General features: G+C 41.5%; 3 protein-coding genes across 10 annotated transcripts; 1 reads left to right on the top strand and 2 right to left on the bottom strand.

The window, feature by feature from the left end:
* Positions 1-12,259: 12,259 nt before the first annotated feature.
* UQCRB (ubiquinol-cytochrome c reductase binding protein) lies at positions 12,260-17,052 on the bottom strand. 3 transcript variants are annotated; one of them, XM_082326696.1, is made up of 5 exons: positions 16,981-16,996; positions 16,083-16,241; positions 15,624-15,695; positions 13,672-13,838; positions 12,260-12,495 (listed from the first exon to the last, which is right to left on the bottom strand). In XM_082326696.1, the coding sequence occupies exons 4-5, from the start codon at positions 13,831-13,833 to the stop codon at positions 12,418-12,420; spliced, it is 240 nt and encodes a 79-aa protein (XP_082182822.1). In that variant the 5' UTR covers positions 13,834-13,838; positions 15,624-15,695; positions 16,083-16,241; positions 16,981-16,996; the 3' UTR covers positions 12,260-12,417. The 3 variants fall into 3 exon arrangements, with proteins under 3 accessions (XP_082182822.1, XP_082182821.1, XP_082182823.1); XM_082326695.1 differs by lacking the exon at positions 16,083-16,241 and having other exon boundaries at positions 16,981-17,052; XM_082326697.1 differs by lacking the exon at positions 16,083-16,241 and having other exon boundaries at positions 16,970-16,990.
* A 3,330-nt stretch (positions 17,053-20,382) lies between these two features.
* MTERF3 (mitochondrial transcription termination factor 3) lies at positions 20,383-37,137 on the bottom strand. 5 transcript variants are annotated; one of them, XM_082325201.1, is made up of 8 exons: positions 37,048-37,137; positions 35,758-36,109; positions 33,418-33,570; positions 32,204-32,393; positions 27,227-27,374; positions 25,876-25,947; positions 22,900-23,061; positions 20,383-20,588 (listed from the first exon to the last, which is right to left on the bottom strand). In XM_082325201.1, the coding sequence occupies exons 2-8, from the start codon at positions 36,086-36,088 to the stop codon at positions 20,394-20,396; spliced, it is 1,251 nt and encodes a 416-aa protein (XP_082181327.1). In that variant the 5' UTR covers positions 36,089-36,109; positions 37,048-37,137; the 3' UTR covers positions 20,383-20,393. The 5 variants fall into 5 exon arrangements, with proteins under 5 accessions (XP_082181327.1, XP_082181326.1, XP_082181324.1 ...); XM_082325200.1 differs by having other exon boundaries at positions 37,073-37,134; XM_082325198.1 differs by lacking the exon at positions 37,048-37,137 and adding an exon at positions 36,630-36,712.
* PTDSS1 (phosphatidylserine synthase 1) lies at positions 36,942-69,211 on the top strand. 2 transcript variants are annotated; one of them, XM_082325178.1, is made up of 13 exons: positions 36,942-37,200; positions 42,570-42,661; positions 44,200-44,244; positions 46,495-46,619; positions 49,717-49,875; positions 53,418-53,569; positions 55,582-55,723; positions 56,764-56,876; positions 58,416-58,481; positions 62,550-62,649; positions 63,814-63,882; positions 64,416-64,485; positions 65,793-69,211. In XM_082325178.1, exons 1-13 carry the CDS (start codon positions 37,022-37,024, stop codon positions 65,900-65,902), a joined length of 1,422 nt encoding a protein of 473 aa, XP_082181304.1. In that variant the 5' UTR covers positions 36,942-37,021; the 3' UTR covers positions 65,903-69,211. The 2 variants fall into 2 exon arrangements, with proteins under 2 accessions (XP_082181304.1, XP_082181303.1); XM_082325177.1 differs by having other exon boundaries at positions 65,790-69,211.
* The last annotated feature ends 1,702 nt before the right edge of the window (positions 69,212-70,913 follow it).

The raw sequence follows: 70,913 nt of genomic DNA, 5'->3' as shown, positions 1-70,913 counted from the left end.
GATGTATGTGTACTCTCTGACCTCACACTATAAAACACATGCACTATTCAAATATATTTCCTCATGCCTTACTATAGGAACTGTCAGTTTGAATTTTTCTAGAAGCTGTTACAGTACAAAGAGACACAAAGCTCTGTCAAGTAATTCATTCTGCACAACAACATGATATTGCATGTAACAGTGGAGGAAAACTACACAGCTGATATCTTAAGGGCAAGACCTTCATAGAGAATCAGTGGACAGCGCTGAATATTGATACCTCTGACTCGTAATGTTTGCATATTTTAATAACAGTCAAAGCACCCGTTCTCCTTCCATGCCATATCAACTGATTGGAAGAAAGCTGTGCGCACAGGAGGAGCAGCACCGACGTCCCACTGAGCTGCAGAGAAGTGGGGAGCGCTCCACATCAGCGGACCCCCCATCGTGCTGACCCCCCAGCGTGCTGCTGGTCTTAGGTTATACTGAATGAGCTGTGATTTCGTCTCGAAAATCTAATGCTTTAAACTATCCACATGGTACTTTTTCCAAGATCTATAGCTAAAACTCTGAGAATATAATATGTGGCCATGAGAAATGCATCTAGCCATACTATCTTTTCTATGGTACTTATTAAATTCTTCTTAATTAGAAATAAGAGAAGTCAATTGTTTTGGCAGCTGAGTGCCAATCCAAAGAACCTGGAGAAAAGTACTCCAGATCCGACTGAAAATACTGGGGACAAAGTAAAAGCAGAGTAACCCAGGTGAAAAATAAAACCTGAGGAAAAGAAAAAAATGTTTTTCTTAAACTTTTGGTTAGTGAGAAACTAACCTACCTGTCTTTTTATCCTTTAAGTAAGATATATGGACCAAAGATTTTGTTCCTTGCAAATTAAAATAATATGTGGACTTGCTCTTTTGAGATAGCTCAGAAAGCTGTGTTTTATGGAGATGCAAATAAACTTTGCATACAAAGCAGCAAATAGGGCACATTCAGCAAGCATGTTATCGCTTAGCTTCTGCATATAAGACCGTTTCTGCAGCTAAACAATATTAAATGTTTTAGTAATTCATTGCATCATTAAGGACCTAAAGGGCAAAGACGTGTCAAACTGAGTACACTGCTTTGTCTCAACTTTTCCTACATCCAAGGTTACAGCAGGACAGTTCAGTGGTATGTTCCCAAACACTGAGCCACTGCCAACATTTTCTTAATGGGATTAAATTGTGCCTTGTTACTGTACAAAGACATATTTTAAGTATGCTTGGCCATTTATTTGATCTATGATTCTCTTTGGCTGAATTATTATCCTGGATTTGTGAGTAGTAAAGTCTTTATTTCATTACTTGCTGTAATTCTTCTCCTAAAATGTATCCAATTAGTGATTAATAGAATGGAGAAGCAAGATGGGTCATTTAGAAGGTTTTCCCTTATGTTAGTATCTCTATCAATAATTGAATAAATACTAGAAGTACGGCATCTTGATGTACGTAGAATTAAAAAAAAATATTGAACTGATAAACAACTGTCTGGAGGAACTATCCTGAGATGACACCCTGTCTTGCAGAACCAGAAGGAGGGGTTTACAGATAGCAGCAATACTAACCACAGCTAAAACAAGGCACAGGCTGGTCGGGGACAGGGCTCAGAGGCTGGGATGGGGATGGGGATGGGGAGGGGACTTCTGCCAAACTGGGCCTCTGGCATCTTTCTGCTGCAGGCAATAGAGCAGCAGGGATCATCACTCCAAGGTCATCCTTGGGCCATGATACAGGCGGTAGCCACAGCCACAGCAGATTAAATATGCTGAAAATATTTCTTGTTGCAGCAAATTCTAAATTAAATTGCAACTTAAAGGCAGTTTTCCCTCCCTTGAAGCTGGCTGCAAAGACTGTTTTTGAGGTCTCATATGAAATAGTTTGTTGACTGCTGCTTTTGAGCCCCTGTAACAACAGCTTCTGGACAGAGGGGACCATTCCCCACTCCTCCACCCTTGGCTCTGTGATGCTACTTTGTCCTCAAGCCAGGACCGGCATCTGGCCTGGGCAGCCTGAAGCAGGAGAGAGCAAGTCCGTGCTACGGAGGCGGTGGGGACTTCAATCAGGCTAAGCAAATCATGCGAGTGCTGCCTGTTGCAGAGGTGGGCAGGAAATTAGAAAGCTGTAAGTAGACAAATTTGGGGCTGCCCAGGCAGGTGATACCCAGGCAGGACTCCAGCCAGCAGCACTGGAGACCTCCGTGTGCCCACGGTGGGTGGCTTGCTAGATAGCAGCAGCATGCTAAAGCCTTGTAATAGCCACAGTCTGTATTAACGCAGCTCTTACTGCAGAGTTGTTAACCATCATAAAATGTGTTCTACAATAATTTTTGAGAACTCAACACTCGCTACGAACATATCACAACCGGGACTCGACACTGCTTAGTTCCTGCAATTGTTCAGCAGTTGAAGTCCTTCACTCGCTTAAACATTGATTTATTAAAGACTTGATTCTGATCTTATTTCACAGCTATATAATTCCACTGCTATGACGTTATCCCGAATGACTTTAAAATACAATGCATAAATGTGGAAAAATTAGGAGGATTGCCAAAAGGTGCATGGGCAGAACATTTATATATTTGATTTTGATGCTGAAGGCCATAAGCCTGATTCTCCCCTTTTGAAGACTGGCAGAAACCAGGAGGAGTATATTGCAGTTACACTGGTAAATATGAGAGGATAATTAAGACAATGGCTTATATCACAGATCAATGTTTTCTGTCTTTCTAGCTTTATTCTAAAAACCTTTCAATTTGTGTGTATAATCACCAAGGGTGAGCATTGGTGACTAACTATGCTTTATAGTGAAGCAGGGTCGCTCGGCTCCTTCCCACAAAGGACCCGAGACACCACTACCAAGGTCTGCACTGCTAACAAGGACTGCACCACTTCCAGCGCAAAAGCCACCATTGGTAGAATTAAAACAAATTTATAGTAAAAATTAAAACATTTATATTTTAACATCTCCAGACTTTATTAGGTGTTCTTTATACAGTCATCTGGTATGTTTAAAGAGTGAGCAATCATATAAAAGGAAATATGGTCATAACTGATTGAAGTAATAAAACCCTGAAACTAAATAACATCTCATAACTCATTACACAGCATATATTAGATTTCATTACATCAGTATATGACTTAGTAGTAAATTCTCCTGTTGGTCATAAACCTCTAAAGTGTTGTCATCCTGAAAAATGAAATTAAAATAGAGACGAAGACAATGCCAGGACACTCCGGCCATGCTCGTACTGTTACAGCACAGCCCCACCTGGCATCAGGGTGAGCTGGCCTTGATGGGCGATGCTGGGGATGGGCGACATGTTTCTCCCCACTGCTGCCATCGGGTCCAGGACAAAACTGCCCCTTGACGCGGGGGACTGACATTGCCAGGGGTTCATTTTTGCAGTGCCGACCTGCTGCTTTTTATCCCCATGTGCTGATGAAGCCTCATCTCTCTCCGGCACTGGGCAGCTCCTGCGGGGGCGATGGGTGAGCACACCCTCCCGACTGGCACCCTGCTCCGCCGCTGCTCTGTGCCGGGGGTCAGCAACCCCGCTGGGCTGGTGTCGGTAAAGCAGCGACGTGCTGGGGACAGAAGCCAGAGCCACGGGCTGGGTGCCTGTGTTCCCTCTGTCGCGGCACCTGGGAGTGTTAGCTGCTGGGGCTGTTGCTCACTGCCTCGGGCAGGGCACCTGGAGGGGTTGCTGCCCAGCCGTCCTCCTCGCCCTCTACCAGAGGCCATGTCACCGCAGCAGCACGGCACTGCTTCTAGTTTTCACCCACCACCGCTCACAGCCTGACATACTGCTGTGAGACAGCAGATGCAAGTCAGAGCTCTGCTATGTGCCCTGGGCTGTGAGGAGCCACCCCAGCTGCTTTGTCACTCACGGAGGGGTCAAACGGCACGGTGAGGGGGGCATCGCTGGATCCCAGCGGCACCGCGGGCTGGGGCTGTTGGAGAGCCAGCTCACCAACCCATGTTATCCCATGGAAACACCAGCACAGGGGCTTTTGAAATCCCTCCTGTTTCTGAGGCTGAAGCATCTCCCAATGCTTGGGCTGCTGAGTCCCGAAGGCTCTTCAGGGCGCTGGTGCCTTCCACTGTCCTTCAAAGGACCGAGCAGAGGGTCGCTGGTGGCCTGAGCACACCCAGTCCCAGGGAGGAGACGAGCTGGGGATCATTCTTGACACGAGCTCACCAGATCTCCTGTGCTCCACACCCACAGCTCCTCCTGTGCTCTGAAGAGAAAATGCTTCACAGAAACTGCACAAAAATGCACCTTTGAGCTGGGGACAGACTCTGGTAAGTGTTTGAGCTGCCCAGCTACAGCATCAGGGACCTGCTCCCCATTGTCTTGCAGCCCCCAAAGTCTTGAACACTCGTGCTGCAGCACAGCACCGACACCTTGCCTGAGGCTTCCTCCTCCAGCTGCACAGCCCAGGTCCCAGCAGGAGACCGGCCCTGGGGCCAGCTGACTTGTTTCCCCTCAGGTCCCCCTTCCTATTTGAGTGTCAAGGCTGGCATCTCCTGCTTCAGGACCAGTTGGGCTTCTGCTAGTGAGGTGGGTGGCAGGTCCCTCACTCCAGGCTGGGAGATGCCACCAGCACAATTGTCATGGTTTAACCCAAGCCAGCAACTAAGCACCACACAGTCACTCTCTCACTCACTTCCCCCTGGTGGGACTGGGTGGAGAATCGGAAGGGTAAAAGTGAGAAAACTCGTGGGTTGAGATAAAGACACATTTAACAGGTAAAGCAAAAGCCGTGCATGCCCAAGCAAAGCAAAACAAGGAATTCATTCACTACTTCCCATCAGCAGGCAGGTGTTCAGCCATCTCCAGGAAAGCAGGGCTCCATCGCGCGTAAGGATTGCTTGGGAAGACAAACGCCATCACTCCGAATGTCCCCCCCCTTCCTTCTTCTTTTCCCAGCTTTATATACTGAGCATGACGCCATATGCTATGGGATATCCCTTTGGTCAGTTGGGGTCAGCTGTCCCAGCTGTGTCCCATCCCAACTTCTCGTGCACCCCCAGCCTACTCGCTGGTGGGGCGGTGTGAGAAGCAGAAAAGGCCTTGACTCTGTGTAAGCCCTGCTCAGCAATAACGAAAACATCCCTGTGTTATCAACACTGTTTCCAGCACAAATGCAAAACATAGCCCCATACGAGCTTCTATGAAGAAAATTAACTCTACCCCAGCCATAACCAGCACAACAATTTCTGAGCATCCCTGGGATCACCCCGCAGTGAGCTCCTTGCTGGGGGGCTCATCCGCCACATGCAGCACACGAGAGCTCAGGCATAAGGTAGGCTCTGAGACACGTCCACGACACTGGCCCAGCAAAGCCAGGCATACGCAGAGGCTGTTAGTGCTCTGGGTATCAGCTATAAACTGGATTTTCTCTTTGTTTCCCCAAAAGGCTTTTATGTTTCTTTCTTTGAGAACCAACCTCCCCTCCTCCATTTGACAGTTTATAACTACCCAGAGCAACCGATCGGCAACTGTGCCGTTTGCAACATCTGGGAGATCTTAAGGCAGATCCCAGTCCAAGCTGCACTGATGTAATTGTTTTGCTGGGTGAAGGATGATAAGTCTCCCCACGTGTGTTTATGCTCCTTCAAAATAATCCAATGGTTTTTTTGAAGCTCACTTATGTCAACACGTGCTTTATTGTGTCGTATGTGTTTTTAAAGTGCTGGATGGAAGCAGCTGGAGGAGAAGTCCCCTTTCAAAGCATACCTCCTCGTGTTCTTTTTGGAGTAGCTTGTTGAATCACTATAAAGTATCAAGGCATTAATGGCTGTTTTGAAGGTGTCCAGCCACACCCATGAGTTCAATGTACATATGAAAAGCCAAGTATAAAAATGAATCAAAGAAATCCCCAAAAGCTCCAGGGGTGGAGGTGGCTACACCCCTCCTTTCCATGAGAAACAGCAGAAGCCTGTGATCAGTTAAGAATGAGGCTGTGCAAAGCCAGGCACTCGGTACCCCAAGCTCTGCACCAAGAACCAGCACTAATGCGTGGCTGCAAACCTGTGAGTTGTCCAGCAGAAGATGCTGCTCCCAGCAGAAGTTATCCTCAAGGCCTGGGGAACAGACTGGCCAGATAACAATGCTCCTTGGGGTAAGCCAGGTGAACCTGGGCTACCCTGTGCAAACATTAAACCACAGATCTAAACGTCTAATCTGTCATAATTACATCACCAGTCCTATAATGGAAATAGCAGTCTCTCCGTAAGACAGCTGTACTTCTGAAAGGAAATATGCTGTGTTACTTTTTCCTTGGAATTTCTTTTATTCTAGTTTTTTTTTTAGAAAAATAAAGCATCTTTGGCTGCTGCCAGTGCAAACCCAGGTCCTGACTTCGCCCTGCTACAGCCTAAGCGCTCCTAGGCAGGGATGACTGCCTCCATAAAGCTCTGAAATGCTGATCTCACCCCTCCTCTGGTACCTCGGCTTTTGCAACGCGCAGAGCAGAGCTGAGCCAAACCTCACCTGGCAGCAGAATACATTTTGCTTTTTATCAGAGCCACCTCCACACTGCCGTGACAGTCTCGTGAGCTCCAGCAGGCAGGCTGGGCGCTGAGCATCGCTGGAGGCCTGCTTATACACTGATGGAAAATTAAAGGAGTTTTCTTCCATCTTCTTCAGGGCGAGAGTGCAGCTGAGAAACATTTAGGATTTGGAGAATTTTTAGTTAATTGAAGTAAACCAAACATATATAGCTGCTTTTATGACTATTTCATAATAGTATCTTTTTAAGCTAATACTCCACTGGGGAACACAACTTGCAGACAAAAAAACTCTCTGAAGTGCCTTGAAGAGATCTGAGCTTTGGACTCTGAACTTTGCTGCTTATAAACAATCATTTCAATCTGCTGGGCCGCAGTGGGAGTATGAGGCTTCATAAAAGGGCTTAGGTGTTGTAATACTGAGCGCAGCAGCATTTAACTCCACGTCTCGCTATCCAGCCTCCCCGTGCAATCCAGAAGATTTAGACACAAAGAACCAGATCTGCCCAGGCCAGTGGGGAACCACTTTAGGAACCGCTGAGGAGAGCACAGCCCAGCTGTGCTGAGGCACCTCTTTCTGATCGGGTTTCAAGCCCCAGATCCCTTCCCAGCACAGGAACTGAAGCAGCACACTCTCATAAAACAGCAACAGCAATTCCAGCACTTGCTTGGGCTTTGGAAGAGAAAGAACCAGTGCTCCTCCTTTGCTGCAGAGATGCAAGCACCCCAAACCCAGACCTGCCCTGTGGCTGTTGGGGCATTCTCTTGTAACCATTCTGGTTTTCACAGAAAGAAACAGATGAGGTTGAGCCAGAGAAGATGGCCACTTAGGTCGCGTCCAGGCATTCTGGAGGCAGGACAAGGACAGCTTGGGCTCCACTCATAATCCAGTTCAATGGATGATACTTAAATATTTTTTAGGGAAAACTTAAGGCTCAGTGAGTGCCATGAACTTGGGGTTCACAAAGTTAGGACACACAGGCATCACCATCTGCAGTGGCCTGCAAAGCACCCTGGCCTTTGCCAAACCACCACATACCTCTCTTTTCTCACTGTCCTACTCAGCGGTCCCATTTCCCAAAATGTGTTCAACCACATGTTTTTCTTTCTCCCCCTTCCCAGTGGCCATCTTTGGTCCACGCATGAATGCCCCAACCTCATCTCACCCTCACCGCACACCCCCAAAGTGGGCAAAGGGGATTGAGGTCAACTTATTTTCCCTACACTTCTTCCAAATCCCTGCATGCGGTTTCCTAACCTAGGGTCTATCCCAGTCCCTCACCCAAGCCCTTGGCCTAGCTCCTTGGTCCAGGTGCCAGGGCTGGCTCAGGGTTCGGGTACCGCAGGAGAGAGCTGAGCAGGGCAGAAGTTGTGAGTGAAGACAATCGGCTGGCGGGCAGCCATTGCCCAAGCAGGCCAGTGCCTCTAGGCAGGTGGAGCCAGGCATTGCCCTTATTTTGAAGCAGCTTGTAAACCAGCTTAGGAGACAGCTCTAACCAACCTACTAGAGTCATGGTCTCTCCTGGTGCAGTTAATTACACCTTTCGAAGCAGAACAGTCTCAGCCAAAGGGACCAACGGCCTCACTTGCACCCCAGAAAACATCTTAATTAGAGAACTAAAGCATTTGCAGAGAAGGGAACTGTGAATCCACACCTTTTTGTGAAGAAAACGGAATGGAGCCCACGGCCTGCCAGCATAAGCTAGCATTAAATCACCAGCAAGCAGGCAGCCTCGAGGGCTCCTTCTCCAGAGGCGGTGAGAACACCCACCTCGCCAGGGAAGCAGAAGCGCACCTGACTGCTGGCGCCCCGGGGCGTCAGACCGGCCTGTCTGCGTCCCAGCACCACCCGCTCCGAGGCCCCGGGTGAGCCAAGGGCTATTTGGCACTGAAGGATTTACAAGATCTTAGCCCTTTGGGCCTTAGGCTAGCTAAAAGAGGCTAAGAAAAGAGAAGTCACTCAAGGCATTCCCGTCAGCTGCATACCAGGTGGGACACCGAATTCCAGCCCCGGTCTCACCCCAGGGCAGCAGTGGCTCAGGTTGCCTCTGCCTGCTCCGCGCTGCAAGGGCAGCCCTTACCCCGGCCAAAGTTTCAGTCCATGAAAACCAACCGCAAGGGCGCAGCAGCACTGTGAGGAAATCCTGAAGATAATCTTTGACCTTCGCTATCTAGAGAGAAAACGCTTCAAGGAGAAATGTGTTTACCATATTAATGCTAAAACGGTTCCATTATAACGACAAGCATGATGTTTCATCAAAATTCTTATGAGATTTATATCTGCTGTAGCTCTCCTTCAGATGGAAGTTGGATGTAAAACAAGCATATGTTTCTTGTTACAGAGCTGCAGAAAATCCATTGTTTCTGGGTTGACTGACTCAAAATTTAAAGAAATCAGTCTGCCATAACAAACATGATCTTCAGCAATCAAGATGTATTCTTATATTTCACTATGTATTTAATAAAAGAACTTCAAGCAAAGCGTAGGTTCACTTAAAAGTGATGAAAATGAATTCAAGCTAAAACTGTCATCAAACCGCAGGATTAGCAATATCAACTCAGACTCTCTCTTAATTTGACAAGCATAATTTAGATGTGCCAAAGATGTTGTGAACTCAAACTACAAAAAGACCTCAGTAATTTATGGAATTTGTATAGAATTTATATCCAAAAAACTACATCATTAATGAAAATTAAGGTCTCAAAGACAAGTTAGGAAGTGCAAGATGTGCTGTTGCCTTGTGCATTGCGATACAACCTTAAATGACAGGTTCACATTTTTCCCAGTAGGAATCCCTCTCCCATTCAGGAATTCTTTTCAATCCTCTTCAGTGCATGGCTCGACCTTGCTTTCTTCACTCTGTACAGGCCACAAACGTATCAGCTCCTTTATAAGTATTTCTGCATTTACCATCAGAGGAATAAGGATTGCAAGGTCTCTTTCAAATCTGTGAAAACCCCTGTGAGATTTGCTCCTGGCACCACCACCTGCAGTACCCATTGTGAGTACGGATGAACACCGACACTTTCACCTAGTATTTTCAGAACAGATCCACTGAACCTAGTGCGATTACTCTGCACTTCTGGAGACGTAGCCCCAAGCATCATCTATTAAACATTTAGCAAAATACTCAGTGAGTTTCTGTGAACCAAGTGTCTTGGTCAGTGTTACAGAAGAACCTAGTGACAGCATCAGAAAGAAAAGCCAGTTCCCCAAACCAGAATGCTCTTTTCACCTCTGGCACTTTGACCCCCTTTACTGTTATCAAGCTTTTCCTTTAAATGAGGCAATTTTGCAGGCAGCAAGCTCATGGCTGCACAGTCCTGGATCACTCACAGAGGAGCACGCAGCCTGCCCAAGGAATACGGCAGGATCCCACAGAGAGCTGCACAGGTGGGATGGAAGCATTACAAGGAACTTACAGATGTGAAAATCCCTATTTTTTCCCAGTCCATTCCTTCCCATCCCAGATATTTTTAAGGATAAACACAGGGATTCAAAAATGGGAATCACACTGACTCTCCAACTTGTCACCAGCAGGATTCAGATCTTTCATATGAGAAAACTCCTCTAGCTACAGATTAATGTGAGTAGCTCAGTGTGCAGAGAGGGGAACGCCAGAGGGTGAAATATGAAATGTCTTCCAAGTTACTCATCTATTAGCCAGTAGCACAAGCATCCAAATCTCCCATCACATATTCTAGATAAGAGTTTACAGTCTCTAACACAAAGCTGCTACAGCTCCTGGTTCCCAGGCAACAGACATCCCTCTCTTACACCCACCTCCTTCTTCCCTGTTTCTCACTATTTTTAGTTTCTCCTAAACATCTCAAAGAATACACACCCGTCTCAGCCAAAACCCGACAAATACATTTTCCTTACTAGTATCATTCTAAGGTATAACTAAACAGCATTCATTGAACTTTTTCAAAATACTTTAACAGGAGACTACTGCACGTTACGGGAAAGTTAAAAATGATCAATGCAAGTCAGAAGCATCTGAAAACATGTCTAAATTAAAGCTGTCAAACAACCTCAGCCTTGCAATTGCTACTTCCATTAGGTCATAGAATCGTTAAGGTTGGAAAACACCCTCAAGATCATCGAGTCCAACCGTTAACCTATCACTGCCAAGTCCACCACTAAACCATGTCCTCAAGCACCACGTCTACCCATCTTTTAAATACCTCCAGGGATGGAGAATCAACCACTTCCCTGGGCAGCCTGTTCCAGTGCCTGACTACCTGTGTGCCTGGCCACGCTATTCCTGATACAAGCCAGGATGCCATTGGCCCTCAAGGATAATTAAGTCTTCTAATATTATTCTAGCAGATAATGAAATAGTTCTAATTCCATTAGAAAAATTAAGTATTCTAATAATTCCACAAATGTAAGCATGAAATTGCAGGCCCTATTTGTCTCTTGGAAGAAAATTAGGAAGTTCTCAAAAATACATCAAATTATGTATGCTTCAACCGTAAGATTTTACTATAGGAGATGAAAGAAACCTCACATTCTTAATGTAATCTCCCCACAGACTTTTAAGGAATATCAGTGCTGTAGATATTTTTGCAGCATTGTGTCTTACCACAGCAAGCTGTGAAGTTTTGAAATAACTATTTCACCCAGGGACCACTGTATCCATCCTACAGATGTAAGCAACTGAAGCAAGCCGATGAAGGTTAGTAACAGAGTGATGAGCAAAGCTAAATACGGTTTCCATTCTAACTTCCAATGCCCTATTCTATTTATCTGGTCATACCAATTCAAAGCTACAGACATGGTTTGCTCCATGTTTATGTAATTTTGGGTTTTTTTCTGAACTGCTCTAGCTTTTGGTCAATGGATTCTTGCATTTGGCAGACAAGCATGCATAACAAGAAGAAAAAAAACTAAACCTTGGGACTATCACACAAGATTGTGTACTATGTACAGAGAGATACATGATAGGCTTTGAATTTCACAGGTAATACCAAAATCTGTCCAAAATTAACACTACCATTAAACTATGCAAGACTAAGCTCAAGGTCTTCAGCCAGCAATGGCCGGTGTTTTCTGGATACAATTGAATTTCTTCTGTTTTTAAGCAGAGCCTGAATTCCACGTGTATCTCTAACGTCATTAAGCCTGATAGTTTAAAATACTTGATACCAACCACTGTAAACAACAGCATGCTTTAGGTCATGAAAAAATACATGGGAAGTTAATGATGCTGTTGAAACCACATCAGCATACCACTTTTACCCTTTAAAAGGACAAAAAGTCTCAAAAAGCTGAAGTGAGACAGTCTATCAGGTTTCTATGAAAATAGTCTTTTAAGGATTAACAATGTATATGGTATAAAAAGCTAGTGAAATATTTCCTGATTCTGTGATTAAGGGATCATCTATATTTCCATTATTGTAATACATATGTGTTTAGATGCACAGAATATTACATTCTGCTGTCTCATGATTCCATTGTAACATCAAGCACTCCAGGAAGCAGTGATGAAGGAAACGGGCACTCTTTTTACTTTAACAGAGCAACTAGCACCAACAGCCTTGCATGTTTCTTATCTAACCCTACAACTGCAGAAAACAGCTGTACTCTGAAAAGAGTAAGAATCCAAAAGCTGGAATGAAGACTGCACACCACTAAGCTAATATGTAATGTATATGCTCGTAGGAAAGATCTGAACATTAGCTTGTTAACATTTACAAAGAACTCTTCCAAGTAGATTTTATACTTTGACATGTTTATTTTAGTTGGATGAACAGATTCAATGAACAAGTTGAAACAGTATTCCTCAGCTTCATGTTTGCCTCCCTGTAGACTTCTATAACCAAATGTTTTAAAATATCAGAAATATGTGGATATTTGCATGAAGTAGTTCAATAGTTATTTCTTGTTCCATGCTTCTCTTTCAAGTCTTTCACGGATTACTTCTTTTAGGTACGGTTCAAGATAATGCTTATCCTGAAAAAGAAGAGAATATATTTAAACTTACAGGGAGGTCCACAAACATCTCAAGCCATTCCTACAGATTACTTGTCTCTCATTCCTCCTCAGATTTGACTAAAACCCAACCTAGCAACAACAAAAAAAGAAATCAAACATTACTTACTCTGAAAAGGTAAACTTCGTGTCTGCCAAGTCTGCAATGACAAGTTCTATACTGCAGCAACCACCACTTCCTAATGCCTCGCCAACATTAACAAGCAAAGTGATAGTTCCAGCTATACCTTTAGAAACAGTGTTCTTTTGGCAGATAGCCAAATGTACAAGATCCACTTTAATTAGCTCAAAGTCCAACTATAATACTCTAGAGAAACTCATTTTTAACTTAACTTCTAAACAGCACTGTAAACTTGGATTTGATGGAACACCTTGACCATGTTTAACACTTACAAACCAAACTGATGCTTAAGGAACTATGCAACCAGTTATTCAATGCAGTAGTTACCTAAATATGACCAATAACACCACAAGAAACAGCCTCTGCTTATATACAGAAACATAATACCCTTATACTATCCTATAGTCAAAAGTTTAATGGTAAGATTCCCCTCTGCCTGGTAATTTGGAGAAAGCCGAGATGGACAGTAATGCAAAGCCTATGAATCAATCCACTACAAAAAGAAAAATATAGTTACATCTGAAAAGGAAAGTGTAGTTTGTTTTTCAAATTACAAGACAGCAGTTATTTTAATGCAAGATTTCCCTTTAAATTATTTTTCCTTGGCATCTTCATGAATAAGAGCATTGGCTCGAGATTTTCTATAAAACTAAGAAATTAATCAGAAAAGCAAGAGACCTTTTCTAAGGATTTCCAAGCTAGTTACAGTGTATTTCTTTATCTGATAGCTTAGAAGAAATATTTTGTCTGAATACAAACAATGTGCTACAGCTCTGAGCTGTAGTTTAAGTTTTTGTCATCTTGAGCAAAATTTTCTAATTTCCACTGAAAAACAGAGATTTTTTTAAATAGTGATCAAAAGCTGTGTTTTCCAGAGGTATCCTATGAGATACACACTCACTTAATCATTATGAAGAACATGTAAGCATGTATCTCTTCAGAGACTGAAAGTCTCAAAGACCAGTCACAGCAGTGGCCTTTAAGACCTCCACCTTGGAAACACCCTGTACACGTACCTCTTCATATTTCACCCACTGGTCTTTTGGAAGGATCTGATGTTTCAGGCTTAAGTCTAGTGCTCGCTTTATGCGAAATATTCTTTCATTGTAAAGATCTTCTGGAAGTCTCTTCAGTGCTTCTTTTACATCATCATCTTCATACAACGTATCATCTCGCATTAATCCTGTACCGAGAAGATTTTACGGTATCACTGAATAAATGTTCTTAAGTAAGATGTAGGATTGACACAGGTGTTTCTACGTAACATGGGCAAAACACTTCCAATGCAAAATTATGAAGAAAAATCAAACCAATCCAGACGAGAACCACTAATTGCCTACAGAGAACAAACTCTAACACTGGCTTTCACATACTCTATTTACTTGGTTTTACTCCTTTCCTTAAGGAGGAAAAGGAAAAATGGGTAATTTAATTCAATGTGTTTCATAAGAGTCTATATATACAGCACAATAACTATTCTGGATCTGAGGGGCGGACTTACACTCATCTAACTTTATAACTGTATTTAAGATGACTGTCTAGGTACAGGGTTTAAGAGCACTGAATCCATTCGAGTCAGTCAAACACAGATGTGACTACTTCAGTACTGAAGAATTATTCTTCAAACTCCACTATACATAACAACTAGATCTCCACTGACTATATTAAGCTATGGAAACCTGAAGCTAGATGTTTGTGCGCGAGTGGGTTCCTTCCCACGCCGCCCCAAATCAGAAGTTAAATCAGGAAGAAGTACCTAGTCTTCTCAAAGTCAAGAACATCCCCACACTGTTTGTGGGACAAAGGAAATTCAACCAACCCAGCTTTAAGTTTCAGTATTAACAGCATAGGACAAAATGTTACTTCTGTAACGTTCCAAGATTGATGCAGATTACAAGAGTGTACCCGCTGGCTTGTGGTTAAAGGTTTTGATCTCGTGTGACTGAGTTGGCAGTAGTCTCCCAATAAAACAGAAATTTCTTTTGAGCCACATATTCTTGAATTCAGCTTTGTAATTTATTTCAAAGGCACAGGGAGCATGGCTGCTAGTTTAATCACTAGATTAAATTCAGTGTTCCCCCTCAGTTTTCAGTTGCATTCCCAGAAAAGCATCAAAAAGTATAAATGCCTTTAAGAATTTCAGCAGACAGATATAAAAAGAGGGGCTAAGCACTGCATCTCTGGAGGAAAGACCTAAGCTTATTTCTCTACACTTGTCTTGCAATTTTTTTCTAACTTCCCCAGGGCAGGTATGTTAACTTCCTTTAAATGATTCGCTCATATTGCAGTCAGCAATAAACTACAGCCTCTGAATATTCAGATCCTCTTGTCATTCAAGAACAATTCTGCCATCTAAATAGTTGAAACAAACTTGGTAACAACTCTGAACAAATTGAAGACCATACCATCAAGGCAGCCTCCTCTACTTAAGGAAAGACTATTTTTACACCTACTTCACCATTGCGCAGGCCAAAGAGACATCAGGCGAAGTTAAGGTGATACAAAGGGCAGAACTAACTAAATCCTTTTTTGCACTTTGGATGCTTTGCAGAAGTATTGCAGACAGACTGACTGCTATCAGTGGGAATCTCTCCAGCTTCAAGGGCAGCTTTTGGGTTAGAAGATACTGGCCAGTGAAAGTCACTTGGCGGGGAAAAGATAAATAATCAAGCTTTCAGGACTGCTTTGTGAAAGTTTTTTTCAACTGCTCCAGCTTAACCTTAGCTGTTATAAGTTATTTCACTGAAAACAAGAGTAAACACAGAAATAACAGAAAAGTCACTGATTCATTACTAGGTAGCAATCATGATAACTGAAGCTATTGCTTACTTTTCCTCCACAAAAATAGTAGCTAATTTTGATCAAAAAGACTTATGCCAAACTGCAGGTACGTACACCAGTGATGAACCATAACTAGTATGAGGATTGTTATATTCGCAGAGTTTTTAAAACTCAATGAAACACTTACCGAGTTTGTTGAATCCAGCTGCATTGTAATACCACTTGCGAATCCTGTCTAACAGGCGACCACCTCCTGCAACTAAATGTGACCATCATCAGTTGCAGAGCAAGATAAAATTTGACGTTTACATACCACTATGACAGTACACAAATATTTGCTGGCCTCCTTCACATGCAGTAATGCAACACTACATCAAGTTTGAATTTGAATGTATATGACTTGGCCTCTCTGCTTTTCAGTATCCCTTAACTGACACTGAACAGGCAGAATGAGTCCTTGTTACATACAACCATTTGACCTCTGTTTCACTAAGTCTGAATATTAGACTGCTTTAAGACTTGGAACAATGTTAACAGTTCACTGACAAAGAGAGCGCTGACACTTTTAAGCTCCATAACTTTTACTTCAGCTAAAAACCTAGTGTTCTACACAAAGCAAAACCATCATACTTTTCAAATCATTTACCTGAGTTCCAGAGCTCTCACTATGGGTTAATTTGATTTCAAGGCCAACATACTATTATGTTGTTAACCTTCTGTTCTCCTCTCCAGTTACTTAAACACTACTCCAGAGCCTCCTTTTTCAAAGAGCTGCCAAAGTCAACTGGAAAGTCAACACTGAAACCTCAAAAAAAAAAGTCACTGACTTTAAAAAGAAAAAATAAAACACACCACATGTAGAATATCCATCTTCCCTTAACTCTGATTTTGGATAGCAAAAAAAAATGTAGCGTACATGTAATCAAGTACAATGCAGTACCAAAGTAACTCAGCAAGGGGTCTAGAAATCCAGACACAGCGCAATATGGGCAATGCAGCCAGGGCAAGCTCTCTTTCATGACTTTGAGTCAGCTGTCTTACTAAGTCACCCCATAAAACCAGTGCTACGCGTGATACCAGTACACCATAGCACACTACCTCATCAGGCCTTATTCCTTCGTACTTTAGGCCTTGAGAAGGAATAACATGAAAGCAGCTAAGGCTGGGGTCAGCACCCGGGCAGGACAGCAGTGCCCCAGGCCCCTCCAGCGCTCCCGAGCACCCTCTGCCCCACTGCTCCCACGAAACCTCGGTGTGGGAGCCAGGCTCCGTCCGCCGAGGCCCAGACCGAGGGGCCGCCGCTCGGGAGGGACGCCGAGGAGATCCGCCCGGCAGGGCCGCGCCAGCGGTACACCAGCCGCGGGCGCTGCCCCCGTCAAGGACACCCGGCGCACACCGTCCAGCGGCTCCCTATCTCCCCCTCACGGCCCGGCCCGCCTCGCCCCGCCTCCCGGCGCAAGACAGGGCGAGCCCAGCGCCGCAAGCCGACGGGCGCGGCCCCGCAGGACCGGCCACCCACCCCCGGCCACCCACCGCCGCCTCACCGGGTGCCCTGGCCGCCATCTTGACCTCGGCGCGGCGCGCTGCCTTGTGGGTAACCCGCAGCCTCCCCGGCGGGCGAGGGGCGGGGCGGGCCCGCCAATGCCGCCGCAGCGCTGGCGCATGCGCCGCGGCGGGGCGCGGCCAGGGCGGCCCGGGCCGGTGCCGGTGCCGGTGCCGGTAGCGGTGGAGCCTCCGCTCCCCCGCGGCTTTATCCGGGCGGGTGGCGAACATCCGCAAGGACGGGGCGTGCCCCGTCGGTCTCCGCCGTGGCGGCCTGTCCCTGCTCCGGCCTGCCGCTAGCCCGTCTTCGGGCGCGGGAGCTCCCTCGTAACCGCGGCGGGGCGCCGGGCCGCTCTGAGGCACCTGCCCGCGGGCGGGAGGAGCGGCAGAGCAGAGGCGAAGGCGGGCACGGTGAAGCCCGCGGCGCTTACGATGGTTTTAACTTCTGCTTACAGCGTTGAAGAATCGACAGTTAAGCCAAGATTAACTAAGGCTTGTTCAGAACAACGTAACACGGCTGCGTTCAGTACGGTGCCTCTGCAAACTGGCAGCGAGCCAAAAATCCCAGTATTTTGCCACCATAGACCCAGCCGCGGCCCTCGCTAGCGGTGCCCACGTTCCCACCAGCAGACCTGCGTGGCCGTGGCCCGGAGCCTGCAGGGCGCGTGTGAACAACCGCCGGCCTCGGGTTAAGGTACTCCAGCCTCAACGGGGGCAGCTGAACTGGTAGACCAGTAACGGCAAACTGAGGGGGAAAGGCGAGCGTTGGCCAAAAGGGGTTTGTGTTTGTAAAGCGCGGTAAGCAAAGCATCGAGGCAACCACAGAAAGCAGCAGAAAGCTCGCTCCGCTCAGGTATCACAGCTGCCAGGTGAGGGGCTCTGTTTTCTGAGGCACCGATGGCTGCCTGTCCCCAGCAATTCCTTCGGACAGGGACCACTGGGTTTTTAAAGAAATAAAAAAAAAAAGAAAAAAAGTGGAATTACTCTAGAAATATTGCTGCAGTAGGCAATTTCAGTCAGAAAAGCATGTGGCTGAATGTGATAGGCAGGCAAACCGCGCAGCTCAGACTGCGTGTCAGCAGACCGCAAAGTGTCTTTGCCATATCGTACCCACCAAGCCTCCATTAATCAACATGGTCAATGAAAGGCTGCTAGCCCTTATCAAGAACAGCAGACTACAATAAGTTTGGTAATTCTAGGCCAAACATTTTTTCTGAAGATTTTTTTTTTTCATCTTACAGCCAAAAAGTATTTGGCACGATCCTCAAAAAGTTCTTCTGTCCTCTCTCCCGTTTCCTTTTAGCACTCTCATAAAATCTTTTGCTTCCTTTCTTCATGGTATTTCTGGGAAGCTATTTTGGCATAAGCTCATGCATTTAGCATTTCAAAGAAACTGGTTTAGCTCTGGCAGCAATCATTTTTACATTTAAAAAATATTAAAGGAATTAAAAGCTCAAAGTTTAAGACATTTAAAATATCATATATTCTATAATATAATTTATATTATAATGGTTTGACACATGGTAATATAGATTGTGATAAGGACAGCGGAGTAAATCTGCAAAAGCAAACTCTGTAGTTTGGCATTATGAACCCACATACTTTCTATTAACATGAAGTTTTACTAGAAACATTAATTTTTACAAGATTGTTTGAAGATTATAGTTCGTTATTAGCATTTAAAGCACAGCATACATTTATTAGCATACAGTTAAAATCTAAGTAAGCATATTGAGTTAGATATTTTTATTTGAAAGGAAGGAATGGGGGAAAGTGTTTAGCCATCCCATTTCAGCCACCACTTCAGATGAAATGTTATGCATCTCCAGCAAGAACAGTCTACTCAATAGAGGGTTTCAAGTGATCTTCCCAGGCCAACGGAGTGGGAAACATGAGAATGAAAGACAAAAGAGAGCATCTCGGATATATATTGCAGACAATGACTGTGGCTTTTTACTGTGTTTCAAATGAAGATGCCCCAGTAAATAATTTTGCACCCTGCTTGTTCTGACAACATTCCTTTTCTTGGGTGTTGTAATTCAAATTCCAAATTTTTATTTTGGATAAAAGACCCAAGTTGTGATCCAGAGATCACTACTGTTCTCATTCTTTAAATGTCTCTGCAACGTTACTGTATTTCCACCTATTAGGGGAATTTCACCTTTTGAATTTTATTCTTCTGTCTGCATACAAAATCTTCTTCAGGCTCTTACACGTCTGTGACTCAAATTGGTATTTTAAGCTCCAACACTAAGCTTTTAAAACATTGAGACTTTTTCATTAAATAAGCTTAAATCCAAATGAAGACATCTGGATTTCAGTTTCCTAAACTATTTCAACAGAAAGAATGGAAACTTCTAAACAATAAACTATCAGACAATTTGCGTTTGGCGTTAGTCAGTTCCTTCACTTTGACCAAATACACTGTGAAGCATTTCATAATTCTGTATTAATGTGGTTTGTTTACTGATAGGATTAAGTACTTTTAATACTCCCGTGATTCCCAATGTTAGCATTTACTTCAGTTGTTACAACTGAGCAAGATAACTCTGTCTGTAGTATATACTTATATATACCACAGCCTCTTTTCATACGGTTACTTGTATACTAAAGCCATACCAATCTCATCGGGGTGGGGAAAATCTGCTTCCCCTCCTCAACAAGCGGAAGAGAAGTGACTTAAAATAAAACTATGTATGTCCCTGAAATATAGAACGAGCTTATTTTGGGTTTGTAATTTGCCTAGATTCAGTTTGCTGATTTTTTTTGATACATCAAACCAAGTTTCACTGCACAGCTTTCAGGATATTAACTTCAGCAGCCAACTTCACAAAGAAACACTTTCGTAACCTGTTGAAAAATGCCCGTTTGTGCGAGGGGCTTCACATATGTAGCAGTGTACTTTCTACCATAAAAAGAAAAGAATACCCTTATTAGCTGTTAAGATGAAAGCAGGTAATCACATCACTTCTTCACTACTGCGTTAGCTTGTTATTCTAATTTTTGGGAGGGAGGGTGAGGGGAGAAGACAGAGGGCAAGACAGGGAATAAGTCACTAGCCAGTTTTTCCATCTCCCGAAACTCTGAAATTATTGAAAGAGAAGAGAAAATAAATAAAAAAAACCCACTTCAATTTACTTTTCTGTTAGTGTGCTGCATCATTCACTCTCATTTACGTTAGCATTACAAGGATTGCGTCAGTAACAAATAACATATATGCACCTAATCCTTCTGAAATATATTTTTAAGTCACCATAAAGAATATTACTGTAAGCCATTACATCCTACAAATGTTTCATAAGCAACTTCTTCTTAAACCAGTAATTAAGAAGTTAAGAGACCATAATGGGGAGTAGTTTTATAAAATATGTTTATTTCATAACTTTATTCTATTCCTTTTTACATGTGTTACTAATTAAAGTGTTTTTAAGAATTTTTCAAAGTCCTGTATAGAAGCTTTGGCAATCTCTGTACAAAACACCTCATCGGGCAAGGATACTAGCTGGTCCAGAGAGATGTAGCTGGGTTGTGCTGGGTCATACTGGGCTCTTCCCAAGAATGTAAGAAACATATGTCTCTCTTTGATTCGCAATAGCCTTGAGTTGAAAACCTAAGAAAGAAAGAAAGAAAGGGAAGAATCTTTTAGGTTGTCTAAATTTCAGACTCTGATGAATCTAAAATAAGAGCATTTTTTAGACAAACTGAAGATCTAGGAAGAAAACAAATAATTTGCGTCTTTTCTCCTCATTTACATCAAACACCGTGTAGGTTATATTTATGTATAAATCATCTGAACTCTAAATAAATGTTTCAATACAATATACTGAGATACATACACAAGGGAAATCAGGGAGTGATACAACTCTCTTAAGCATGACAGTTTATATATGGTAACTATGTTACTTTTGTGTAATCACAGCCAAGAAAGGGGAGAGGAGACATTCAGAAACAGGGAGTGAGAATACCTAAGCATTTTCCCTATACTATCAGAAGCATTTATTTATACAGTCAGATTCAGACGAGCATTGTTTTAAGGAAGAAATGAACAGGTGACCACATGGCATAAAACAAATGAGTGAATTGCACAGCGACAACACAAAAGAGGAGCGGCTGTGCCGCCTGTCATAACACAGCCAAAAGGCAGAGTGCGGTGGTTCAAAACAACCACTTGTCTTCTGCTGCGCAGCAATGCCTACCTTTGAAGATACCTGTCACAAAAAGACTTCTAGACAGTCAAAGGGGAGAACAATGGTAAGGGAAACACGAAAGAAATCAGTGGAAAATCTAAGAGCAAAGTGGGGAAGACAAGAGATGCACAGTTAAGAAGCAGAGCTGTAACTGCATTTCTGAGCAGTACAACTGAACAGAGAGATGCTGCTTTAGAGAAGATCATGGTGAAAACATGAATGCCAGAGCAATGAAAGCGAGCAGAGTTTTTACTAAAAAGGAGAGACTACACTACTTGAAGGATTTCATGAGGATGCAAACTAATTTGAACTAGGACAGAAAGCAAAACTACTGTTCCTCCTCTGCTTTCCTTGAATTTTAAGAGGGAGTCTGAAGACGGGGAAAAAAACTTAACCACCGTTTATGGAGCTAGCTGACAGGAAGGATGGCTACAACAGCAGCTGGAACACCAGAGAGGATTTGACCAAAAAATCCTGTATGCCTCTTATTTTCAGCATTACTGTCCTTCAGGATAGAAGCAAGAACAGATGGAGACAAGTATGCATTTGTGGATGCACAAGTTAATGGCCAGACCATATACAGACTGAGTTGCACTAGCCATATCCTAGAACTCACAGTTTTTGAGGATGGAAGGGACGGACAGGGAAGAGAGAGGGTGACTGCACCAAGAACAAGGAGTAGAGGAAACTCTCCACTTAGCCTTCCAAACAAAGGGAAGAGAAATAATGAGGTGAACCACCATGAAGCCAACAATAAGACGACTGAGAAGGAAGTAAGCAAGACTTGTGGTCACTTACAGGTCAAGGAGGGCAAAAGTGACACATGGATTGGAGTTATCGCAAGCATCCTTGTTATGTAAAGACATTTTAAATAGCAACATAAGTAATCAAAAGCCTGGGGAGTAGTTTTATTTTCCCCGTATAATTTTGGCTTTTTAGCCAGTTAGATTAGGCAGTTAAGATTCCCTACTAGACTTGCTTTAGGAAGAAAATAATTGCCGTTCAGAAGTTGTAATTTGTGCTTTCTTTTTTTCCTTGTAAGAAGCTAGTGTGACTGCATGTCAGCACTGGATGAAGTGACTAATGCTTTCAACTTTTAATTTGTGAGAGACTAACGGTAATGAGGAGATAGAAAAAAATAAGATAGTCATCAAGAAACTAATCTATTTTCACTCCTGTGATTTTTTAGCTATTGCCACAGCAATAGGAAGATCAATGAGCATCTGATTGCCTAACAGACAGAACTTCTCTTACCTTTAAACTATATTTTCAGATCCTAGAATCTATAAAATTTATTTTTTAACTAGACAAATCTGAAATAAATGTTTTTATGTATATGTTATCTGATGAACAGATCTTCTGCATGATCTGTCTTCCCTTGTGTCTCTTAGCTAGGTAAGATTTCAGGACAAGGAATCCCTAAGCAGGCAGTAATCTCTCTTGCATGAATACAGAAGAGTTGAGCATGACTACTTCTGTTGAAAACTTAAAAATTCACAAGACTGGGGGTGGTGGTGTCACACGTGCCAGGGGGAGAAGAAGGGCACTTCCACACTAGAATCCTCAATGCTTGCTGAATCGCTAATAGAAGTTACTCCAATTTGAGTAAAAGCCACAGACAAGTTGAAGAATTCACATGCGTCCTGCATACAGTGAGGCCCCACCTTCAGCACCAAACTAGTGAAGCAGCTGTGCCAAGAGCACCTACAATTTATTCCCAGATTAACCGCTCACCTGAGGAAAGCGAGTAAGCATGTGGTGGGGAATGCCCATTATGTTGTGTAAGTAGTCAAATGTCTGTTTGAGTCTCTTTTTACTCGCAGTTAAAATCTTGGGGGTTTTAAACACAATCTGTTGAATTTCATTACGTTGAAAACCAAGTTCAATCTGACAAACCTGAAAAAGAGCACAATTTTATCCTCAAAAGTCAGCTATAGCAAACTTAGCATATTTTAACATGCCACTGAAATAAACTAATGCAAAATTCTTCTACCCTTTGTCACACAGCAACAAGAATGCAACACATCTGCCACTCCAGTTCTTCTCAAGTCAGACAGTGCAAATTATTTATTATTCTGGATTAAAGTGTAATTTGATTATAGAGTGCCCCTGAAGTAAAGACGACTTCTGTGGATGCTATGTATTTTTCAGCTTGTCTGACAAAAAGCTGTGTCTCAGTATGCATGGCAGTTACAAGCATAAAAATTCTCCCCTAAGAGTCTTTTATCAGTTTCAATACCAAGCTGTCAAAAGAAAGCGACTTTCTAGTTGTGGAGCTGTTGAGCTCTGTAAAACACCGCAATCAAATAGCTAGTGACTACTTTTGTCAATGTGTTATTTATTTTGCTAATGTATCCGAGTTATATTTTTATATTAGGGAGCATAATTTCAGTCCTGTAGTCTTCAAGGGAAGTCTGTTGAACCTGAAAGATGTGTAGAATATGCAGTGTATTCCATTTATTTTACAGTTGGTTAATGTCTAAAGTAAGATGTCTTTTTCAGAGACTGCCTTGACTTCAATTATGGTTTCCCAAAAGGAAAACAAAACACATTTTTTCAATAAAATCATGAGCACTCCTCCCAAAGTGCAGAATGGCAAGCAGTTCATTGAGTTGTTGAGAAAGGAATTCAGCACACAAGAGTGTCTGGTAACTCAGCCATTTCTTCTATCCTCCAGTGACATTTACAAGCAGCTTGTTTTTAGTCATGAAGTGGGTATGCTTGTCAGTCAACATAACCAGACTTTCAAATCCAACTCAGGTACTTTTTCAGTTGGCAAAAAGGTGGTGATTTCTGTTTTTCCAGTTTGATGTGCCAAGACTGCAGCTCTTTTCCAAAACTGCCTGGCAAATACAAAGGGAAGGGCTTAGAATCTGGGTTCTGAAGCTACCTTAGGACTTCCAGATCCTTAGAAGGAATTGTTGCTAGAGGTGACTATAATCAGGTCTTTCAACTCCCAGTTCTTCCTTATCTGCTTTATAAATATTGGCGTATCAGAGGAAATACTAATCAACTAAGACAGCATTCAAGTGTTAAGAGATGTGTTTGCACTGTAGTGGTGTCTTTCACCGATCTGAGTGGGCAGGGGTAACTTACTGCATTAGGATACACAATCAAGAGTAAACATGATGCTAAATCAGTGGAGATGTATAGCTGACCCCGCTGTAGAGGTAACTGTGGCAAGAATCTTGAGCTTTTCTTTTCTACTGTGTGAAATGGAACAGCTCTCTTTCAACACGAATGGTGAGCTGAAGTCTAAGTTGCTTTGACTGCACTCAGTTTGACAGCAAACATATTTAATATTCAGCATATGTGGTCCAGAGAGTTACTAATATCCTTACTGTGTAAGCCCCAGCAATACTGAACATACTCCATATGATTCCCGCAGCAGGCAGTGGTAATGCAAGCTTTCCGGTTTTACCCTACCAGTGAATCTCTAATTGTGCTTGATGAAACCTTCAGAGGATGGAATAAGCCATCCTTCAGCTCATTTAGTCCATGACTGGTATCTTTTGACAACCAGTATCAGCTGCAGCAGTTGTTTCTAAGTAACAGCCCACTCGGAATGAGGGATACCACCAGATCACTTCTGAACTGCTGCTATATGGTTTCACTTTCTCAGTACTGCCAGCCCACCACCAGCTTAGGGCATACAGGTCTGAACCCAGATCCCGAATCAGAGACATCCAACCTCCTGAAAGGCTGGAGCTTCCACGCATCAGTAGACTCTAATAGCAAGGACCTAAAAATCCTTCCTCTCTCTCTAGAGCATGTTAAAAATAAGGATGCTACACTATACACTTTTTGGTAGACAGACAAGATAGTCGCATAGAACTGAGGATCTTAAAAACACATTCATTATAATATACTGAATCCCTAGCCTGTGGAAACAATGTTCATTAAAAAGAAAGCACTATTAATTGGAACAGTCTGCTATGTTCCAGTCTCCTCCCTTACCACACACACATTTCAGATTGCAAGATTCCCAGCGTTTAATAGTTTCAGAGCAGTGAGTCTGTCTGAAAATTATATATTTTAATTCATAGTTATGCGTTATAGGATAATGGGATTTCTTAAATTGTTACACTACATCATGCTGTTTGGCCTAGATGGCTTTACAGCACAATAATTAAACCAATACATAGTTACATTTTCAAAAGGGAAAGGAGTCCCTGTGGGTTTGAAGTTATTTACCCAACAGTTGTTAATAACGACCATCTGCTATCAGACAATAGGTGTCAAATGCACATTTTGGCAGACTAGCTACCTGCCAAGAGGAAAATAATCAACTGCACATTTCTTGCTCCTAAATCCTCATGGACAATCCAAGCTAGCAAAAAAACATAATAATTAAGGGGGGCGGGGGGGAGGGAGGGAGCAGGCCCTATTTTTCACTCGTTGCAAAGAAATGGGTAACAATTTGTGTCATCAGATGGCAGGAAGGGACCCAGATGAAGTTTCTAACCTACATCAGAGTAGAAGACAGAATAAGATACTGCTCCACATATGCTGTAAGCTCCACGTTCGCTGTATGCAAGCTACAGTGGAAAAGAAATTGTTTAACAAAATCCTTGGTTATTTTATATCTCCACTAAAATTATTTCATTAAATTCTTTCTGTGAAGGATTCTCCTCCAGGAATTTTATCTTTTGACAACTCTTAAACTATGTGGATATACAATACACTTTTAATATCTACTAATAAGCTCACCTGAAGATTTTCTTTTACAGGCTCTAATTTGCCAGTCAGTAGCCTTGGAAGACGAATTACCAGATCCTTTGTCTACAATTAGGGAAAACGCACAAATGAAAGATTATTATTGAAAGCTTGTTTGTGAATCCATCTATGAAAGAGAGAGAGAGAGAGATCTCGTATAAACTTTTTTTTTTTTCCGGTTGCAAGAGGGATGCACTTTCACTTGCATTTCATTTTATCTCTACCCCAAAGATGAGTTTGCATGAAGCAGCAGTATATTAAGATGCAAAAAGTTACTCAAATATGTTTGTTTGGAAAACAAAAAAATAACATAGCTGTTCTGAAACAGACAGGAAAAAGGAGTAAAAGCATACCCCAAAAGCAGATAGCATGCGCAAGTGCCTAATCTCTCTCAGTGCTCAAGTTGTTTCTTACTTTTTTTTTTTTTTAAAAAAGGTGGGAAACAAAACACTACCTGATAGAGGGTATAAAAGGATTTTTCAAATGCAGTGGAATTTGTCCACCTTGGGATCTGGTTAGACCATAGTACTAAGGCAATACAAGAAATTACTCCACATCCCCTAAGCCATGTGATTACTTGTAATCTGCCCTGAGTACAAGGCAGTGACTGAACCCTTTTCCAGAGAAAAGGGTTTCTCTTACTTCAAGCATGGAAAGGCCAGCAACAGGCACTGTGACAGCTATGACTGTTCTGCTAATAGAAGCCAATAGAAGAACACCAGATTCCACTTGGAACTTGACATTTATTGCAATCCCCAGCTACTGCAGGAAACAACTAACACTGCCCACTTAATTCCAGGAAAGTCCAGCTACTGCCTCCTCTTAAGATCCCGAAGGATGGTTCTAAATACCTGCTAAGCACATAATGTGGTACGCACTCACGAGCGAACCCAGAGGTTACTCTTGGTGAGCTAGGCATATGATTTAGCATTTAGTTTGATATGATATTTGCAGATTAGACTATTTTTCACCCAGGAGTTAAGTATGCTACAGTATCTTGAAGAGATGAAAAGAGCCAATTCATTTTCTAGAAGTTAAAAAAGCTGCTTGCTGTTTCGGCAATGGATTCAGTCCTCTGACCCAACTCAGATAATAGAACTGGACACACACATGCTTGTTTGACAATAACCTGCAGCAGATCGTCTTCAAGAACTGTACTTCAGGACCTTTGAATGTTAGATGTCCATATTACATCTACAGACAGTGAAAATCATGTTATCCTCCTGTAACCCTCTGTGTTACCATGTCACTAATGCTTGTGGATAGCCTCCAAACACTTGAAGTATTCATGTTCCAAGGCCTTACAGTTGTCACTGACAAAGTACCTAAAGAGTTCAGGCTTTACCTTTTTTACACTGAGGCCAAGTTCGTTTTTGAAGAAACCCAGTCTGTTATCCAGTCTTTCCACTGAAAACAACAGCAAATATGGAGCTCTTGAGACCATCTGAGCAATTTCTGCCTTACCAAATTTTTTTGATTTTAGGTAAGCCACTCTAGAAAGAGAACAAAAACAAAATAAAATCCAGTGATGAAAATTTTATTGCCTCCATTTATTCAGTACTTGCTTAAATTCCTCAGTGATATCTTATAAACGGACAGATGTTCTAGCATTAACATGCAACCCTGCCAAAAATAATTAGGGGGAAATCTGCAGTTATCATAAAAGCAAAATACCATCCCTTCCAATTAATTAGAAGTAAAATAAACCTCAGAGCAGAATGTCAATACTGAAGACAGATTTTAATTCCTTCCAGCTGTACTTAAGCAGATAACTATGTTAACCTACATTTAACTACCAGCCTGTCTCCTAGATTGCAAACACATTAATAGATCATCATAGGGTATGGACAAGAAGATATATACAGCCTTGTGCTATTTTAATGAATTCCATTTCTACTGCTGAAAGAACAGAGTACTATAGCTCATACATCCCTGTTTTGCCAATAGCACTGGAGTAGAAATATCATACAACAATGCTATCTGTAAAGACATTGTCCAAAAAGACATTTCTAAATCAGCTGAAGTTACTTTTGTTACAATAGGTCCCTACTTTCAGTCACTGGTCCAAGGATTTAGTTACAAAACATCTGGTTGTCAGAAAGGGGAAGGAGCTGACTAAAGTTTTTATGTTTAACAGAGCTTGCTTTCTTTCCAACTCAAAACTTTTTCCAAACTTTGTTGAATTCAGTGAAAGTGAAATCCTATTTCAAGTACTACTTGCAGTAGATTATTACCATAGCTCCCAGAAAAAGGAAAGGAGGGGAAATACAGCACACAAAATAAAAAGAGACATGATTAACCCACGTGCCACCATTTACAAAAAAACTGAACTACAATTTGAAGAGGTTCCCTTTGGTTATAGATAAGCATACACAGAAGTACTTGCTGTCAGATGAACTTCGAGCATACAAGAACTGAATTTATCTGGCAGTAATTAAGATACTAAACAGACTGCAGAATATTCTGCAGAAGCAGATATTCTGCAAAAGATGGGCCGTGTGTTAAATTGTGTCTTGTGGAGAGAAAAAATAAAAACACCTTCCAGTCACTACAACCTCCCTCTCTTTCCACAAACCCTAAAAAATGAAGTCAGCACAAGCCAAAAACCTCTAGACAGAAGATCTAAGAACAGGCTCTAGAGGACCATTTCCTAACTGAGCAGGCACACCGACCCAGAAGGTAGCAGCCTAGGCTCCAGACAACGCTGATGGAACCGCAGGAGCCTCGGAGACAAGGAGAGGTTAGGAGGGGGAGAAATGCAGAACACAACAATAAACAATTGACCCTTAAAAAATTATCCCATTATGTTTTGAATGCTGCAGCTTGGCTATACTATACTTCTTCCGTTCAGTTTTTCAAGGGCACGACTGCCAAGCATCCTAGAAACATAGCTAAATGAGCAGATTAAAAATAAAACCTTTCGGTTGTCCTGACTCCCCCCCCCCCTTGGTTTTCTGTTAACAAGTCATTAAGATTCACACCTGAAGCATTTCTTCGCATCCTGGAAAGGCAAGAAGCTTCAGAGAGGGATGGCAAGATTGTAATAACCTGACTCTAGAAATTGGTGTATTAAAGAAGCACAATCATCCAAGCTGACCAAAGTCTGAGATAACTTTGTGAGTGTTGGCACCAAGGTTAACCCTCGTTCTACTACAGGGGTCAGCAGTTCTATGTAGCGTGTTAACAGTTTTAAGTCATCATTAACAACACCATAAAACAAAGCATCTGGTGCAGCTGCAGTACAGACACTGATTTGCAACTGTCAGAATTGTTATGAATTATGGAATGTTTTGACTTTTACAGTGTTTATCTGAAGTCAAATGCCAAATCTATTGAAATTTGTGTTTTGTTTCCTGGCAACGTGGAATCCATAGCAATAAAACATTCCAGAGTGATGTAACCAATACCATGTCCATCTGCACCGAAGTGTTTATGCAAAGGTGATACTCAGCTTTCAAAAGACAGCTATCTGAGACACATTCACTTCACAGCCTGCCATACACCCTCCGCAGCACACTTACTTTAAAGCTTGCAGGAAAGCATTCACCAGTGCCAGAGATAAACTTACCGAAAAATCAAGCTGCAGAAAATGAAGAAATTGGATTGCCCTGTTCAGCCCCTACTTTACTAACCAGGCAGTGCCACAGGACAGTCACTGAAAAGTATATCTGACTTCACAGGAGAGTTAGAATGCTTATCATAGCAAAAAATACTCTTTTCAGAGGAGTATAAGCAACTCTGACATCTAGACTCAAAACTACTGCTGAAAAATGACACGGGTTCTTTTTGGATGTTGTTTCTGAAAGGCCACTTACTGAACAGGGGGATGGAAGAACCGAGGAGAAAGAAGAAAAGTCAGGTCTATGTTAGACATGAGTCTACTAATGTGCCTGTTTCCAAAAAGACATATTTTCAGATTTCTGTCTTGGACAGCTACTACGTGCAAGAGCCAAGCAGAAAGACTTTCTTTTCTGGAATTTTTAAAGACCAAGATGTTTTGAGATCATTACAAAGTGCACACACACAAGTTGTTTGGTAAAAGAACTGCTGAATTAATGCAAGCCTGTCTGGGGTAATTTTAAGAACAAAAGTCCATTTTCCTGCCATTTTTTCTGTAATCAACACACCTAATGCAAGTATGAATCAGAAGAAGAAAGTCATTCCATTTCAGAATCAAACTTCTTATAGGTAGACACCAAATACAGCTGAGTAAAGAAAGCTAGGATCTCTATAACTGCAAGACACAGATAAGTTTTTTTTAAAAAAAAAAAAAGTACAACCCCATAGTCTGGTGCTGGTACCTTAAGTCTCTCATGTCTTAATGGTATCCCACCTGCAAAAACCTGGAAAGACATACTAAAGCAAAGGAATACAGAGAAGCTGTTTGTATCCATAAACCAACAAGGAGGAAGAGCGGAACGCAGTTACAAGCCATCACCACACCATCCCTAGGGCAAAGCACCTTTGCAAAAAGTGACTGTGGATTCATGAAAATACGGGCTTAAAACATACATTCAGTTATTTCAGATAAATGAAGAATTAAGAATAACTTTTTTAAAAAATAGATTATTTATATTATTACAATACATTATTTCAAAGATCTTGAATATTTTAATTCCAGTTATTTAACTTTAGGAAGATTTTTCTCTAGAAGTGAAAGGCTTTCTGCAACAAATACAAACCCCCTCTTCAAAGCTCTAGAACTAGTCCTCCAAAGTTAACAATGCAAAACCACGAGAGACAGACTTCTGTGAATAGATATTAACAGTTATAACCATAAGACCTCAACTTGACCAGCATCAGCACAGGTATCTCAGTCACTTCAGGATGAAGTCCAGCATCCCAGCTTAAGCTCGCTGAAGGAACAGCCGAAATCTGCACTCATGCGGCCAAGATGCACACACGTGTGACAAAACAGTACAATGATGGTCGATTTCCAACACGGGGAGAATGGACAGGTGCTATCAGTAACGTCTTAGACCATGCCAGGTAGATCTGCCACAGCTTCTCAATATTCTTATTTTGATCACCTTCTCCCTTTAACTCAGCCACAGGTTTGTCAAGCTACTTTACATTGCAGGATTATCCCATTATATTTCTAGAGCTGACCAGACAAAGATTTGTTAATGAAATAACAACTGCCATTCAAGAGGAAGCCTCACTGTTGGCAGAGAACAAGAAATACAATTACACAATTTGAGACAACACTTGAATTACTGAAATCAGCAGACTTCAGTCAACTTCTAACACAAATCCCATCACTTTGCAAGTCATGCTGCTGGAGAAAGACGAATATGTGTATATAGTCATCTTATTTCTTCAGTGCTTGCTTTCATTCAAGTAGCCTTTATATTGAGAATACAGCATTTTCTGCTTAGTGTTCTCTAATAAGCTAGACTGCATTAAGTACAGTCTATAGTATACAGCATCTAGATTTAAGACATTAAAAAGAACAGAGAGGAGTAGGAGAGGGTGATACAGAAAGCAAAAGTTTCACAGTAAATGGAGAAAACAGCTTGTTTCCGCTACTGTCTCAGAAGAAAGACAGACCCATAAACACAATGACTTTTCTTAAAAAAAAAGAATTCCACCTTTGGTGTTTTTGGTACAGACACAAATAATCTTAAAAAAACAAAACAAACTCCACAGGGCAGCTAACTATATAAGCTTTGGTCTAAGATATTAAATCTTCTAAAGAGACTGGTATTTACCCTTATGCATAGACAAGCTGGGTGACACTGAGGAACAGTCTAGGGCCATACAAGTGTGAACGCACACAAAAATTAGTTCATTGTAGTCTTGTGCTCAGTTTGAGCTGGACAACAGGAAAAAAAAGTCACCAAAACCTTCTGCTGCTATTAGAAGTAAAGACAGAAAAGATCTAGTCCACTGCTTTTACTGCAGAATTCACAAGGTATGGGTAGACATATCACCTAGAAGAGCGGTTTCAAAGCATGACTGAAGAGGTTAATATTGTTCTACAAATTTACATAAAGCCTCAGGGACCAACATTCTGAAATCTGAGCTGACACAGGTAAAGCAAGTGGCCTAGGATGGCAAGCTGCTTCCTCTGCGGCAGAGACACAGGGATGAGCAGTAAAATTTGTTAATGGACAGTTTTCAGGTGGATCAGGGTGTTGACTTGACTTGTGATACCACCACATGTTAATGCTGACTGATGGGAAGGCACAGGGACATGGAGCCAGGGATCGAGTGAGAAAGGAAGCAGCAGCAACACAGGTTCAGACCAGGTTAAGCCAACTGGGAAACCAGATCTTCAAGCCAAGGGGCTTAACACCCTGCTGGTATTTGAAAGCCTTACCTGGTTTCTAAAGCTTCCAGATCTTCAGCAAGGATGTATGGATTTTTGGTCAGGAATGATCCCAGCTGATTGTCTTCTATACCCACATCCTTAAGAAACAGAAGTATTTTTCTTACGTCTTTTTCAAAGTCCAAGGTCAGTAAGAGTTGTCCTGCCTTTTGACGTTTCTCCACTTGGGATAAGTCAACTCCTACAACAAACACATTTAGATATTGTTTTAATTAGAACACAGACCCTACTTCCTATATTTGTTTCAGGAAGGCATGTTGAAATGTACAGGACTACTACTTTTTTGCACTGATTTAGCATGCTTCATATTGCTCAACACAGCAAGGTCACAACACCTTGTATAGTGTGGAAAGATTCCAGATAAAACAAGCAGTCATTCTAGTCACTTTCACTAAGTTTATTTTTTGAAGGAAAACATTTGCAGTGAATCCCGCAAGTGAGGAATCAGGTACACTAGCACGTGCCACATGTAGAGACCTACTCTTGTTGCACAGAAGTATGTGTGCAAGGAATTCCCAGCTCCATTATACAAGGGAAGGGGAGAATTTTGCAATGAAGTGCCTTTGGATACTGGCTCACACATAGCAATTTGTTACTGCACGGAGCCAGGTCTCCCCCTCTCAAATATTTATTTCTCCAACCTCCTCCTAGCATTCCTTGTACTTTTGGGAAACAAGGAGGTGGCCAGCAACCTTGAACTCAGCTATCCCTGCACAGTCCAAGTGCTTTTTGATGAGAAGCAAGGTTCTCTTCCATCCCTTCCTCCCTGCCTCTCCAGTTTACCGTGCCCCACTTCTAAGGTTCCGCACAGCAGCCGCTCTCCTTCCTTCCTTCCAAGGACAGAGAGCTGCAATTTCTTTTGCAGCAAAGAAAGCATCCTTAACCAGTCCAAAAGAAGAGAGACCAATCAAGTTACACAAAGTGCTCCCCACTTCCAGAAGCTGTGGGAGATGCCTCCTTTTAGCATCCACAGCACTACGGGACTAAAGCTAGCCAGGCTTGTCTGCAACTAATACAGCATTGCTAGCGAGTCATGCAGTCCCCTCTCTCTTTCCATTTACCCCAGATAACGTTCTGCTGCCCTTAGCCATTGGTCACTGTTCCTATTTTCAAGTTTACAAGGCAACCAGTAAGATCAAAACACAAATTATAGAATCTCCAAAGCTCCGGATACAGGCAAACCACATAAACAAAATCACAGATACCTAGGTGGACAAGTTTTGCCAGTGTTTCTGAGTGATCAACATAATCTCGGAGTGTGGAAGACTGAAGGGGAAGAAGCGGTTCTCCAATGATCTGTACAGCTTCTTCCTCAGAAATCTCCTCCAAAGCAGATGAAGGTGGGACGTCATCCCAGTCTAAGAAACAAATACAGAAGACCCAAATGCATTTTGTGAAAGACAAAGCTGTTCCCACCAAATGCTATACCGATCTCTTAAAATCCATTTCAAAATGCAAGAACACTGTGCGTGAGAAGAACAGCCAATCTATTATTATTTGAAAACATATGAAAACATAGACTCTACTCCCAGTTTTTGTCTCTGTTCCATCTCCTTGTTACTGCCCATCAACTCTTGCTCATGTGGCAGGATCTCAGTGCAGCACCCAGCAAGCCTGCCTTCAGTCTGCTTCCTCAATCACTGCAGACAACAGATCACATCACCTTCTTGAAAAAGAATTTTCTTTCATGTTTTCACAAATGTATTCTTGCCTGATCATATCCAGATCAAAGGCTACTGCAAAGATTATTTTTCATAACCTGACAAGCCCGCTACTTTGTGCCTCTTCCGAACCTGATGCCTGAACGGCAGTTGTTTTAACTTTCAAGGTAGTTCACAGCCAACTTCAATCAAGCTATCATGTCTTATCCATTACAGAATGGCTGCTGACTGCCACCACCTCTAACAGCTAAAGAAGTCAAGCTCCATTTCCTACTCATGAAGGTTTCCAAGAAAACATCATTATGCTTGTTTCCCTTTAAGTGTTCCAAGTCACAGAGCACAGTGTCTTTTTAAAAAATATTTCTCTAAACTGATCTATTTTTCCATTGACAGGAGCTCGCAGCAGCTAGATCAAGATTACTGCTTTGCAGGCTGACTGCTAGCATCCACCTCAATTATCCAACTGATTACTGATCAACAGCCCTAATTATAAACCCTTCAGGATCGGGATTTTCTGTGTCCTGTACCTTTGCACAATGACTTCCTAGAGACCAGGGTAACACTCTTCCATGTCAAAAAAACAAAGCCACACCAGAACTACCAAGACAGGTTCCAAAATAAGTAGGAAGATTCTATTGTTCTAGGAAGAGTTGCACAGACTAGGTCAATAGCTGTTAAAGGTCTTGCCACTTCTTTTTGTCAAAACCTCAGAAACAAAAGCACAGTAAAACATTTTTAACAACATTTACACCTTAATCAGTAATAAGAACTCTCTAGGAATCTATATGGATATCAAGCATTTCCTTTGAACTTGTTGAGGACGGAACCAATATACACCAGGGTCCATTCTGGAAGCACAGATGCTCTTTTTTTGCCGCTCTAAGTTCTTTAAACGTCCTATCAGAAAACATACCTCAAGTTACCCAAACGAAAAAGTTCGCAATTATGTTTATTCCGTTACATACACTGCCAACTGGGCAAAATGCTCCACACACACACATATACAACAGTAAGTCTGCTGGCAGATAAAAATCTGGCACGTAAATAAAATGCACCGCAGGTGCAGACACATACGAGCTGGCTGACCTGTCAGTTCTGGTGCAGCACTGTTTCCAGAACCAGCTGCACAAACACACAGATCTCAGTTGCAGCTCTGAGCCACCCCAAAAATAAGCTCTGTAGGATCCAAGTTGGCTGGGTTCAAAGCAGAATCTGAACATACAAGACTGCTTAGTAATCCAGAGCAAGTTTCCTCAGCATACTAGAATTATTTTCAGAGGGTGGTATTTTTTTTTATCCTCACTTAGATATAAAAGTAGAGAAAAGTGAGGCAATTTCCTCAGGGCAACAACACCAAGGCGACCTTGTATCTATCGTCCTTGCCTCAGGAGACAGTTTGACGAGCATTTCTCATCAGGGCTGCGCTTAAGCAGGCTTCACACTCTGCTGCCTCCTGTTGTTCATCCCTGATCACTCAAACAGCTGCTTTGTGCGAGCTGCTTCAGGGGTGGCCTTCCCCGCTCCTGCTCAAAAAAACCCCAACCCAAAACCAACAAACCAACCCCTTTATTTTGTACCAGTACAACTATGAGGGAAAGGCAAATGCTCAGCTGCTGCAGGTAGAGTTACAAAAAGAACAGCTCTTCAAACAGCAGCTCCAGACCGACATTTCTACCCAAAACGTATCTTTATATCGGCTTAAAGGTATTCTTTATATGCTACAGTGACCGCAGGAATTCTGCATTAACTATGGGGCTAAAACCAAGTGAAAGTCGGGAACTTCATATAAGTATTTTAGATAAACAGGCCAAAAAAGGAGAACCTAGGGTAACACTGAAAGCACGATTTGGAAATTCGGGAGAAACAGTACCCCTAACCTCTTACCTTCATACAGTATTTTTGCATTCAGATCAGGTAATGTTTCAGGTTTTGCTTGTTCCTGTTTTACTGGTGAAGGCAAGTTACTTTCGGGAGAAGAAAAGGATGCATCCTTGGCACTGTCAGGCGGAGAACAGCTTCCTACCGATACATGCCTGTATGCCTGCCATCTCCACGGAAGAAAGTCATTTCTAGAGGGCAGCAGAGCCAGAGGGGCGAACCCAGGACACGCCTGTGCGGTGCTGCTGCGGCCCCTCAGCCTGCAAGGCAATTCAGCAGCACAGGCCGCTTGCAGCAGGCAACACCGGCGGGAGAGCTGCCGAGCCCACAAAGCCATCTTCCACCTCAGCGCGGCATCCTGCTGGGAGAAAAAGGGCTGAGGAATAACACGGGCGCTGCCTCAGCTCGCCCGCAGGGCTGGGAGCATGGGCGCTAATTCCCTGAGCATTAAAGCAGGCATTACTCGGTACAAAGCAGTACGTAGCTGCTTTGAGGCTCTAAACGCGTGACCAACGGAGAGGTAACTGAGAAGAGCGGGTTCTGAACGCCACCGCCCGCTACCCCGCACGGCAGCCGTCCCCTTGGGAGCACGGGGGAAGCCCAGCCGGGACCTAAACCCTCCCCGAAAGACGGGGCCCTCCGCGCAGGCCCTCCTCACCTCACACCCCGCCACAGGGCGCGGGGAAGCCGCGCGGGGAAGCCGCCCCTCGCAGGCCGCCCCAGCCCGGCAGCCTCTGCGTACGGCCTGCCGGAGGGCGTGCCGCTCCGCACGCAGCGAGCCCGGCCCGCAGGAGGGCGAGGGCGAGCGCGGCCGCCCCGCCACCAGCCCGGCCCCGGCCCCGCAGCCCGCCCGGCCGCGGGACCCGCCAACCCCTCACCTGCCCCTCGCGCCGCTCCCGCCCGCGGCCCAGCCCACGTGCGTGCCCCCCCCGCCCCAACTCGGGCGAGACCATTCGGGAGCGGGGGGGGGGGGCAGGAAGAAAAGAGACCTTCCCACCGCTTGCTCCCAGGGGGCGGTGCGGCTCCGCCTCCCCCCCCCCCCCCCCGCTCCGTTCCTCCCTCCCTCACCGCGTGGGCGCGGGGCGCCGCGGGAGCGGCAGGGCGCGCTCCGCCCCTCGGCGCGGCGGGCGCGGCGCTTCTCCCTTCAGCGGCCTCGCCTCAGCGGCAGGCGGCGCGGGCGGCCGGGCCGGGCCGTATCGGGCCAGGCCGGTTCGGGCCGCGCCGCGCCGGGAGAACCAGAGCCGCGCTGAGGCGAGGGGAAGGGGGCGAGATGGCGTCGTGCGTGGGGAGCCGGACCCTGAGCAAGGACGACGTGAACTACCGCCTGCACTTCCGCATGATCAACGAGCAGCAGGTGGAGGACATCACGCTGGAGTTTTTCTACCGGCCGCACACCATCACCCTCCTCAGCTTCACCATCCTCAGCCTCATGGCCTTCGCCTTCACCAGGTGCGCGGCCCCCGGCGCCGCCGCGGTGATCCCCCGCCCCGCCCCGGGTGCCGGCAGCGCCGCGGCCGCGCTTTCCCGGCCCCGGGGCAAAGGGGGTTCCCGGGGCGGCGGCCGGGGCCGGTCCCCCGGGGGCGAGGGCGGGCGGTGGCTCCTGCTGGGGCGGGTTAACGGGAGACTTGCTATCGGGCCGTGACTTGCTGTGCGCTCTGCAGGCAGGGTGTTGCATCGCTAGCTGGCCGAGAGCACCCTGCTCGGGAGGCCCTCCCTTCGGAGAGCGGTCATTCTCCTCTGCTACGTTTACTGGAAACTTGTTGATCGTTTTGAGGCTCTCTGTTAAAGTCTTTATCAAAATGTGTGTTTCAAGCAGTTGCCAAAAATGGCTTTTATTAGACTATCAAGAAGCCCAGCAATGACATCACTCATACAGATAATTTACCAAGCGTTCAGTGACAGGAGTGACTGTTTTGTGTCATCACTTTTATACAACATACTTTGTCTGTGGCCAGTCACACGTTGGCTTAGGCCCCGGTACTGATACGCTTAGCCGCACCCTTTCCCCACCACAGGAACAGCTCTGTGGACTCGGCCACTGCAGTCATGCGTGGAAATAAAGCTATGAATGGACACAGTTATTTTCAGGAGCCTTATTTGTAAACAAAGGATATAGCAATGCAGTCTGAAGGGTATCTTGCAGTATTTTTCTAAATTGTGCGTACTTTTTATTGCCTCCTACTGAATGGGGCTGTGAAGATGATAACATAATCCTCCTTTAGGCTAAATCACGCCGTCTCTGGGCAAAGAGTGATTTCTGAGAGGTTTTAGCTGAGTTGTACATAGTGTTTTGGGCTTATTTACACTTTTGTGACACTGTGTGTACACAATCACAGATCTCAATGGCCTTGTTGATTAAACTCTGCATTTGACAGAAGAACATGATTATTTGTCCCTAGGCCTGATACGCAATTCAGTGTGTAATCTCTGTCTTATTCTAAGAATCCAAACGTATGGTTTTTATCAGCTATGAAAATAATGGTCAAGCCTGGGTTGAGCTGGGAAAGGAGAGCAAGGGGACATGAAATAGTGTAGCTCCAAATGGTTTGAGGTATGCCTTTTCTTGTTTCAGCTTGTGTATGGCCCCAGGGAAGATATTTTTGGTGAACGCATCCCTTGTTCTACCTAGGTAACAAGATCTAAGCTAAGGTAGAAAGTCCCAGGGATCCTTTCTTAACTGAAATCAGAGACATGTTTCTGTGCTTTGGTACAATGTTTAATTAGACACCTCTGCTACAAATGCTCCTCTTGTCCTGTCTCCCCCGGCCCGATCACTTTTCTCACTGTAGGGCTAGTTTAGGTCAAACTTGTGAGTTACAAAGGGATTCTCATCCAGGCATCATTCTGAAGGATTAATGGAATTGATGGCTCACCTTTGGGAGAGGTCTGTTTAATTCTTTCAAGCAGAGGATGAGTGAAGCAGCGATTTCAGAACTATGGAGTCTTCTAGGCCCAAAGAATATTACTTCACTTCAAACAAAATGTTTGTTTGCATTTTTCCAAGAAGATTGCTGGCTTTTCTTTCCATTTGTCTTGCTAGTTTTCTAACTCCCAACTTCTTCGGTTCATTTTCTTCCCCGGTCTGTCTCTGCTCTGCCTCACTTCCTGTATTTAAATACCCATTGGCTTCTCTTTAACTCTTCTCTGTTTCTCCTCTTCTCACGTTGTGGAAGCTACTCTGATTTTTTTTTTTTTCTTTCCCCCCCCTCCTCTGCTATTTCCAACTATCACAGGAGTTTCCTGAATCTCCTGGGTGATACCAGAGTGCTGCCTCTGTTGCCTTATTTGGGACACTACCCAAGCCATATGTACTCTTTGAGAAGCTGGGAGGGAGGAGATAGTTCCCCACATGCTTACAGTATGTGCTCCCAGGTCTGGTCTTTCTATTCCCATCAGCTTATTGCATTTTGGTCTTCAGTGACTGGGTTTGTATTTCCACCTCCTGGGCACAAGGCGCTGTAGACTTCCCAGTAGGGTGTGACAAGTGATTCTTTGCTTCCCCTGTGCTGTCAATTGTTCCGTAGCTCTCCTGGTCAATTTGTTAAGCAGGGGATTGTCTATGATACATTCATACTGATGTTGTTAAGTAAAACTTATTTTTTCAGGAACTTCAGCATAGGCAGAGGAAATTCTGCTTCCCTTAGAGTCTTTCTTGTCTCTTCTGTAATTGTCTTATGTCAGAAATCTGTGAGGGTTCAGACAAACTTAGAAAATGCTTTTCCCTTGGATAACATGGGGTCTCCCTTGGGATCACGGAGAGCTGTTAATACTGTCTTTGAGCTGACAGGTAAAGGTGAAGCTAAACTTCAAATAGCAATAATCTTCAGGTAGCAATAATAATAATAATCCAGAAAAAAAAAATGTGAGTGTGTTTAACTTCTCCATGTTAAAGTGGGGAGTAGAGGGTATTCTGTTTTTTAAAGCACATCCTTCTAGTGCTTCTACAATGGCTGCAGCTGCCTTGGTTATTTCCTGCTGAATGAGCAAGACACAGGCTCCTCTGCTTCCAGGCTGTGCCCTGGCGCCGAGGCGTGGAGCGGCTCTAGCTTTCCCTGTCCTCTTCCTCCCTGGAGAGAGGGATGTGGCCTTTTCTGAGTCTGGACGCAACCAGCAGGAGGGCAGGTGGGTGCTAGAGGGGGTATTTTGTGGAGCACAACAACAGGACTGAGGAAGGTGACAGACTGGTACCTTCTAGTGTGAAGCTGCAGGGGTTTATGGAAGCAGGAATAAAACCTACAAGGATATAGGGCTGTTGTCTTTCACATCCCTTGATTAATGGGGTTGATTAAACTGGATTATTGTGCATTTAGGTTTGATTTGGGGAGTTTATTTTTTCCCACACACACTCTAAATTTAGTGTCCTAGCTATTTTTTCCTCCATTGAGTATCCTCATTTTTTTTTTCTTCTTCACGATGCAATAACTTACTAGTTTACATTTTTGTAATGTGCCCGCATAATGTAGTGCTCTGGAGCCAGGAGAAGAGCAGGAGAGAGAAAAAGGTTATGCAGTTGTTATGTGCTTTGTTTTTTTTATTATTTCTTCTCCAAAAAGCCACAGAATTGAAAAATGCCCCGGTAAAGTGGGTTTAAATTGAGAGAATTTTCATCTGTTCTCCCACATGAGCATTACAAACCTTATTTTTGCTGCACGAATGCTTGTATTTCAAAGTCAGTATCAAAGTTCCTAAGGCTAAGTGAGGAGATGATTTAGCACATTTTCCTGATTGCAGCTTGTTGTGATTGTATCTTTCCTCCAACAGTTACTTTGCTTCCCTGTTTCTTTTGGCGTTCCCCAAAATAGTTCTTCCAGGCAAACACTATAATTTTTATTCTAACGAGCATACGGTAGCGAGTCTCTTGCTCCCACCTGTTTTTACCTGCTTCTGGCAAGAACATTGGATGTCTGTCTCTTTTGAAAAAAGGTAATCTGCAAGCCAAAATGAAACGCCTCTGTCACTCACTTGGAATGAAATGCAGTTTAACACCGCATTCAACATCTTTGTTGGTTTTTGGGGGAAGTGGTTCCAACATGACTAGGACAGCTTTCCTGGAGCTGACTAGTACTCAGAATCCTGACACACAAAGGTGAGGACCATTCAGCCCAGCTGGCGCCACAATTAAGTGATGTGATCACAGCGTCTTTCACTTCTTTCTTGGCCACACCGAACTGTACAGTCGTGTGACTCTAGTAATCTGTTCTCTCTTAAAAAAAAAATAAAAAAATAAAAAAAATCCCCTACTTGGTGGCACCCGTGACAGCATGTGCCTGTGTGTTATTTGCATATGTTAAAACAGGAATGTGGTTTTGCTGTGTGAGCCATGGGAGCCTGAGGCTCTGGCTGGGAAATGCGCTGGGAAGTGGCATGAGGCTTTTGAGATTGCCAAGGGAGCCAGAGCTAAGCTCTGGAACTTGGGCTTCATAGCTGGTGTAAAGTGTCAGCCTGTGCAGCATGCTTGCTGGAAAATGACTGGCAAATCTGGACTGAGCTGCTTTAAAAAAGAAATTGCTGTGCGGAGTCCCTGAGGCCTGCAGAGAAACCATTCATGTTTAATGTACTTTTTCCTGCCATACAGTTAAACTAACGCAGTGCTGAAATGCCTCAACGCTGGAAGTCTGCTGTGGAACTGTTAAGGTTCAGTTTTGAGGGAAAGGAAATAATTTGGCAAAGTGAGAAATATTTTATAACTGCAGCAAATATCTAATGTGCGGTGCATTTATGCTGTCACAGATTCTTTACTGAACCACCCAGAAATGTGACAGCTGCTCTGCCAGGAAGAGCTGTACCCCTCTAAAGCTTGCTGGGAATTTTTTCATATAATGGGTTGGGAATAAATAAATAAATATATTTAAATAGATAAACTGATCCTAAGTACATGAAAATTACCCAGACAGTAAAACTTTAATTTGAGTTGTAGTGGGTGATACATTATGAAATATTAGCTGTGCATGTTATGCTAGCCTGAAGTTTGTTTCTGTTTGTGTTACTGAAGTATCCCAGAAGCTGACTGCTGGTTAGAAGACTTGGGTGGGCTTTTTTTTTTGCTAATCTCACTGCTGTACACTATATTCTACCTGCCTGAAAAGAAAGAAGAGCTTAGTCAAGTTTGCCTTGGCATTCCAAACTGAATTCTTAGGTCTCTCTTCTGGCCATAATATGACAGTAGCACAAATAATACCTGGTATTTTATTCAGAGCTTTAGCTTAATAGATCTAAACGCAAGTTGATACTTTTCCTTGGTTCTTTTAAGTTTTGCTGTCTCTCTGTTATACATGGAATCTAAGCTATGTAATCATTATTTCCAAAGGCTGATCGTAGTCATTATTTGAGCCCTCTCAGTGCTCACCTCAGGCATTTGGCATTGGGAACAGGCCAAGGGAAGTGAAGGGGATTGCGAGCAGCACCAAAACAGCAGAGGGAAACCTAGGAACTGCATTCAGGCTTCCAGAGTTTTTGGTCCAGGTTTCTGTTTGCTGTGTAAAAGTACTTTTGATGACGTTCCTATGAACATTAAAGCAAGAAGATTTTTTTCACCTTGTGTAAAATTTAGTCATTGCTTCTGCATTGACTTCTAACAATGCTTATGGGTTGCATGTATTGATTATATGTTTAACTCTCTTGTAAGAAAGGGATACCCAGAAGTGCAGAGTGAAAATCATTCAGTGCAGTTACTATCTCGACGTGTTATGTAACCAGCATGCTTATTTCTTATGCTTAATTTCCATGTAGTCTTTATTTAAATAATATGATATCTTCAAAGCCTTTCGACTTCATCCTTACAACATACTTTAACACTTTGATGTTGTCTGTCTCTTCAGGGATGATTCTGTCCCAGAGGATAATATTTGGAGGGGTATCCTCTCTGTGATTTTCTTCTTTCTAATCATCAGTGTTCTAGCTTTTCCTAATGGTGAGTAAGGTTTATACTGTTTATACTTCACTTTTTGTAACATGTGAATTTCTCTTTATTGCCACTATATTTATTTTGATTTTTATTAAAGTATCAATTTTTAATGTATTTTTTTCTTTACTCTTTTGAATTACTTTATGTTAAGGAACAGTCTAAAAATGGGTTGCAATCGTACTAAGCGGAGATAACGGTAAAATGCAAGTTATTTATAGCTTGTCTGTATCTAACAAGGAAGTCAGGTTCTCAAAATTAGTGTCTCTATTTGCAGGTGTGGAGTTGCAGCTCAGATTGCTAAGTAATGATGCTGCCAGATCATTCAGTAATGTTTAAAAGGAGTCTGCCTCAGTGTGTTTTAACAGAACTGTCACTCTACAAATTTTCAGAGATATAACACCTTACGTAAATCACCTTACCAGAAGCTAGCGATAGTTAGAAATGGTCTAAGTCACATTACAGTGTAAAACTACAGTTGTTCAGTAGAAGGTTAAGTTGGACAAAAGTTTTGGTAATCGTGTGAGGAGCAGAAAGTGCAAAAAGGTAAAAACCCATGTGTGACACCTAATTCTGTGGAGGAAATGCTGTCTTCCTGTTTTTTGGGGGGTTTTTTTTTGGTTGTTTTTGTAATTATTTAGTTATTTATTTAATTTTAATTTTTACTTATTGCTGTCAGCAAGAGCATAATTCTTGGGTCAAGTCTAAACTGTCTCAGGATTGGCAATGTTCAGGAAAAAAACAGTGATTGTGCTGAGGGCAGCTTTGTATTTCAGAGTTGGGATGTGTTTTTCTCATATTTTAAAAATCATTAATCCATACTTTTCACAAAGTGCTCCCTGAAAAACTGAATGCCAGAGAAAAATGAGCCTTTTGTATGCAGTGGTGAAAGAGCAGTCCGCAGTGCATGCTGAAAATATTTGTTCAGCCCCTTCTTGCTACATAAATGTGTGATTAATGTTTAGAGGTTTTCCAATTTCACCAGATTAATCACTGGCTCTAAAGTAAATAATATTGCCACTGGTAAAGAGCATAGGTATCTTACTTCTTGTGAGATATATGAGATTCAGTTTGGAAGTTTTAGGAGGCCTGTTTGCTAACATTTCATGGTCATCTGAAGGTTAAGCACCATGTTTCTTTGCTAACACACAGAAATTTGTATTTGATGATTTCATTGGGAGCAAGCCATGCGAGAGCTGTGGTCTAGAACCCAGATCAAGAGATCCTCAGGTGATACCTGATATATGGTGTCTGCTGAGCAAACAGCATACTACTGTTCTTGAAACAACTCCATAAAAATAATGGAAAATTTTGTCTGCACCCTACTAATTGGCAGTCTCCTCTTCCTCTCTGAAATCTGCTGTTACCTTTTTTCTTTTTTTTTTTTTTTCTTTTTAGCATAGAGCCCCAACTTCTGGGTGTATTACATAGTTTGATGGAGAACTGATCCGTGCTCATACCAAATCCTCATATGAGATATACTCAAAAATAGTTTATGTGGTTGTTCTTGACTGTCTTCTAATAAGCTTTTTGTTTACTATCTACAGGACCCTTTACACGTCCCCACCCTGCAATATGGAGAATGGTTTTTGGTAAGTTTAAGTTGTGTTTCTGACTTTTTCAGTGCTTCTGCAGGACTGGCTGTTTTAACTTTCAGATGAATGGAATTGTCACTAAACACAATCGTGCATCAAACTTGTGTGAATGTCACTTCCCTCCCACTTCTGAGCAGTTGCTTATAATGTCTTCTTAATTATGTTTGGTAATGTCATTGTAGTTACTCTGTGTCAGGATGGTGTAAATTAAATCACCAGAAAGGGATCATTCATTCTGATACCCTGTTTTAATCCTGTTTTGTCCTTGTGCTTCCTAATCTCCTTCCCCCACGCCCTTCCTACTGCCATCTCTTCCCACCCCAAAAAGGTTTTAATTTTTTTATAGCTACCGCTTATACTATCTGAATTCTAACTAAATCCAGTTTAGTAGTGTGCTTCTCTTCATTATTGGCAAAATATGCTATTACTTTATTAAATTGTATCATTGTATAGCTTAACATACATTTATTAATATTCCTAACATGTATATATTCGTGTTCTTAACTTATAATTTCAGCAAAAATACCTGTAAATATTAGTTGCATTCATAGTTTGGAAAATAATTCTATTAGCTGCAGAACTGAGTGAAATCCTGCTCCTTAAACATCTGAATTACATGGCAAAAACATAAGGAATTTTATTTTGAAATAATTCAGGGTTCACAGAGCATATCCTAGACTTTAAGTACATTTGCAGAGAATTAGGCACATTTGATTTAAAAGCTGATCTGTTTCTTTTTAAGGGGACTGAATGTTTCTCTCCCCAGCCACCTTACATAGCTAAAAATAAGTAGCCTCCCAAAGTAGCTGATTACTCATCTGTTGACACTGAGAGGATACTGCTGATTAGATAGTACTCGTTAAAGAATCCTACTCCTTGTGAAGTTTGGGAAACACAGGTCCTACTGTTCATTTCAGGTTTCAGCAAATGTAAAGTAAAAGGTCATTCTCAATGTTGATACTGTCAGAGCTTGACCCCCTGCACTTCAGGGAAAAGGCTACACGCGAGATCAGAAGCAGCATTTTTCCCTGTGTAATTCTGCTTCTTCTGGCATGGCTTGTTTAGCAGTGCTTGAGGTCTCAGACCTGTTCAGTAGATGAAAGGCAGGTGTAGTGTGTCCTCAACATTTCAGGACACACCCTCACCTGCGGGCTGCACTTGTAGTAGTGTGGCATCTGTTTACCTGATGCGTTTTTAGGATGTACTGCAGAGGACAGCATATATACTTTCTGTTCATGTGTGTGTACTTGAACAGAAGTTGTTCTCTAGCATACGCTGGGGATTAATAACATGTGAGTTCTGGTTATAGTTTAAAATATCTTTTTAGAATTGCTATAGTTTATTTTGGATGTCAGATACTAAGTTTATTCACATTAATCTTTCTGCCTTCCATGACATTGCTGCAGGATACAAGTAAGTTTGAGTGCTAGACTGTGGAAATGGTGTTAGTGTTTATATGCCTCTTTCAAATGTGGTCTTAGATATCTGTGAACTTGTGAATAATGTAAAGATATGCTCCCAACAGCAGCTTCATCTCCCCACAGATATACACCTAGGCCTCTTAACTTCTTACAAGTTTTTCTTTTTTAAAGAAAATCCATATTCAGACATTGGGAGGAGAGAGGTGGTAGTCCCAAATGCAATAGTGTTTCATAAGGTATAATGGTGTGAAAACAAATAATAATCATCTTCACCTTTAAAAGCTTCAAACAACAAATTTTTCAGCTCAAAAGGTAACTCAAACATACATTAGTTTATATTTGTAACTACTCTTTATTGCCAGCATAGCTCAGAATTGCCAGATGGGATTATTGAATTGATCTTTGTGTTGAAATCTGCATATAGGCTTAGGGACCTGCATTAGTGAGACCAAGAATACTTAAAGCAAAGAGACAGAGCTAATCCAATCCTGGGCTCCTAATGTATCTCTTACTAAAGAGCTTCCTGATCACAGCCTTGTACTACTTGTCTAAACTGATTAGACTGATTTTGTTTTGATTGGGTTCATGCAGTCAAGCATATATTTATATCACTTGAAATAGGAGGTGATATGAAGGGCTGAGTGCTCAGAGATTACCGTCTGACTTGGGTCTCTTAAGCTTTTTGCATGTAGCCACTGTATGTAGAAAACTCATCTGTGCAAACTAGGCATGTATAGAGCAACAGTTTGAAAGCAGCTTTTTGGACCCTCTGTGTCTCAAGGAGTTTTGTGAGTGAATATGATTTTAAAGCTGAGTCTTTTTGCAGGTCTCAGTGTGCTCTATTTTCTGTTCCTGGTGTTCGTGCTCTTCCTTAACTTTGAGCAGGTAAAAGCAGTGATGTACTGGCTGGATCCTAATCTTCGATATGCCACAAGGGAAGCAGATATTATGGTATGTATCCATGGCACTTTATTGGACATGTTGGCTACTTTAGGCGTGTTTTACATGAGTGGGAGGGGTAAATCTGAATTTGCTGGCATAAGCAGTGTGAGTTTGTGCGGTCTATACTTGACAGAGTCAATGAGCCTTTTGTTTCAATTGCTATTTATTTACATTGAAATCAATTGGTATGAAAAACAGTCTTCTCTGTATTTTTTCTAATGCAGGTGTTCAGATGAGTGTGCAGTTGGGAGTGTAAGATATGTTTGCACTGGGGTGGTTTTGGATTCCTTTAAACAATAGATATGAGCCTGGATACTGAAAATAGACTTAGCAAGGTAATATCTAAATGAGGCCTCTATGGTGTGTGTGTCCCAGATTGGTTTGGGGTTTTTTTTGATGCCACAATGCTGCACTCAAAGAACTGGTCTCGCCTTATTGCTCTGAGCTTAGTACATGACTGGTATGCCACTGAGTATGTGGAAATCCAGGTACAGTAACTGCAGGGCTCTGCTGCCTTCCAGTCACCCAGCTAAGCACTGGTGCTGTTACCATTGCAAAATTACTTTCATAGATCATGATCTGGAGTGGCATGGAAAGCCAGGCTTGTTCCTCTGCCTGCTGAGCAGCTTGCGAAGAGTTTTCAATACAGAGAACATTCCCCTTCAGGTGAGGACACTGGCACGAGGAGTTGAGGTAGTAAAAGGAAGCCTGGGAGAAGTACGTGAGGTATGTTGGGAGGCAGGCAGAAGAGGGTGTGGGCTTTTGAGCATCAAGCAGAAGAGGGTTACTGCATGGAGAGGCGAGAGTTGCCAGTCTTGTTCTCTTCACTATCGCATCAAACTACTGACCAGCGTGCTTCCTTGCCCTGGGGTTGGCGCATCTGCTCACCGTGGTCACCTGTTGTATAGTAGGTGATGTTACCAGACTCATGCCTCAAGAGTAAGGAAATACACTGGTTGTCTTTGGCAAATAGCAATTTACTGCATATGCAAACTACTGCACAGCACCTAATCAGCAGTGGCTGCAAACTCCTGCCCTGTGGCACATAAGAGGGAATGGAAGTCTTTACAGTGCGGTAAGCTTACATTAATTCATTAATAGTGAGGGCTGCATACAGGCTCCTTATCTGGAAAACTCTGGATGCTTCAGGTGTTGCCCCTCAGCTGATCAGCAGTACATGTTGTGCAACTCCAGCATCCAGAGCAGGGCTGTGAATTTCTGTTCTGCAGGAGATGTGTGGTGGTGGTGAGGCATGGGCAGCCTGCTGTTAGGGCAGTGGGAGGACACACTGCTAAATGGAGTGTGAGCATGGGAGTTAGTGATGTTGCTGAGCAACAAAAGGGAGCTGAGACGAGGAGTCTATTGGTAAGTCAGATTCACCTGGCTCTCCTGTCATTTAAGTTAGAAATAGATTCAAGTCAGAGGAGTAGTGGTATTACTACTGGCACAGAACCACAGTACAGCAGATTGCTTGACTGTAGCAGTCAGTGGAAACTTACTCTGTACTACTTGGAGTAAATTTTTAAAGGGCAACTATAATGAAAGCTGCAGCTTTGTCTCTTGCACAGGGCTGGCAAAGTTGCTTCGGTACAAAATAAAGTTCAGCACATTTCACTGTATGACTGGCAGAGCTGCAGCTGGAAAGATGAGATAGAGGGCAAAAAGCCCCAGTAAAAATAGAAGCAAAAAAGCAAGAGCCCCGGAAAAAAGCTCACTTTTAGAGTAACCTCGTTGTGTTCACTCATTATAGAGCTTCAGATATCATGGTGTAGCTAGGAGCCTGCACGTTCCATTGTGCATTCTGCGCTTCTCATGCTGGCAAATGAGCCAGTTTCAGATCTATTTGAGTCTGTGCACTAAAGCTGCAGCTTTGCCATCCTTAGGACAGGCGGTGCACCTTTCTTTGAATGACCAGCAGCACTGGCATGTGCGAAAAGCAATACCATGCATTCACTTCAGGGAGCACCAACAGTGAGGGTTACTTACAGTTTCATAGTGGGACGTAACTGCTGGCTGATAGAAGTGTTTGTGTGAAATTGTGCATTCTTCTTATGGAGACCAGGATTTAAATCTTTTTCTGCCATCCCCGTTTCAACTTGATCATGGTTCATTTGTGCAGGATTAGCAATAATTCTGGCCTGCAAGAGAATCCTTACTTAATTCAACAGCACTGAGCAGTGCTGTGTTGTCACCTGCAGGTGGCAATGTATATTTTAGGAGGGTTGGAGAGTAGAGATTTTTTTAAATGTGTGTTTCCAGTTGGGAATAGTTCAGTTTATGCCCAGTGAGGAGACAGAATCCCACAGATGCAGCCTCCTGATGGCATACCGATTTTTTTCTTTTTTTGTTGGGCAGTGATTTCTAGCACTTGCTGTACATGATGAGAGAACACATTTCCCTTGTTATTGATGACTAGAATATTAATTAATATTCTTAAAGGAATCTGCCACTCATCTGTGACAAAACAGTTGCAAGTTCCCTTTGGTGTTTTTTTGTTGTTGTTGTTGGGTTTTTTGGGTTTTTTTGTTTTGTTTTGTTTTGTTTTAATTCAGCCCTGTGACTGATCTTTCTCAATATGAATGTGTTCTGGGAAATTGCTTTTGTGAGGAAAATAAGACTTAAAAGATACTCAAATGAACATCGAGATGAGTAACATAACATCACAAGCTGGTGAGGATTAGCCACTGATGAGCCACGTCTGAACACCAGACAGCATGAAAATGGGAAAGGTGGCTATTTCAAATCAAGACACCAAAGAAAAGCAAATAACTATTTTCTGGAGTATTGTTTGCTGGTTTTATTATTATTGATTTTATTGCTCCTGCTGTTCCTCTGTCACATAAGAAATACGCTCTCCTTCAGGCACCAGGGTCTATTCTATCTGCTTTTAAATTAGAGTTGTACTGTGATGACACTGAGTCTTAATACTGAAAGTTTTCCTGCAGAGTTTAGAAGGACAAGAAAGCAGAGTAATGCTTCTTTCAATATCCTTATAATTTCAGGGTTGTTGCACTGGATAGAAAGAACTTTCTTCATTCTAGTGTTTCTGAAGTTGCCTGTTGATTGAAGTTTTTTGTTGTTTGGTTGGTTTTTTTTTCATTAACAGGAATATGCTGTGAACTGTCATGTTATCACCTGGGAGAGAATCCTCAGCCACTTTGATATATTTGCTTTTGGGCACTTCTGGGGCTGGGCTATGAAGGCTTTGCTGATCCGCAGTTATGGGCTGTGCTGGACTATTAGCATCACCTGGGAGCTCACTGAGGTAGGCCACCCATAATCTTAATTATAAGCAAATGTATAAGACTTGGATTGTTCTTGGGGGAAGCGTGTATGTTACTAGAAGGATGACTCACTAGTTCTCAGTATAGATTTACATTTTAAGCCTTATAAACCAGATGCTGAGCAATTGATGCAGTTGCATTAGTGGACAACAGCAAGCTGGGGTTTAGGTAAGTGACTTACTACTGCTTGAATAGGAGGGAAGTCTAGGCCAGCCTTTTGGTACCATCCATAATTTGTTTATCTGCTGTTACGGGAGTCAACACTCGTGCTACTTCAGATGTTGACTAATATTCCCTGATTCACAGCAATTGTTCTCCTTTTTCACCTTGCAGTATCTGTGATCTACTGTCATGATCCCCTTACCCCAAATACAACAGTATTACACATTGTGTATAGTCATGCAGACTGTACAGTGAAATGAAGTTGAGGGGTCCCCAAGGAAGGTGTGAGGACCCATGAGGAGAAGTCTATATGGAATGGCAAGACACTATTCAGTGTGGTGTTTTCTGTCATGACACCTGAGTGCATAGCCCTTCTTTTGTTAGATTGTACCCCACAAGCCTAGCTTATTCATGTTCACTGACATAAAAACGTGATTTTTACTAGACCTGGATCTAAGCTAGTTCACATGCAGTGTAGTCCCCTGCACCATGGTTTTGGAGGACCACTGACTTATTTTTGTTGTCTAGCTTTACCACAGTTCTCCCAAGCACATGCTTGAGTCATTTGACTGTTGGCACTTTCAAATCCTATTTTGATAAAAAAAAAAAAAATACAGATACTTGACTTGATTCAGTCAATTGACTGTTGCTTGGACTGCTGGCCCTTATTGTTAGATTTATTTTAAGAATTCAAGCCGATTAATTGCTACTCTAAATATTTTCATTTGCATGTAACCTAGAGCTTGATTAGTAGAATGTGTATCACCTAAAATCCAAGAATGCGTTTCTATAAAATGAGTTTAACTTCATTATATTCTTTAATTGGGCAATTCAGAGAAAAAAAAAATCCAATTTTTATCTGCTTTTGGGACAGCGTAGTCTAACCTGTCACAGTTAAAATACTCAGTGTAGATGTAAACACCTGAATTTAGTCTTTGAAATCATAGTTTTCTGTAGAGCTTGCTGTCTTGAGAATGCATGGCTCATCTGACAAGGCATTTATAATTCAGAAACATAGATAAGGATTTAGTTGTCTAAAATGAAACTTCTGGGTTTGAAAATACTGGTGCCATGAGTTCCTTTTCAGAACATGTTTTTGTTCTGTGACATTGAAGGATACACTGTTTTCTAAGCTATTTTGAAACTGCTTAAGATTGGGATTTCACAAGTACCCATCCACAAAAAACAACTTTGCTAGTTATTGTACTCAGTTTTTGTCTCTGTAAAAGAATAAATTTGGATTTGTTTCACACGCAGTCTTATCATTCAGTTGATCATCACACAAGCATCGTCTTCAATTTGACACCACATGGGGTGTCTAGTATTCCCTGTTGTTCAAAGGGAGATTATTGGAACAGAGAATGTGTTGGGTACGGTTCAACATATAGAGAGGTTATCACCACTCAAATGGATTTTTAATGAATTGGTTAATTCAGGAGAGTCATTAGAAACCTACAGAAGTTATCAGGGCAGTTACATAGGGATTTAGCTGTGCATCTCCTATTAGCATTAATGGATTTCAGCTGGCTCCCTGTTCTGAAATGGAACACTTGGCTCGTGCTCTGTACCGTCAGGTTAAAGTTGGGATGCAGGCAGACCTTGGTGTCTTGTTCTGAGAAAACAGCTAGCACCTTAGAGATGGTCTGGCTAACACCTGTGCTCTGGTTTTTGCTGCCTTACTATCTGTAACTTCTGGTGTCTTAGGCTGGATTATTGCAGATGGAGATTTGTAGCCTAGTGCCCCTTTCAGGTTAAATTAATTTAAACCATGAAAGGGAAACTGTAGCAGGATAATGAGCAACATTGTATAGGTTGGGTCCTGAAGAGAAATTCAAGTTTTCTTTTCTACAGGTTGACCTTCCCATAGCCTTGTCAAAAAAAAAAAAAACCCAAGTTGCTTTGATATACTTTTGCAAGAGTTTTCAAAGGAACTGTTATTGTCAATATCAGTCACTGCAATTTATTATAAATGGACCAGTATTCATTCTTACTGTGTACAGAAAACATTCTTACTCCTTTTCCAGCATCTGATTTTTTCAATATTTTATTTATACATTTGTTAAAAAAAGATGCTTTATTACAAAATCATACCAGTAGTCTTCCACAGACACAGTGTATGTACATTAACTGACAAAAATTGTACTGGTTTTGTGGAGGTAAGAATATTTAGTTTGCTATGTGTTTTGTTAAGCATCTCCTTGAATATTCCAAAGGGACTGCTTAGCACATGGCTGTCTTGGTTTCCAGTCCACAGCTAACTTTTTCAGTCTGTTTTTTGGGTTGCTGTGATTTTTCTTCTAGAATAGAGAGTACAATTATTTTCTCTTAAAGGGAAATGAGAGGCACTGAATCCATTTCTAGCTCTCAGTAAATTCTGTTTATATCTTGCCTTAACTCTCACCAGTTGTCCTCCTTCACTCTATCAAAAGTGTAAACTCACCAAATGTATCTGCAAATACATTTAATTGCATTACTAATGCCTCACAGTGGTCTTCAGTTAAATTGAGGATTCAGGAAGGAACAGTTTGCTTCAGAGGTAAATGACTTGTACACTTTCCAGGGGAAATCTTTAAAGGACTGAATATGTTTTGATATATCCAGATGGTGTCAGCTTTTCAGTCTGATGTTGGTTTGTTTCTGGCCTGTTTTCCAGTATCTACATTGTAAATGTACCTTCATCATTAGTGCTTACCAGAGACCAAGTAGGAAGGGAGAGTGGAATATCCTCTTAACTTCTTGAGCTGTTCTGGATCAAGTATAGCAGCAAAGCTTGTAGTATCTGAAATATTGATGAACTCTTAGTCTTTTTACAGTCACTGAATTTCCTAAAAATAGTAGATGTAAGAAAGAGTTTTGAAATAGAACAAGTATGAAGTCCTGAACTCCAACATACTTTAGCACTGACAGCTGTTACAAATGCATCCATTCTACTTACTGCATCTTGGTGGTGGTTTAGAAAACATACTTCTTAAAACTATTTAGCAAAAATAAAACAAAGATTCTCTTCAATTTATTTTTAAAGCACGAAACACCTTCTTTCCTCCAAGAAATGCAGTAGTTTTGCTTCTTTCATGCATTTCTGTGTATTGTCTTTGAGAGGCCAAGAGCTGCATGATATCCTTATATACAGCATAGCCCCAGCAGGGAACGGTGAGAAGGAAACCTCTGATGTCTTGTGTGATTCTGTCCAAGGCCTTCTGAAGTTAATGGAAGGATGCCCATCAAATTTCGGTGATTGTGGCTCCTGTCCTTGAATTATGACATTTACTGAAAAGCTGATTTTTGAATGTGTACTTAAAAAGTGAATTTGTATGAATTCTGTGCTGTTCCTCACCCAGAATCTTTTTGCTGTATTCTGTAGCTCTTCTTCATGCACCTTCTGCCTAATTTTGCTGAATGCTGGTGGGATCAAGTCATTTTGGACATCCTGCTTTGTAACGGGGGTGGCATCTGGTTGGGCATGGTAGTTTGTCGTTTCTTGGAGATGAGGACCTATCACTGGGCAAGCTTCAAGTAGGTCTAAATTAAAGCTTCGTAAACATTATGTTTGATGTTATAATATTAAATTCATTTCCTTGGGAAGTAGACCTTTTCTTCGCATATGTAAGACGCATGTAGTATAGAAATAGCATGCAATCTGCATGTGCTAACAATGCAGTAAATTTATTTTAAATGTTAAAAGTCCATCTCGTAGTAATGCTACTGTACAGCACATATTTGTAAATATGATGATGTATATATCATTTTCCTTTGCAATCTAAGTTACAAGCATTGATGCCAAATGAAAATACAGAGTAGTAAAGCTGTTTGCATTTTCAGTTTATTTTCTACAATTTAAACTTTGAAGAAGGCAGTGAACAAAATGAATTGTAACTGTTTTCTCATTATACAATGTGTTTAAACTAGATTTGGGCTCAGCTTGATGAGGCATTAGTGTGACAATCTGTCAGCACGAGTTGTAATTGCAGAAGAGGAATCAGGCTGATTGTACCTGTGCTGTGAATTGCCTTACCCCATTGCTGACCCTCTATAATAAATGGAGTAATTGCAAGATAAAGTAGCATTTGTTGTGTAAAAGGACAGCAGCTTGTGGCCTAGTAAGTGTCAGTTCCTAGCTGTCCAGGTATGGTTTGTACTATAGTATTTTGCCCCTCTCCTGCCTTCTTCCCTGCCAGTTGGTGGCAAGCATTGTTACTTGCATGTTACCAATGGTATAGATGAAACAGGATCAAGTACAATGAATTGCCAGATTGCCTTGAGAGATGGAAAAGGAGCTCAAATCTTGACTTTCAGATTTGTACCCTGCATGAACTTCTGTGCTGCTTTCTTTTCATACTCACAAATTTGTTAGTTGCTCTGAGAACCATCCAGCCTTTATTCTCAGTTCAATTTTCCCACATTTCAGTTCAGGAGGAATAATTAGCATTATAGAGTTGATGGTCCCTCTGTTTTCAGAGAGCTAACTGAAAGTTAAAACTTTTTAGTTTTCAGTTATTCAGCCAGAATGTCTATGGTAGGATTAGTCTTTATTATCTTTGTGGAATAATTTTTCCTCGTGTTCTTTTAAATGCATGAATAGATTTTTTTGGAACTTTAATATGAAGAGGAGCTGCATAGAATGAGCAGCTTTTGCTTGTGCCCTTTTGTTTTCTCTTTCTTTTTTTGTTGAATAAACATGGATCTTAAAGGTTAGAAGGTTCCCCCAACCTAAGATCCCACTAGCCTAACAGAACACAAGTATCAGAAATAGCAAATCTGGATCTCCTTTTTTGTCTAGAAGGGTCAGGGAAATAACAGGGTGAAAACTGACTTCCAGCCCTGCTAGTCCTCCTTCAGAAAAGGAAACTCTGAGGTTTTTCTTAGATTGCCTGTTCTTTGGATGCTGAATTAATCATCTGAATTAATGTTATCGAAAGCAAGAACCAGTAATGCATCTGTCAGATGAACCTCCATTCACATCCCCTTTCAAGTGGGAATTTAAAAGCCTTCTAGCTTTTAAAAGTGCTATCATATCTCTCCAGAAGATTTGCATGCATCTAATATCAGAACAGCAGGGGTTGTATACGCTGTGAGTGCAGTATTTTCAAACCCTTATACAATTAATGAATAACGAATCTGACGCATTCTTGAAGGATTGATGTCAGTGAGCTCTAGAACAAGGAGTCTTTGGGGTAAGAGCATTGGCGGCATACACTAGGAAGAAATACCCTCTAGACCTTCCAAAGGGGTTGCAGAATCACAGTCCTTGTTTCTTTCCTTCATGGAGAGAATGGTAGATATGTTTTGTAGTTAGTTACTGACTGAGGATAGAGGAGGGTGGGCTTTCATAGCAGAATGCACCCTGACTGCAATGCTTAATAGGTTTCTTTATTCACCCTTGCCTGGTACACAGTTGTGTCTGTGAAGATCTTTGCTGTACAGCAAGAAAGTGTGATTGTCCCGAAACATCAGTAACATGGCTATTGCTTTTTTTTTTTTTAACTTGCATATTCCTTGTATTTACTCCAGCCGTTCTCTTTTTCTAGGGACATTCACACGACCACAGGGAAAATCAAAAGAGCTGTATTACAGTTCACCCCAGCCAGCTGGACCTATGTCCGCTGGTTTGACCCTAAGTCTTCATTTCAAAGAGTGGCTGGAATCTACCTTTTCATGATCATTTGGCAGGTAAGAAATAAATTCTGTGAAATCAAAGCTGCCATCAGCTCAGTTACTGACTGTGTTTGGCTAGAAGATATTCTAATGCAATTATGTCTGTCATTGAAATACACAGTTAAATGAATTGATAATACAGAATTGGGCAGGGCATTTTTCATGGGAGTTACATGATAGTTCAGGAGTGTAATTACAGAATCTGTGGAAAAAAACAAATGTTACAGATTGCTGTACTGGCCATCAGATTGCTCTTTGCAATTGATACAGTTTTAAAAACTGCTAGGCAGTGGAGTTTTGGGTGGGGTGGTTTTTTGTTTGTTTTGGTGGGTTTTTTTGTTTGATTGGGGTTTTCTTATTTTTGACTTCCCCCCCCCCTTTCTTTCCCATTGACTCTTGGATAGATTACTGATACTAGAAATTCTGGCCTTGATCCAGCAAGACTCCATAATATGTCCCAACTGCTTTGGTACTTCGTCATGCAAATGCTAGCAGACTTCACTACAACCTAAATTTTTTTTTTTTTTCCTTCCCTTTTCTTTTCTTCAATTTGCTGAATTTAGTCTTTAAAAGGAGGACCAGAAGTGTGGTGTTTTGTGGTGGATTTTTTTGTTTGTTTGTTTTGGGGGTTTTTGGTTTTTTTGTTTTGTTTTTTTTTGTTGTTTTAATATGATCTCTTCTATTCCTCTACCAAATTTACCTCAGTCATTCATACCTCATTTCGGGTATGAAAGTTATCAGAAGACCTCTGCAGTGTGAATTAGTGTCTGGTCATTTAATGGGTTTCTGGAAAAAGAGCAAATACTTTCGTAGAGGTGTCTAGGGGAGAATTCTTTGTTTTACTAGTATATCCCTTGCTTGTCCTAGAGTGGGAATCTTAGACTGTTTAAATCCTCAGTCTAACCAGCATGGCTATAGGAGAGCATAAGTAGTTTTCCTTCCGTGTTTTGGTTCCTATATTAATCTTTGTGTACATTTTCTGTAGTAACTCATTAATTAATGAGTTACATAAGTTGGACACTGTTAACTAACTTTTTTTTTTTTTTTTTTTTAAGCTGACTGAGTTGAACACATTCTTTTTGAAACATATCTTTGTGTTCCAAGCAAGCCACCCTTTAAGTTGGGGGAGAATTCTCTTCATAGGAATCATTACAGCACCCACTGTAAGGTAATTTTGTTGCCATGGTGTTTTTTCTTATGTTTAAAGTAGCTTGACTTCTAGGCACCCAAGAACTGCATATAGTTTGTGAATAAGTACAACACATTTAAAAAAATTTATGCTTTCGCCACCATGAAAAGCAAAACAATCATCACTTTTCAATAAAGTGTATTTTTTGCCAAGTAAACTAATGAGATAAAATGTATATAAACATCTGTGTTTCCATAGGGATGCTGAACCAGTCTGTTCCATCTTCTGTTTGTATAGCATCTGCCTGTGTTGTGAGTTAGCTGCATATGTTATCCTTAAGGACTGCATGTGAAAGTATCCAAGTTGATGAGTCAGATGCTCACAAAATTGTAGATGAGGAAAGACAGAGCTGTTGGTTTTTCTAACTGAGCTCCTTATTCTGTTTGTCTACAGGAAATATTAGCATGTTATAAGAAAAGATAGAGCATTACCGTATTCTGAGTAACAGAACAGTATATATGCAGTGTTAACAGTTGTGTAGAAACATTAACCTGCTTTTAGTCATGCACAGTATTTCACATTGTTAGCAGAATCCCCTTAATTTTTTTTTCCTGTGACATAGCTGGAGGCAGACAAAATGCATGCCATTTTGAAGTTAGAGGCAGGGAATTTCCCATTCATGAGTAAAGTGACATTACCTCGGACAGTTAAATGGCAGCTGTGCATTGGCTTATTCCTAAAATACAGCTGTTAGCATCTCAAGTTATGTGCAGTGATTTCGCAGTTAACTAAATCACCTTAAACATCCTATAAGCTCCTGTATAGGTGAGCTTTTAAGTATTTTTATGGCACTTGCCAACCTGTAGAAGTCTTTATTCTTAAACAATCCTTGTATTGTTGGATTAATAACACTTGTCTTCCCCATCTGTCAGTGGAAATCAGAGACAGAGACTCTTGGAACTTTGGTCCTACTTTTTTGGAATTTCCCTCTCTTAAACTCTTAAAATTTAGAAGCATAAAGAGCATAAGGAAGAGAGCAGAATGGTCTCCAGACTGTTTTCAAAATAGTGAGAAATTCTGCTCTGTTCTTGAGAGGAAAACATGCCAGTGGTTAGAGCACTTACCCAGGATATGGAATGGCCATATTCAGTTTCTTTCAAGATTCAAACCCACACCTGTCAAGAAAATGCCATTGTTAATAAATTAAAGACAAACTGTGGAAAAAGTGGGGGATTCTCTAGTTCTTTCAAAGCTGTTGCACTTTGCCTAAAAGAATTAGAGATTCAGTGGAGAGGCGGGAGACATACGTAGCTTTGTTAGCCTACTGGTTTGGGTACTTTCCCAGTCCTTGCTCTCAGGATTGTTTTCTGTGTTGTTTCAAGCTATTCAATCTATGTGATAATCTGTCCTACTAGAATTGAAGCCATCTGGTAGACATCCAGCATGATTGCATGTGATTTTAACCATCAGCACTTCATTTTCAGTATAGATACATTTGTAACATAAACTTGTTTTCTAAATGTAAATACTCTGGGGACTTTCAACTTCACTGAAGAATTTTCTTGTTTCTCTTCTCAGGCAATACTATGCATACCTCACAGATACGCAGTGCAAGAGGGTGGGAACTCAGTGCTGGGTGTTTGGGTAAGTGTTCTTGCTGCATTCTTGAAGCATTTGGACAAGTGTTAAGTATGAGTCCAGCACAGGGACAGGCTTTGCATGAAGCCGGTCCTTGTCTTGTGTTGTTTTTAGTATAAAGAACAGTATGGAGAGATTTTCTTTTTTTTGCAAGTTCAGAGAAAAGGAAAATTCTGGATTTGGAGGTAGAACATGGGAAGTGATGGAATGAGTAAGGAGAAGAACAGAAGGAAGAACTAGAAACTGCTGGATAAAGCTAGGCTCCTTCAAAGTAGCATTGGCTTTGCTGCCCATATTCTCAGTCAGGTGAGAAGGATGAAGCTTTTGCCTCTGCCGCTTGCCTGTCATTGGAGCAATGTTTACCTGGCTGTCAAGGTGGGCATTGCTGCTGTTAGCAGAATCGCAACAGAAGACAGTGAAACAAACCACGGTTATCAACTATTTCTATTCTATTCTATCCTCTAAGAGGGAAAAGGATAACGCTATGAGCGATGGTTACCTTGGCTACACTCTCTTTCAACATGTCTCTTGGAGGAGACCTTTAAATGATTTGCATGATTGCTTCTGGTGAGAACTTCCTTCTCTAGATGGCTTGACTAAAATGTACCATTCTGGAAACCTAAAGCATATGCTATTGTAGAGTTGTAAATGCTTCTTGTAAATAAGCAGCATGGTAGTGTCCCTTCTGATTTATGACTTGGAAGTTTACAAATGGGAAAACATGAAAGATCCTAGATCATGTCTTAAAGAAAAAAATGTGATATATATTTTAAGAAACTATTCAAGAAGCTAGTTTCTGATGGCAATGATTTTAAATTAAAACAGCCATTTCATTCTCTTTGTCAAGATTAGTGTATGTCTTATTTCCAGAATTGTCTGAACCATTTTTGTGTTTCATAGAAGAATCTATTACTATTTTAAATTGGAACAGATTTCAATGAGCCATAAAATACTCAGATCTAATTTAGAGACAGTGCTCTGGCAAACTTGCCTCACCTTTACTGTTAGTCTCAGGGATGTTACAGAGTTTTAGGAACAGTGCTGGGCTGGAAGGCATGTTTCCAGGTGCGCTACACCACCATAAAGAATACCCCTTTCTCAACATTTAATTGAGATGAGCGCAGACCATGCTGCAATGTAATTGAAGGGATTTCTACTCTTGTTATAAATGTACCCTGGAGAACATGACATGTGTCTCCTTGGGTTTGGCTGGGCTTAAATATTCACCTCTTTCACTGACTTATCACCTTCCTGGATGGATCTGTTACTGTCTTCAACTCATGACGGTAACATCCAATGGGCATGCAACAGGTAGTAACTCTTTCTTGTTTAGTTTTACTGGTGCCGAGTAGGAGTTGATAATATTTTCTGTAAGCCTAAACCTCCTTACTAAGGGAAGATCCACCTCCTCAAAACATGCATTGTGATTCCTGAAGAGAGTCTGTAACATAGACAGTCCTTAAAAAGGCATTGGATTCTTGTAATGATCATGGCAGAGTAACCTGTCTTTCTGGGTTTGGTATGGATGCTTCTTTAGTAGTGAAGATAACTAGTTAATCACACAGTTAATATGACTACTTAATTTACAATTAAAATCAAATAACCTTGCTCTGTTTGTGCATAAACATCTTAGTAGTTACAGATCAACTGTATTAATATTTTGGAGATACGCATTTGAATACAAACATGTTGCCGAAATCTGTATTTAAATTATATAGGAATTGAGATGTTTATATGAAAAAAAATTTCTCAACCATAGATGGTAATTTTAGAGTCTTATAGAAGACACATTTAAACAGTTTTATAATTTTGGGGGAAGAATTTTCAAGTTCTGCATTATGAAGAAAGAAAGAAAGATGAACTTCTGAACTCCTTGATACTGCTTACTTTTCTAATCTGCTAGAAAAAACAGAGCAACGCTAGGAGTACCTGTTGTTTGTTGGAAAAGCAGCATTCTTCTACTAATTTAACTATCCACAATATAATTTATGAAGCAATTAAAAGCAAGTATGTAGAATATTCATATCTGTGGTGATCAAGACACACTTCTAAAGGCACAAATTGCACTTGTAACAGCCTAACCATCGGAATAATTACAATTAGGGCCTTGCATTAGTATGAAACTGTGTTCTCTGCGACTTGACGTATACTGTAGCATCACTCTCAACAGATGAACAGTAAGTGATGTACAGCATGAACAAGGCCAATGCAACAGGTCTGCTGGAAATTGCACCATTTTCATTAAGATGAAGCCTTTCAAAAAGGAGTATCTGTTAGGATGTTACAAGACCGTTTTGACTGAATAAAAACTTACAGTGTCTTTAGTTCTATTGAGTATTCTCATCACCCTTCAGTAGGACACTTAACACCTTTCACTGTTAGCATTCTTCTATCTTTTGATTTACTACTTCTTTAACTGTAATAGCTGTCCTATTGTATAATGTGCTTAACCCAAGTATTCTTGACAAGAATAATGGAAAGAATGTATAAATGCAGCACAAACAGCTGTATCATTTTTTGAGTCCTTGTTGAAAATAGCCTATTGTTTTGTTTATACCTTCGAGTATATCATACCCTCATATGTTTGTTTCCTGATGGTGGTCTTTCTGTTCCCACTGCTGTAGTTCAGTTTAACTATTTTTTTAATCTGCAGCTGGATCAGCAAGAATAATATAAAACCAAGAAAGAAAAATAGTTGGTGACCCAACAGAGTAATACTGCTCTCAAGTTTTTACTAATATGCACCTCATTAATTCGCAGTATTGGTCAATTAGGTGTTACTTCCACAATTCTAAGTTTTGGCCCCACTCATCATGCTGCAAGTCACATTAGATGGTACAGAGAAAGCTGTAATTTATTATTTGCAGCAGGACCATCTCTGCAATACCAGTCATTAAGTCATGCACACATCTTTCCTCCCTCTTGCACGGAGGGAGCTGGGTCCTGTCTGCCCGGCAGTAGAGCTGTTTTTAGTAGCTCCCTGGTTGTGGAGAGTGCTGGTAGGGAACGTGTCCTGCAGTGTCAATCTTGGGAGCCTGGAACACTTGACCTGATGTTAAGTGTGCCTGCATGTGTTTGAGGAGGAGTGTTCATGCATGTGCTCATGTACAACCTCAGAGTCACTACTGAACAAGTTTAATACTTAACTTTTATAAATTTGTTTTCTTCATGTTTTGCTTCAGCTTGAGAAGAGTCAATTTTCTATACTTCTGCTGCACCAGTCATGTTTCTACACTTGTGTTTGTTAAAAAAATGTAATTTTATGTCCAGGACCTATACAAACTAAATATATCTCCATGGCAGATGACTGAAGCTTTGGACTCATAACGCCTTGTTCCACACCAAGTGGTGGACAAGCCTCCATAGCTCTGAGCCTGAAAAGATGTAAATATCTGGTAATGGGTAGAGAGCTGGAGATACTTGTTTTGATTCTTGTAATGCCAGAGAAGAAAGTAAATATTGCAATTCTTCCTCTCAGATTTCTGCCCAAATCCTCTGATACTGTAGTGTGGACCAAAGTTTACAGATAAACCAGAGCAAATGCGTGGATTCTCGGAGAATTTGAAATGCTGCTTCATGTTAATATTCTCATTAAAATCCATCTGAAGCAAGCAAAGTAGCCTATTTAGAATTGTAGTAAATTTACATCCAGTAGAGAAATACCCAAAGCACAGTTCTAGTTCACCCGACAGGGAGTCTATTGGTTGTTCAGCATGGAAAAGAAATTTATATCTGATGAGGGATGAAGCACAGTGGTAGGTATAAACAGAAATTCTCTGCTATTGGCACACGTTCCTGCTTGTTCCCTGGACAAGCAGAGGCTCATGGAATGTGAACTGCCAGTCGATCACTTTTTGTATGCTGTTTATGCTGAAGAAAAGTATAGAAAGAAAAATAAATTTCCCAGAGAATTTCACTTAATGGTGGTGTTGGGGGGTGTGTGTGCTCACTAGAGAGTAGTGCTTGTTTAGAGCTGACAGTCTGGGGTCTGGGTTGTGAATATGTGAGTTAAATCCTTAGTGTTTGTAACCACTTTCCCCCCCCTCCCCGCCCTTCTCTTTCATTTACCCACAGGGTTATTGCTTTCCTTGAAGCTATTGTGTGCATAAAGTTTGGACAGGATCTTTTTTCCAAAACACAAATACTGTATGTTGTGTTTTGGCTTCTCTGCGTGGTAAGTGAGATTTCTCATGTGAAACATAAAGCATTGAAAGCATCTAAATAGCTTCCTCTCTGGAACATTGGCAGCAGGGGATCATTGTGGGGGAATGTTGGTAAAGAGCTTTGTGCATGTCCTAGGGAAAGCAAATGCTACATCATTTAGAACACACTTTGAAAGGAATAGAATAACTTTTTTTTTCTTATTTCTTGACATAGCAGAATATAGCCACTTTACCAGTGCTTAACAATGAAGCTAACACTAGCTATAGGGTGCTTTATGAGAGAAAATGTCGGTTTGATTGAGGCTAACTTTGGTGGTGCTTGCCATAATGCTCACTGGAAAGGGACAGGAGTTAATGAATAGCATTAATAAGTAATGCATGTTGTTTGACACTGGAGTCTTACAACTACATAAACAGCCCTGCTTTATCAGGCAAATTGTTCTCACTCAGCCTGCAACTTTCTGTACTTTAGTGTGATTACTGCAAATGCAGCATGAAATGCCCATTTTATAATAGTAAATGGATGATTGTCTTGCCAGACTTCTCACTGATGCCAAACATGTTTTTAATGGTCAGTGAAAAATAAGGCATTTATAATGGGCTGACAGATAAATACTCCTCCCTTCTAGTTGGGAACACAGTTTGAACAGGTGATAGGGAGTCAGAATTTATTGTTCTCTTATTTAGCATGACGATTTTATTCCTGAAACTTCAGAGAGGAAAAGCATTGAATTGCTTCCCAGATCAGAGCACCACAAAACCAAACGTAACCCAGCCTTAAGCATGGGGCAGGGAGAAGGAGAATTCATTTTTCTCCCAGACTGATTGTTCCTGATAGGCACTTGTGGGTATATTATCAACTGCCTTTGTATGATAACTGCACAAGGTGAGGACAAAAGTCATACTGACAGTGTATTCTGCATATATGTGGGTGATCTGTATGTATTCTCATGCTCCCATTGAAAACTGGTCTGCATGCAGCATGGTGGTAGAATGTATGTGTACCTTGAAGTTGAAACACGAGTCTTACTCATCCTGACAAAAGATGCAGAGAGAAACAGAGCATGAAAGTCTCTGAATGCAGAATCTCCAGGGACTCTGAGACCTTGAACCAGCAGGAAATTTGGAAAAAGTTCTACAGATTATTTTTTCTTTTTCTTCTCTTCCCTGTTTAGGCCTTTACAACTTTCCTGTGTTTATATGGTATGGTTTGGTACGCAGAGTACTACGGCCACCGAGAAAAGGTACTTTATTAAGAAACCTGGTTTTGTTTTATACCAGAGTTAAATCTGCAAAGCTCCTAGATATTAGAATTCTTTACCAGAGCTAGTATAAATGGGGGTGAGGGGGGATGGTCCAGAGGCTAACTGAAGTCAATAGAAAGAACTCTGAATTCAGCGGGCCTTGGACAGATCCCAGATTACACTGTGGTTTCTAAAGAATGCGGTCCTCTTAGTTACTCAAAATGAGGCTGTAATTTTAGCAAAGCATTCAGGGATGAATGGTCAGCTAATGTTCCCATTGTACAGGTGGAATGCTAGGGGAATATTAAGAATACTTGGTTACACAACAGATCACATGGCAAGTGGTGCATTCTTACTGTATCATCTACGTTGTACCTTCTGACTAAGAAGGGAAAAGTCCTAAGTACTGACTGAATGTTTTTTGAGGACTTCTGCCACGGTTTAAGTTTACAAGTCTAATCTGCAAACAGGAGAAGTGCTGATTACAAGAACCACCAGCATCCCAATGACATGTGTCCTTCTTGTTTTTGCAGACCTTATCAGAAAGTGAAGACAGCCCATACAGTCCAGATGCTTCCTGGCTTCATTCTAAATTCAGTAGAGGTATTGGCACTTTTGCACCTATATTCTCGAAGTGGTAGCATTAAGGCTTAGCACTAGGAAATGAGGCTTGAGAAACTTACCTTGGAGACACCTGGACTTATTTAAACATCCCTGTAGGAGCTATGCAGATAAATCATCTGCAAAGCTATTTTGCTTTAGTGCATTTTTTCTTCTAACTGTTGGAAATGTATTTATTTTTAATGAAGCAACTGAATTTTTCTGCCATTATTCCAGGCCATTCTTGTAGGTTTAGGGCATTATGCATTTCATAACTGTTGTAGGCAGGTTTTCTCTCTGAATATTGCATGTTTGATTTGAAACATATGAATGTGAATTGTGTTTTTATTCCTGCTTGTTAAGAAACAGTCAAGAATGTGCCCTGGAGCTTGTGTGCTTACTGACACTTGCCTAGTCAATACGGTGCTGATGGTCATAAACAGCTTTCTCTGTCCTAAGCAAAGGCAGCCTCCTTCTCTGACTTCTTTTCCCTGCACTAGAAGTCAGTTAAGTTACGTGCCTCCTCCGTTAACTCTTCAGTGTGGTCTTGCTTATTGAACAAATATCAAGATTCACACCTGGAATTTATCTCTGTCAAAGTGTATGCTCCAGGTATTTGTATCGTTAAAAATATTTCTTATTTGTCATATACTTGAAAAGCACCTACAGCAGAGCTGCTTTATATTTCATACATGACTTTTCTGGATGCTGATATTAATTTATTCTCAGTATAGTAGATTTGTGCATTTGCACTCAAAATGTTTTTCCCATTTATGTATGCTGGAGAAACCTGGCCAAGCAAATATTTCTCTGACTTTCTGTTACTTCATTAATTACAAACTTCAGCCTCTTTCGTGTTTTTCTCTTGAATTCTTCTTTCAGTCCCATTGTTTCCCTCTGTTTTCTCAGAGTCAAACATGGTCTGTCACATGAAAGACTGAAAACAAGAAATGCACTCTTACGAGGATCTGTGACCACGCTTCCATAGTTCTTAGTTTCTGATAGTAGTACCTGCCAGTGTTAAAAATGTGGAGGTTTAATTATTGATGTCATTTAAAATGGAGGATTTCACCACTATATTCTGCTGTAGCAAACTTCTGAATTTTTTTGGAGGAGGAAGAATTTTACAGGAGTCTTAAGAATTGCTTTTTTTTAAAAAAAATAGGCCACTAGATGGAGTACGAGTATTGACCAGTTTGTATTAGCCTGAAATAATCCATACAGGAAACACTGTAGCCTTGCTGTCTGTTAGACAAGAGCTTGACAATGTCAAATACATATGTAGTCAAAAAATATTTATTTCTCAGCAGGTGCTGACAACAGTCCACCAAAACATTCAGTCAATAGTGAAAGCCATTCATCTAGAAGGAGGAATCGGCACTCCAAATCAAAAGTAACGAATGGAATCGGCAAGAAATAAGAATGGTCTCTGAAGATATCCTACAGTGTGACTAGAGGTGACAAAGAAAATCAGACCTGGCTCTGAATTTCCAAATGGAAGATTGATTTTTAAATTTAAAAGTTTAAAAAAAGGAGATGTCGAAGAAAAGGATGATCAAGATGGAGCCACCGGTGTAGTGGAAATCATTGCCTGCTGACACTTGCCATTCACTGATTTAAATCTAGTTTCTTCAGCATGTGGCACCAAAAGCTAATGAAGAGTATGCTGGAAAGAAAAGTAATTTTGTCATAGCAGGTACACCCTGTTTTGTGTTCAGGTGTTGCAAGTGCATTTTTAATATCTTAGTTGAGGACTTAAACACAAAGGTTAGTAAACTGATAATCAGTTGGCATAGGTGGTTGGATTTTTTGTTTTGTTTTACTGTGTGTTTTTGTTTTCTAGAAGAGTGTGCAATCCTTTGACTAAAAGCAACTCTGCCCTTCTTTCTCAGTCTCACAACTAAACTTTTCTATACAACAGTTAGTAAGTATTTAAAATTTCCATACTTGTGTCCATCTGCTTGCTTTTATGTAAAGGCTCTTTAGACCTGGTGACAGGGTTTTACCAGCAAAGAAATGGGTCCAGGTTTCTTGTAAAGGATGTGAAACTGATCTTCAAAGACAGTTCTTTTGTTCTGCGTTGTCCTTCTGCTTGATTGTTACACATTCAATTTCTTTTAAATTTTTAAAATACTTACCTAAAATCCTGTTGCAAAGTAGAGGGCCATGCCTCCTGCCCTCAGAGACAGATGTGATGTCATTTAGTAGTTTCTCCTCCTTCAGTGCAGTGTCTTTTGCATCTTTAAGTGCAAATATGTAATTTTTTCAGCTGTGTCACATTGTGTCACATCCCCTCTAATTTGCCTCTGCCTCAGCTGGAACCAGAAATCCCAGTGTCTTCAGACTGGTACCAGAAACTGCTTTGAAGGCTCTGATGCCCTACTAAGCATGGTGATAAGGCAGTTTTTTGCTGAGGCTGAGTTGCTTACTACTTCCATAAATGTAATTATTTGTGAAGGCTTGCTGTAGTCTTTGGTGTCTGAGAGGCAGCATGATATTACTGTGATATACCCCATTGCTTTGGTATTTCCTATCATGCAGTCAGATACCCAACAGCAAAGTCGCTCTTTCTTGCAGGTTTTTATTGTGTGGGTTTTTTGTGTTTTGTTTTGTTTTTTCAAATGTATTAATTCTGACATCTAGCAAAGTGGATAATTCTCCAGCAGTGAACGTAATGATTAAGTCAATAGGTAAACAATCAAGAGCAATCAGTTCCTGTATTAAGTTATCAAAATGTTATTGTGCCAATTAGATTTTGGGATTCATGGGCTTCAGAGGGGTAGATAGTTTAAGCAAGGATAAGTAATACCCATCAGTCTCTTAGTCTTCGTAAGAAAATGGGATTTCCTTTTTCTTTGAATGATGTTACTGTGATTTGCCACAGGCTAAGTACTTAAAAAAAAAAAAAAGGCAGCAGAGACTTTATACAAGTGTATGATACTGTAAATAGAAAAAAGTATCCTGTGTAATCCATTAATTCCTATGTGCCACAGATTATCGATGTTTTCAATGCACTTATGTGTTGCTGCTGAACTCCTCAGAGGGCCTTCATTTCCCACCCCCCTTTTCAATCAAACATAAAGTGTACAACTTGGGAAGTAACATAGTAGAAGCTGCTATATCGTCATTGCTACAGTGACATTAGATGTCACCTGAGAAAAAACGTTAGGAAGACTTTCAGGCTTTCCTACAGCTACTTGGTTTTCATTTATACTACAGCAATTCCATGTATTGCCTCCTTATTCGTAATGTACTACATATTGATGAATGTATTTGTAGATTTCTTTGGATATTGAGACTTGTTACTTTTTTATTTTCTTGGTTAATAACTCAGTCTGTGTAAGGCTGAAGAATGGCATTGTAAATTTTCTATTGATTCAATACCAAAGCGAGAGATTGGAAGTCTAATGGTTAAGATATTTTAAGTACTGTGGTTTTCAAAGATAGGAGCCTGTTTTATACACACCAACTGTGTATACAAAGCTTAGATGTGTAAGGAAGTGCTGAAGTACAAGATCTACTTGCCTGCAGGGACAAGCACACATTTTGTAAATGCAGACCTGGTGCTCACACTGCTGAACTGCACCCTAAAAATATTGGAAAGGGAAATATGAAGTGTCAACTTGCTGGAAGCTGACTTCTGTATACTGTTACAACAGCTTGGCCTTGAAGAAATGTTGTTTGACAACACCTTTAAAAATATTTCCCATGAAGTCTTTTTACTTTAATTTTTTTTGTGTTTGGTTGGGGGTTTTTTTGTGTGTCGTTTTGTTTTTTGTTTGTTGTTTTTTTTTTACTACTTTAAAAAAGGGATGGCTAAGGAGAGGGGAAAGTTAAGTAAACTATTCAAGTGCTGCTTGGAAAATGGCACTTTGTGTCCTCTGTCAGCAGTTCTGGCTTGAATTCACATGTGTTCTCACAAGTCCTCCGCTGACTAACAACTGTATTTTCAGACCCATCGTTTTGGACGTAAGCTTTGCGCTGGCAGGCATTGGAAAGGTGCTTTTGATCACTGCTGTAAAATTAGTGATCTCAATTCTATCATTTACTGCGCTATTGCTGAATTCTGTATGTGTGTAACACCTACAATGACAAATCAGTGAGCTGTTTAGCAACAAGCATCCACGTATGAGTTCTGCTGCTTGAACAGTATTTTGTAACAGTCACGGATGCACTGTCCTGTTTTTAACTACTTGTTCTGTCACAGCCTCTCATGCCTACTTTCTTGCTTCGGATGTTCTTTCCTTTCTCTGTCCTCTGGTGATCTCCCCTGCTGCTATGGCGAGATCTGAATTGGCCTTCCAGAGGCTGTCCATCAGTGACGTCGGTCATTGAAGGGAGGCTAATTCGGGGTAGCGGGGTGTAAGCAGAGGGTAGTGGCAAGAACTTAAGTAGTGGATTAAATAAAAATGGAAAGTTTTAAAATGCAAATATACAGTGAAACAGAGCTAGCCTTGAGTACTGGATTCCAGTATTAAAGTTGCTGCATAGATCATACGCTGCATCTAATTAAATATTTGGAGTGTGATTTCAACCGATGCTTTTGTTACTCTTCTGTGAAGATCATCATTTGATGTTCCAGCTGTTAAAACTTTAATATTTTTTACTTTGTTATCACAAGGGGACACAGATGTTACCATGTATTTAACAGTTTTTGAATAGAGTTGCTCTGTATTGATTGCAAAGTACTGTATTTTGCAATAACTCAGTAAATCAACCCATGTCGCCATTATGTGTGTTTGTCTGTATCTGCAAGGCATAAGAAATGATTACATACTGCCTTTAGAAGCTATTACATTTTATTCTATGTAATTGCATGCTGACAAATGCAGCGGTTCCTGAGCAGCCTACAGTGCATGCTAAGGTTTTGCTGTAATTTATTATTTCAGAGCAGCAGATCTGATAATATGAACAGTTACATTATGCCTTCTGAAGTTTCTCTAGTATACAGGATAAGTCTCAATTATTCTTTTTGGATTTGTTTTACTGTTGGATGGGAGGGCTGTGTTGCAAGATGGTCTCATGACAGACCTTTAAAGAAGAAATGAGACTTTCTGTAGAAGAACTGTAAGACAGGCTATCAGCAAGTAAACTTCTGCCGGTATAAAGGTGTCATTGAGTATCAGAAACACTTTGCTTTGGCTTCCACTGCTGGCATAGTTTCCACAACAGCAGTTTCCAGTTTTTTTTATACGTAAAGCGTATTGTGAGCTGTTGATTGCTCCTCTGCTGTTGGCACTAGCCTGATGTCTAATGTGTAAAGAAGCATGGCTTTCCCTTTCTTCCTCAGTTCCTTCTCTCTACAGGCATTGAATACTGGGACTTTCTGCCTTGCAGGGAAGGGCTTTTCTTCAATGTGACTTATCTTTTTGAATATTGGTTTATAGAGAGACCATAAATTCTGAGGTTGTAGTAAAATTTGGAATAGCCAGGACTTAGGCTTGTTCATCCTCTGGGAAGAACAGCTGAGAGGCAAGTGTTGAGTTTGTAAATCTCTTCTGAAGGGTGGGAAAATACCTGGTTAAACAATTTATAAGAGCCACCTCACTCACAGGACACTGCTTACTACATTGGAGAAGGCTTTTTTTATGTCTTCATTCTGATCAATTAAAGCATTAAAAATACTGGAAAAAACCTGAAGCATTGGAAGAAACTTCCTTTAAGAAGCAATACTTGAAAAATGTTCTCCTTTGTAAGCATGGTGCTCTGCTACTTCTGAAGGATCGCTCTTTATTTTGTGTCTTGGTAGTTGCTGTTGCAGGTGGAACTGTAATCAGCAGTGTCAGGGTAGGGTCAAATGAGCCAGACGGCGTCATTTCTGCTCAGTCGTCCTGTGGCACAGCTTGCACGCTATTTTGATAATGTGATTTGGCACAGACTGGAAGCTGGAGCCAAAAGCTGGCATGGTACTGATTGAAATAGGAATTAGTGTCCATGCCTCCTTTGATGTCTGAGTGCTTGCATTCAACTACATCCTGATAATGTGCCTGTAGGCCTAGGCACTACTCTCCTGTGCCACTGTTTTCCTGCTGGTGTTTCTCCATCTGACCATGCTGAAGCACTGTAAGGACTACACCATCAGGGGCTGGGGTTTAGCGCGAGGTTTCTGAGCTGATTTTCAAGGCTCGTATGCTCAAAATACCTCCTGCAGTACTCTGTCTCCCTCTCCCTTCAGGTCTGCTCTGCCTTCTAATCTACCCATTGTCACCACATAGTTTTGTTCTCCGGAGCCCTGGCAGGGACTGGTCCTACTTCAACAAATTAAGGTAGTTCCCTAAAGGTCCAGTTTCACAATTGGATAGAAACGTGTTTTGGACAAACACACAGCCCACGTTACTCACTTTGCTTTTGCTTTTTGCGTGGCTGGTCAGGAATTGAGAACATACATTGTTATTCAAAGAAAGCGGGACTCGAAAGCCACAAGCTCTTCA

This window comes from Platalea leucorodia (genome assembly GCF_965183815.1).
Source record: "Platalea leucorodia genome assembly, chromosome: 1".
NCBI classification, from domain to species: Eukaryota; Metazoa; Chordata; class Aves; order Pelecaniformes; family Threskiornithidae; genus Platalea; species Platalea leucorodia.
The sequence above is the reverse complement of the archived record's forward strand: the minus strand, read 5'-3'. Positions and strand labels throughout refer to the sequence as shown.

Excerpts from the sequence above, each read along its gene's own strand:
- UQCRB (XM_082326695.1), bottom strand. Across the intron at positions 13,839-15,623 it reads AGCTGGATTCAACAAACTCG|GATTAATGCGAGATGATACG; the intron begins GTAAGTGTTTCA and ends TTCTCGGTACAG. Across the intron at positions 12,496-13,671 it reads AGTGGGTGAAATATGAAGAG|GATAAGCATTATCTTGAACC; the intron begins GTACGTGTACAG and ends CTTCTTTTTCAG.
- MTERF3 (XM_082325198.1), bottom strand. The coding sequence starts at position 36,704 with ATGGTCTCGCCCGAGTTGGGGCGGGGGGGGCACGCACGTGGGCTGGGC. Across the intron at positions 23,062-25,875 it reads CTGTAAAAGAAAATCTTCAG|GTTTGTCAGATTGAACTTGG; the intron begins GTGAGCTTATTA and ends GCTCTTTTTCAG. Across the intron at positions 20,589-22,899 it reads TGCTTACTCGCTTTCCTCAG|GTTTTCAACTCAAGGCTATT; the intron begins GTGAGCGGTTAA and ends TTTCTTTCTTAG.
- PTDSS1 (XM_082325177.1), top strand. The coding sequence starts at position 37,022 with ATGGCGTCGTGCGTGGGGAGCCGGACCCTGAGCAAGGACGACGTGAAC. Across the intron at positions 44,245-46,494 it reads AATATGGAGAATGGTTTTTG|GTCTCAGTGTGCTCTATTTT; the intron begins GTAAGTTTAAGT and ends GTCTTTTTGCAG. Across the intron at positions 46,620-49,716 it reads CAAGGGAAGCAGATATTATG|GAATATGCTGTGAACTGTCA; the intron begins GTATGTATCCAT and ends TTTCATTAACAG.